At 42.1% G+C, this 72,089-nt stretch overlaps 1 protein-coding gene across 1 annotated transcript; it reads right to left on the bottom strand.

The window, feature by feature from the left end:
* Window positions 1-16,641: 16,641 nt before the first annotated feature.
* LOC134577917 (branched-chain-amino-acid aminotransferase, cytosolic-like) lies at window positions 16,642-61,780 on the bottom strand. The gene is made up of 11 exons (XM_063436851.1): window positions 61,593-61,780; window positions 35,050-35,127; window positions 31,398-31,598; window positions 28,984-29,094; window positions 28,341-28,460; window positions 26,064-26,227; window positions 25,654-25,796; window positions 22,796-22,881; window positions 19,710-19,850; window positions 19,289-19,363; window positions 16,642-17,888 (listed from the first exon to the last, which is right to left on the bottom strand). The coding sequence occupies exons 1-11, from the start codon at window positions 61,623-61,625 to the stop codon at window positions 17,850-17,852; spliced, it is 1,191 nt and encodes a 396-aa protein (XP_063292921.1). The 5' UTR covers window positions 61,626-61,780; the 3' UTR covers window positions 16,642-17,849.
* Between the last annotated feature and the right edge of the window lie 10,309 nt (window positions 61,781-72,089).

Genomic DNA, 72,089 nt, shown 5'->3' with positions numbered 1-72,089 from the left:
TCCTGTACTAACGCTTCATTGACCTGTGTTAAGATACAGGTCTTATAATTACGTGCGTTTTACTCCTCCATATAAATCTAGTTTTCTCCTATTCTAACCCTTTAACATCTTAGCGAGTCTCTCCCTTATTTGTCTTTTTTATCTAATATCTGTTGATATAAGCCCACCTCTTTAAGGTCCAGCTGGGACTATATTATAAGGGGCTCTTTTCAGTAAACGGACACACGTTATATAGACATTGGTAACTTGAGAGGCTATATGCTTTAATATTTTACTAGGATAATAAGCAATAGACTTTTCTATGCTTTTACAAATGGCACAAGGTATGGGTAATACATTTTGGTAAAATCAATAAACCCGGTTGGTTTACCCATCACAAACATACCTATTACCAATTTCTAGTGAATATATAGTTATCCTCCTTTTCGTATATGGTTATATGTTGTTTGTTTAATTTTCAACCAATTATCTTTTCTTACCGAAGAGGGATTTCTCCAGAGAGATTTTCCATGATTTTTGTCTTATACATAGACACGTCAGACACTAACGCAAGCAGGGCATACACCTCCTCAGCGCTATACAATCTCTGTGACCTCTGCTCACCCCTACAAACCCCTGCCACCCTCTACAAACCCCTGCCGTCCCCTACAAATCCCTGCTCACCCCCACAAACCCCTGCTCACCCCCACAAACCCCTGCCACACCCCACAAAACCTGGCTCCTCTACAAACCCTGCCAATCTCTACAAACCCCTGCCACCTCCAAGAAAACCACTGCCACCTCATACAATTCCCTGCTCCCCCTACAAACCCCTGACACCCCCTACAAACCCCTGGCTCCTATACAAACCCTGCCACCCACAACAAAACCCCTGTCACCCCCTACAAATCACTGCTCCCCTCACAAACCCTCTGTCTACCCCCTACAAATCCCTGCTCCTCCCCCCCCCTCCAGAAACCACCTTATCCATTAATTTATACCCATTAAAAAAAACAAAAAAAAACAGCAGATTCACAATTAATGACAGGCACTGTTGCCGCCCACCCCCAGTGTCTGATACTGTGTGATGAGTGTGAAGGCAAACTGGGCGGAGTATGTCCTCATGGCGCAGCGTTGCGCGCCTCCGCCCCTCTTCTCCTTCACATAATTATGTTGTACATATAATGCTCACTTCTTTTCACAATCCGAAAATGCCCAGCAGTGGCATTAGCTTTAGCTTGCATTAGCTTACATTAGCTTACAATTGGCAGAAACCACAGGTACCCTGGTACACCCATTTATTGTCTGGAGAAGTCTGGACTATTGCTTCTATATGGTTATAGTTCAGCTTAAAGTCTCATAGAATAGTAAAGTGGATTCGTTAAATGAAAGTGGCTGTTCTCACTGCAGCTAGTAGATGCCACTTGTCAGTAAGGCCCCAGGGAGAGTGCGCAGCTTAGCGGACAGGGGCACATGTATGAGTGTGGGATGGATAAAGCATGATTGGCTATATGCTACATGTGGGAGTGTGAGATGTGAGGAAGTGGGTGGTGACAGATTAGACTGACCTCAGTGCCACTTAGGAGCCGGGCCAGCAACAAGTTTCCTGCTTCTTCCTGTTGCTGGGCCTGCTGGATTTTCTGCCTGGGGCCCTGGATGCTGGATCCTGGTTGTTACAGCCATCCTGTCTGCCCTCAGGGCTGGTACTGGTGCTGCTGCAGACGGTGGCCTCCTCCTTCCCCAGCAGCCTGGCGGTGAGCAGGGCCGGACTGGGAAAAAAATTAGGCCCGGGCATTTTTCAATCAGAGCGGCCCCCTAAGAAGGGGGCGGGGCCAGAGAGGGTGTGTTTTGTCATCACTAATGACAAGCACAGCCCCTCTCAAAGTGAGCATGTTAGTTCAATGCGCAGAGCCCCGCTGAAGAGCTCTGGCATTAGAAAAAGGCCCTGAATTTGTTCTGCGCAGCGCAAGCAAATTTAATAACATGCTTGCGCTGAGTTTGCTTTTAAATTGTCTCTGGTGTCTCCACAAGTGGGATACCAGAGGACAAAAGGGCCAGAAAAGTGTATGGTGCATGTGTATGGAGCCTGCTTGTGGGATTGCGTGTGTGTAGAGTGTGGTGTGGTATTGTGTAAATAGGTCAATTTCATTTGTGTTTGTGGTGTAATATGTGTGGCTAGGGGCTGTAGAGAGTGTGTGTATAGGGAGCATAGTGTTATAGGGGATGTAGCGAGTGTGTGCATATGGGTTGAAGTGTGTGTGTATAGGTGACGTAGTGTGTGTAGGGGTTGCAGAGAGGGTGTGTTTTGAGAATGTTGTATGTGTTTGCTGACAAGGAATGTAGTGTGTGTAGGAGATCTACTGTGTAAAGGACCCAGAGTGTGTATAGGAGATTGTGTGTGTGTGTGTGTGTGGAGAGGATTAAGAGTGCATATAAGGTAAGGGATCTAGCGTGTATCTGGAGCGTAATGTGTGTAGTGGTGCAGTGTGAGGGGTGCTTTAGTGTGTGTGTGTGTATATATATATATATATATATATATATATATATTTGGACATATTGTATGCGTGAGGGGCGCAGTGTGTGTGTATGTAAGAGGGGTGCTGTGTGTGAGGGTGTTTTTATGTGCCGTCACATTCTAGGTTTCTAATTTTCTTTGTCTGTTAACTCACCGAGGGTTATTTTATTTATATATATATATATATGTGTGTGTGTGTGGGAGTGTGCTGTATATGTGTGAGCGAGGGTGCTGTGTGTGTCTGAGGGTGCTGTGTGTTTGGGTGCTGTGTGTGTGTGTGAGGGTGCTGTGTGTGTGTGTGAGGGTGCTGTGTGTGTGTGTGAGGGTGCTGTGTGTGTGTGAGGGTGCTGTGTGTGTCTGGGGGTGCTGTGTGTGTGTGTCTGGGGGTGCTGTGTGTGTGTGTCTGGGGGTGCTGTGTGTGTGTGTCTGAGGGTGCTGTGTGTGTGTCTGAGGGTGCTGTGTGTGTGTCTGAGGGTGCTGTGTGTGTTTGAGGGTGCTGTGTGTGTTTGAGTGCGCTGTGTATGTTTGGGTGCTGTGTGTGTGTCTGAGGGTGCTGTGTGTGTGTCTGGGGGTGCTGTGTGTGCCTGGGGGTGCTGTGTGTGTCTGGGGGTGCTGTGTGTGTGTCTGGGGGTGCTGTGTGTGTGTCTGGGGTGCTGTGTGTGTGTCTGGGGTTGCTGTGTGTGTGTCTGGGGGTGCTGTGTGTGTCTGGGTGCTGTGTGTGTCTGAGGGCGCTGTGTGTGTTTGAGGGTGCTGTGTGTGTCTGTGTGCTGTGTGTGAATGTATATTTTATTTACATTTAAATATATATTTTTTTATTAATAAAAAAAAAAAAAAAAGTTATATCCCCCCATCCTCCCTTCTTACCTTTTAGCCTGGAAGGAGGGGGGAGCTGTTCTGCCTGTGGGGAGAGGGGGATCCGTTCTGCCTGGGGGTGGGGGGTGCCGTGCAGCTTCCTTCCCTGGTGGTCCAGTGGTGAAGGAACGCTCAGACCTCGCGAGAGGACCCGGCGGAGCTGCTGGCTAGAGCTCCGCCGGTCCTCTCGCCTGCCTCCCTCCCTCACTCCCTCTCCTGCCAGCGGCCGCCTGTCAGTGTCGCTGGGCCGGTGAGGGAGATCTTTGATCTCCCCACCGGCCCATGGAAGCACACAGCAGGGCCGGCGCTCGGGTAGCGCTGGCCCTGCAGAGACTGGCAGGGGAGATCCTGTGATCTCCCCTGCCGGCCTCGGCCCCACGGCCATCGCGGCCCACCGGGCATTTGCCCGGTATGCCCGATGGCCAGTCCGGGCCTGGCGGTGAGGTTCCCCTCCCCAGCAGTCTGGCTCCCCATGGGCACCCTGCCTGTGTCTCCCTCCCTGGGCTACATGGGCATCCTGCCTGTGTCTCCCTCCCTGGACACCCTCCATGGGTCTCCCTCCCTGTGTCTCCCTCCCAGTGGCTCCCTCCCAGTGGCTCCCTCCCAGTGGCTCCCTGCCTGTGGCTCCCTGCCTGTGTCTCCCTCCCAGTGTCTCCCTGCCTGTGGCTCCCTCCCAGTGGCTCCCTGCCTGTGTCTCCCTGCCTGTGTCTCCCTCCCTGTGTCTCCCTCCCAGTGGCTCCCTCCCAGTGGCTCCCTCCCTGTGGCTCCCTCCCTGGACTCCCTCCCAGTGGCTCCCTGCCTGTGGCTCCCTCCCTGTGTCTCCCTCCATGGGTCTCCCTCCATGGGTCTCCCTCCATGGGTCTCCCTCTCTGGGCTCCCTCCCAGTGGCTCCCTCCATGGGCTCTGTGTGCCCCAACTCTCCTCCTCGGGCAGGATCTGCAGCCCGAGTCTTCAACTGGGCCGCGCGCCTGGACCACGTGGCGCATGGCCTGATCCGCGCCCGGTCCTTCCGCCGCCCCTGCTGTCCGGGCGGCGGCATCTGAAGTGGACCGCGGCCCCCCCCCCGGAGGTAATGGGGGGGCGCAAGCACGGCATCCCACACGCCACCCGGGGTCCTCCCCTCTCGGCCGGCGGTCGGGAGCTACAGAACCGTCGGGTCGTTATTCACTGTGCCAACCTCGGGGTTGTCCAGGTGATTAGCCAGCTCTCGCCCTCCCCCCCCCCCCTTTTCTCTTTTGGCACTTCCCCTGCTCCAGCGTCTGGTGCTCCGGTGCCCGTGTCTTCATGTGTCGTGTAGGTCCGGTTCCTCTTGGGTCAAAGTACTCCAGGGTATGGGTGAAATGGCAGCCGCGGGAGTCAGAGGTGGATGTATTTGCGGGTTCGCCTGTTCGTTACAAGGTCTGTTGTGACTGCTGGAGCGTTTTGGGTTTCGGCGGATGTCGTCCTCCGGGGTGTCCTTACGCGTCTCCAGTTTAGTTTTCTGGTTAAGTCCCAGGGTTGGGTGGCTGTCGCCACGGAGAGTTTCTGGTATGGCATGCGGTGTAGGGCCCGTACAGGGGTCGTTTTTTGTGGATCCAAAGAGGCCGGTTTTGGGGGCCCTCAATAGGCACAATTGTGCCAGGTGCTCCCAGAGGTATGCCTCGTCGTTTCTTCAATTCTTTGGGGCCATGAGGATTGGGGTATTGGTGGGTCCGAACTGGTCAGCAGGTAGGGGAGGATTCTGTTTGCGGATGTCTGGGATGGTCAGGACCTGGTGTCCTTCAAGACTCGTCCATACAAGACCGACATCCTTTGCAAGGGCAGGTGGGTCCCGCTGGCAGCGGTCCCAGGATTGGACGCCTGTCTGGCCTGGGCGCTCAGGGAGTCCGCGGTACGGCCATACCTGGCTGGCCCAATCGTGGTATACGAGGAGGGGAACTTCCTCTCCCATTTCAATTTGTTTGGCGGTCATTCTTTCCGCATTGGCACTGCGACGGAGGCCTCTCGGCTGGGTATGCTGAATCGGGATGTGCGGAGGATAGAAAGGTGGGACTCTAGGAGATTTGTTCCGGTGTGCGGGACGCTGTTTTGCTTCGTTGATTGTTTTTTCCTTCTCGGGGCGGATGATTGAGAACTCGACGAGGAACTATTGGCGGCAAGCATACATCTGGAGTGCGTTGGAGTGCTGCCGCAAAGGGTTCATCCGTTGGGTTTCACGGTTCGTTATAGGGGTTTTGGGGGATGCCCATTTCATCAGGTTTTGAGACGGAGGCGGCAGATTGGTTGTGGCCGGATGGGGTTCATTTGTCTGGGGTCGGGCTCGACCGTTTTAATCTGGCCATTCGAGAGACGGTGGAACAGGCCATGGTTGGTTTGTTTGGGGTCCCCCGCTGATTTTAGGCTTAAAACAGCGGGGTTGTGGCGGGGGTGTGTCCTTGCCAAATAAGGGATGGTTTGGTAGATTAGATGAAAAAGGGGGATAATGCCCGGGTCTCATCCTCCCCCTGTCTCTTATGGTGAACCTGGAGGAGGTACCAGGTTGGACGTGTCCCCACTGGGTTGTAAGTCGACCAGTGGGGAGCATTATGGTTGGGCCCCACCGAGTGGGTGGGGAGCCCTGAAAAGGAAGATGTTTTTATTATGCCGAGGGGGGAGGTGAGAGCCTTGGGGAAGTTAGATTGGCAAGGACGGTTTATTTGGTTACTGTATGACTAAATGCAAATTGTTTATGTTAATTTATGATAATTATTATTTCGTTATATGTTAAAAGGAGTTATACAGTATTTGGTTGTGTTAATAAATGCAGTGGCCTGTTTTCAGTTGTCTGTCGTTATTTGAAGGGGTAAGTTATGGTTTTATGGGGGATGAAGGGAATGCTATCCAATGCCCACTACGTACATACAAGGGTTTAAAAAATGACCACAGTGTTTACTTTAGCCTCAATTTAATATTATTGGGTAAGCTTATTTAATATTCTTTGACAAACTTTTAAAATGATGTATTTCAAAAGTGAAAATATATATATATATATATATATATATATTAAATCATTTAATGATTCAAAAGGTTTATAAAAAATAATTAAATGGAGGCCTTAGTTTAATTCCCGAGAAGTCCTACCAAGGTGGAAAAATCACTGCCTTAGCCTGCTTAGGGGAGAGCAAAGTAGAAAAGAGTTGGTAAACATATCAACAGATCAACAGCGTCAACCGAATCCGCAATACCTCAAATCTTTAAATTGTGGTAGGTAAGTATAGTGAGATTGTTGGTATTGGTCGGTGAACATTGAAGTTGAGGATTGTGTCTGCCACCAGTGCTCTGACACATCCTCTTAGGGTGTTCATGTCTTCTCGCACAACGGCATCTCCATTGCCCAAATAAAAACTATAAATAAAAATGTTTTAAATTAATTAATTTAAAAAAATATATATATCTATATATATGTATAGATATATGTAAATCATTGTTTAGTAGATATACACCAAATCAAGACATGATTGCATATAATTAATGCATTTTTTTTTCATTGTTTTATTGAGGTTATATCTAAAACCAGCTTGTAAAACCTGCAGATCTCTTGTCTGCTGCCTTTGCAAGCCATCCCTATCTAACCCCACCCAGACTTTCTGTGACTGTCCAATCCAGACTTCCCAATGCAGCTCAATGAGAAGTCTTTGCAAGGCAGGTGCCCTGAGCAATTACTGCCTCTTGAGTTTAGCTCCACTGAGATAAAAACCAGGAAGTAACAGGTTGTCATATTGACAGCTAGGGGTGTAACAAGGTTCATTTACATTTTTTTTATATTGAAATCTGTACTTGTATAATGAAAAAAAGAGGACGCATTCATTACACATAAACAGGGGATTAAAGGGACTCTCCCGTGCCAGGAAAACAATCTGTTTTCCTGGCACTGCAGGTCCCCTCCCATCTCCCAATCCCCGGTTGCTGAAGGGGTGAAAACCTCTTCAGTCACTTACCTGAGACCCCCGCCGGTGTCCGTCGTCGGTGGTTTCGGGTTGCCGCCGCTCCTCCCAGTCATTATGTCAGCCGGTGGGCGAGACTGACCCCGCCCGCTGGCCGCGGAGACCTAATGTGCATGCGTGGCAATGCCGCATATGCGCATTAGAGCTCTCCATAGGAAAGCGTTGAAAATGCTTTTCAATGCTTTCCTATGGGGAATGTGCGACGCTGGAGGTCCTCACACAGCGTGAGGACGTCCAGCGACGCTCTAGCACAGGTTTTTTGTGCTATGGACAAGGAAGTGCCCTCTAGTGGCTGTCTAGTAGGTGGAGTTAACCCTGCAAGGTAATTATTGCAGTTTATAAATAACTGCAATAATTACACTTGCAGGGTTAAGGGTAGTGGGAGTTGGCACCCAGACCTCTCCAATGGGCAGAAGTGGTCTTGGTCCCTGGAGTGTCCCTTTAACTAGGAATCACAGGGCCCCAGTGCAAGAATCAGAAAAGGGGCCCCTCTTACACTCTCACTTATACACATACACTGACATACACTCACTAACACACACTCTTTCACTGACAGACACAAACATTCTCACTAACAGGTACACACTCCAGATACACATACACTGGGATACACACACTCTCACTGACAGACACACACTCTCACTAATTTGACATACACCGACAGACTCACACACACTCACTGACAGACACAATCATTAACAGACACACAAACTTACACACACTCAGAATGACACACACATTGACAGACAAATACTTTTACAGATTTTACACATTCTCACTATTTGATACTCACTGACACACGTGCTAACAGACACACATTCTCACTAATTTGACATACAGACACAATACAGACACTGACAGACAGACACACATACACTCTTACAAACTGACAGACACACTCACTGACAGACACGCACACACACTGATTTGACATAAACTGATACACACACTCGCTGACAAACACACACACACTGATTTGACACAAACTGACACACACACTAACTGACAGACACACACAAACTCTTACTGATTTGACACAAAATGACACACGCACTCACTGACAGACACACACTTTTACTGATTTGACACAAACTGATACACACAATCACTGACAAACACACTTTTACTGATTTGACACAAACTGACACACACACTCTTACTGATTTGACGAATACTGACACACAGACTCACTCTCTGACTTGACACATACTGACATGCATACACTCTCACCAACAGACCAGCATGGCTGCTTTAATTTCCATGCTCTTCACCACTGCTCCCTCATGTACAGCGATTGGATTGATGTCATATCCTGGCTTTCGGCATCACCACAGACCACGCAAGGGAGCAGTGAAGAAGGGCATGAACATAGGGGCTCCCTCACTGCTGCTGCCTTTCTACCCCTCCAGACATAGTTTATTTTATCAGAGTAGGCACTTACCTTTCAGACAACGAAGTCTATGCCATAGTAGATTTTAGCCAACTCGGGGGGCCGGCAATCTCCTGGGCCCCTTGTGACAACCGGAACACAGAGGGTCTGGTCACACTCACAACCCCAGAAGTTTTACTACTGTACATAAAGTATTACAGCAAGCTAAAGTGCTTTAAGGGTCTGGAGTGTCTTTTTAATGTCAGTCTTTGTAGAAGAAGTTTGGTCATCATCCTCCGACAGTGATAAGTCATGATATACTCCAGCAGGGATAGAATCAAGGGTGCCTAAGCCATGTTGGAAGGAGGAAGGAATGCTTCCATGCAGAGATTCCAACCTGGGCCTCTACTTAGAATGGAGTAAGTCCCCAATATCACAGGTTTTCTCCTCCTACAATACTTCAACTTCTGAGATTTTTTCTCCATTATTGTAGGAAGGTAGGTCAGCAAGAAAATAGAATAACATTGGCTGCACAGATCTCCAAACATGTGAATATAAAGCTTAGAGCTCTTGGTGAGTGTGTCTGAACAGTTCAGCTGTTTGCTCCACCCCTATATGTTGTTTTGACTGGTCTTTTAGGTATGTCTCTAATACCGTAACCATTTTTATCCTGTAACATAAGCGCTAAAGCTACGTAACACATTTGTTTGAATCCGGACAACACACTCTGAACTATAGTGAATCAAAAGTTAAAATCCAGAACTCGCGGGAGCGTGGCTTCAATGCTGAAAAGAGCAGACGCATGTCGGCTAAGCTCCCGCGGCTGGCACAGCATACAGCAAATTTGGGGCACTTACCTATCCTGATTCCACCCGAGCGAGTTCAGCACCTCAGCTCGCAAAGGGGAAGAAGGCTAAAAAGCTTAAAACCCTCACAGGGGACGGCTCCCGCGATATCGCCGACCTCCTAAAGCCGTGGCCTAGACTCAAAATGGCACCACAAACTGATACACATTATACATCCACCGATGAAGAACTCCTTGATGCACCCGATGACATACCCCACGCTGAGAGTTTAATCACCCCTCAACGAGGGGAAGACCTGACAGCCCCAGCTACAAAGGGGGATATCAAAGCTCTGATGACAAACATAAGAGCCTTCTTTAACGCTGATCTGGATATAATCCATGCGGATATAACAGTGGTGACAGCCAGAGTACAGGGTAACGAGGATACCATCACCTCCATTGCCCAAATGCAAACAGGTTTCAACGAGTTATTACAACAACTCCAGGCATCCCACAAAACCATGCAGGTTAGACTGGATAACCTAGATGACACAAGGAGGCGCAATAACCTTAAATTCATGGGTATAACTGAATCCGTTACTGAACATGAACTGCCTCATTTTCTATGCTGGCTATTGGCTACTCTATTGCCACAGCGCTCTGCAAATGGTATTCAGGTAGACAGCTGCTTCAGACTGGCTAAGTCAAATAGGGCACCGGCTGGGGTTGCCCAAGATGTTCTGGTGTGTTTTCCACTGCTTCGCAACAAGCTGGCCCTGCAAGAAGCAATGAAAACCAGAACACCCCTTCAGTTTGAGGAGATGCAACTCCAATTCCTGCAAGACTTATGTCGCTCCACCCTGGAATGGAGACGGTCCTTCCAACATGTAACAAAGACCCTGCACTCTGCAAACATCAGCTGCAAGTTGGGCCCCTCTCAAGCCCTAATATCAACAAGGATGGACATACACAACAGCTTTCCACCGTGGAGGACTCCACTGCCTTCCTTCAGGGACAGGACCTTACACAACATGTCCAGGTCACAGCTAGGACATACACAGGATTGTCCCTTTTACTCCACGTGCTCCAGCTGACACCGGCTGATACTGAAGAAGCCCCAGCATCCACACAGAGATGGACTGACTCCTTCACCAGTCCCAGTTGCTTGTTAATTATGTTTTTTGTTATTTTAGATTATCACTCAGCACTGTTTAAGTCTCTGTTTGTTAGTTTACACTGTTGACTCCAGATGCCAGCACACCTCTTAAAATTGCCCTGATAAGAGGACATAGTAACCCGCCGACACTCCTCCCCACCCCCCCAAATGCTCAGGAGTTATTGAGTGTAATTTAACAGTTAACACCCCCAACTGACCCCATTACTGTTTATCTCTATCACACGATTACTGCTTCCTCCTATTTTCGTGGTCTCAGCTAGATTAATAAGCCCTACATTATTTAGTATACTGCGTAGATATAACATGTCATTTAAATTTTATTTGTGTGTCTTACTACTCTGCCAGTACAGTCTAACCTGACGCGTTTAACATGTGTATTCTTTTGTTTACTGGCGGAATGTTCATTGTCTTATAATTTAAAAATGTGCACTACTAACCTATGTCATATCAATGTTACTGAAGTTATGCATATGTGAGCTGTTGTGGCATTGTATACAAGATTGTCAACTCACAAGAAAAATAAAGATTTTTTTTTTTTAAAATACAGAACTCGCAACTGCTTGGCTCTTTTAAAACCACAAGGTCTCTTAACAATTCAGAGTAGAAACTAGGCATACGCATATGTGCCTATAGAGAAAAAGAATGGCAACAGACACAAATGTGCTCAATTCTGTATGGCATTGAAGTCACACATCTTCCAGCTGATCAGTAGTAATCTAACTCACAGTTTTTAGGTTTTTAGCATTTTGATATGTATCCTTCAAAAACTTGTTGGAATATTGTGTCTATATTGTGAGTAAAGTAAGTATGCATATTAAAGAGAATAAAAACGAGGTTCTGGAATTCCAGCAGCATCGATCAGTTACCAAACTGTACTAATACAACGAACCTTGGAACTATTACTGTGTGCTCTCACCAAATATTGCTCAACTCATGTACCCATTAAGCAGACATAAGGCATTTGAATAAGTGAAATAATGAATCCTGGATTTTAGATTGCTAATAAACCCTTACAACAAATTCAAGTCTATAGAACTGTGATGATTCTCACCTAATGCTTTAATCATGGCTGCTGAATCTATTAAAACCTGAGATTGATTGAGAGATGCTGGACATTAATTGAGCTCTTGAAAAAAATACATTTAAATCCGGTTACTGTTGGTAAATAATGTATCTGTGTCAACCATTGTAAATTCATGAGTACAACCCACCCGAGCAACAATCAGCACAACTCATTTGTTAGGGAGCCGGTTTCAGATGAGATTTTCCAACTTGTGTTAAGACATGGGTATTCAGCTTGGTTTAAGTTTACATCTTTGGGTATTGGACTATTATATGCAACAAGTGTGTGTAGGTCATCTCATGTGACTTTATGTTGGGATTCCATGGCACATTTTCCTTCACACTTACATTACATAACTTTCCACCTTTTACTTTATTGTTAGTAAATCAATAGATTAAAATGAGCAAAGAAGATACCTCTTCTGGTCTTGACCACGAGATTTCTCAAAAGATCATCTGCTTTAGATGTTCTCATTGTCATTTTAAGAGAATTCCCATGTAGGAGTTTAATAAAAACATGACCATGGTTCACAACCTGATGTTGAATAGTCCAATATGTAACAAAGTGTATTTATTAACTATTTAGGCATTCTAATTAGCCCTAAAATTGGAACTTATCAAATATCCTTTCAGTATTGAAAACCATATTCTTTGCACCATTATATGCTGCAAAGGAGATTTTTTTTCAGGTAAATATGTCACATATGTGAGGGTATGGCATTTAGAAATGGCACTTCCACCTGATTTCCAAGCCTTGGATTGGTAAGCTGCATCATTCCAAGGGTCCTATAGAAAGCAAATTGGAATGTTGGATCTTTTGTGGTGTTCCAAATGATAATCAAATTCTATACGTTTCTGGTTGCGCGACCTGACACACATCTTTACTGCCACTCACGCAAAACATTGCTGGTTAATTTAGATTTCAACCACTGCACACAGTGGGCACGAATAATTACCAATGATAAACATACTTATTTTAGGTGGGCTTTATAGGCTCAATAAGTTTTATTACTATTTACATGGAAGAGACTGATGCGAACAAGGTTAGACTGTCCAATAGAGTTTAACATTGTTTTTGTTAAGATTTGATGCTTAATTTCGTTTTATTTGTTCGATTTAAATGTTCTTTAATATAGGTGTTACTATTGCCACTTTTATTGTATTCTTGTTTTTCAGAGTAAGGAGCGAGGTGTTCTCTGTTCACTATATCTAACTGCTGTTGTCCAGGAGCTGTAGAGAGTAACTAAAATGAAACACAAGTAATCCTAATGATCATATTTATATAGTTAGAAACTTACACAAATACTATTTAAGTCTGGGCCACACTAACATACAGTACTAGGAAATACAGATTTATTCAGAACTCCGCGTTAGATAAATAAACAGCAATGTATTCAGAAAAGTCATGTTGATATTACAAGGCGGGTCAGTGTAAATCAAACAGAAAAATAATATATAAAAGAACATTTTAGCTAAGCTCCATGTTGGTGAACGACAGAGGTAGGACCATTTTATTAATATTAAATAATGACCTTTAAAGTACAATCCTAAACATGTGCATATTAACAATTGTTACCAACAAAGAAGTAGAGCAAATGTACAACAGGTTGCGCCGTTGAAAGTTTGCGACTTTCCAAAGTTATACCTGTTATTTGAATGAATAATGTTAAGCTGAGAATTCTAGTGTAATATGGAAATAGAATTAATTACAACGCCGGTGGAATATAAGAGTTCCCACATACTAGAAAAGGAGAAGAAATGTGTACATATATGTATGGAATTGCCAGTGAAAGAGATATTTCTGGATGTAAAATTTGGCTTGCATGCAACATTTAAAAAAAAATAAAAAAATCACAATGAAAATTAGGAGTCCACAAATCACAGTTGAAAAGCTGCGAACAGTGTCTATCAGGCATATATTAACATCAACTCAATTTCATGTTTTTTTTTAGGTAAAATATCCAGCAAAAACCGGCTTACTGCCATATTTTGTCATGATGGAGGTCTACAACACAAATAGCTGAAACTGAAAACTGGTAACACACTTAAAATATAACCATTTCAATATCCTTTTAGTTTGATCTTACAGCATTTTTTTTAATGTTGTTATTTTACTTTTTCATATTCATTTTTTTTTTCCAAAACTGTGGAGCCTAGCTTTACTAATTTAGTTTCATAAGGTTTCAAAATTGTATTGCTATAATGTATCATCAACATTCGAAATTTGTCTAAGAAAAAAATGTAAAAAATAAAATGATTTCTTAGTTTTATGGTAAGTTTTCGACAGACCAGAGTAGAAAATTCAGAAAAAATAAAAAAATAAAATATTCAACAAAATACTTGTGTCTACAAATGAGGATAGTGACTTGAAGAGGAGTTTTACTACAATGTACCCGTCTCTAATTTCTATTGGAATTACTGATGGTTCTATCCCATACTATAAATTTGCAGAAAAAAATTAATATATTTTAGAGTAAATTGAATTCGGTCAGTATGCTCAATGCTCATTGTCACAACATACAATTCAGATGTAAATTCAGACGTAAAGTAAAATACTACACATGACAAACTTGTAAAACCGATACAGGATGACATGACAAACTTGTAAAACTGATACAGGATGAATACTAGGATAGCAGTTGACTATTGAAGATTGCAATGTCATTCTATAAATCCTTGTTTCAAGTCTTTGTAAAGGCTTTATAATAATACAACAGGAAATGTCACTTTCCTGTCATCGCTTAGTAAATCCACGTCTTCACATCACGCAAGATGAGAGATTAAGTCAAGAATGCTCGGAAGATTCATAATTCGTCTCAATTGTGGTGTATTCACTAAACAATGCATCAACTAATGATTTACAAACGTTCACACAAACATAGAGGGGTTGGTAACATTCTGCCGTAATTAACATTTTTACCTGGCTCTACTATTTTTACGTATTTTAGCAAATTATTTGCAATGTTTTGCTTAATGAATAAACGTATTCCAAGTAATCGGAACTGTAAATATAAGCTATTTTGTGAGGTCTTTGAACTTACAAGTAAAACAGTAGTTTTGGTAAGCACATTCTGCAGAGTGTTAGCACATGGATAAAATTGTACCAAGTGTAACAAAATAAATATCTTACAGAAATCTCATTAAACACTTCAACACCGCCATTTTGAGTTACTTGCAATCTAGAGGTTGCAACCAAGGTTGCAAACGACACCTGTGAGAATTTATTCCAGCAAATGATAAAGAGTAATAATGAATTAAAATTTCTCTAGACAACTTTCTAAGCTTAGCCCTGTGATACGATGTAATTATGCTAAGCCAGATCCAATTGCAGTGCTGTTTGGTTTTGTAAATGTGAGAACATAGAAGTAATTGACAAAGCAATCTAGTTAGGCCTCTATATCAATCATTTATATATATATGAACTCACATTTGTTTAAAAAAAAAAAAAATCTTATACTATTGCCTTAAAAAAAAAATGTGGTGTTTCTGGTCATCAACTATCAGAAACTGGACACGAGTGGGTTTTTTTTTTCCAGTATAAATGCTTGTCATTTGTTATTTATGATCATTGAGAGCTTCAGTGATCGCATGAACTCTAACATGCAACTCAGCGTTAATACCAACTTGAGAATAAGCATAATTTAAAGAGATGGCATAATTTTAAGGTGGTGCTTAGCCATGGAGTTTTAATAAAGTCACGTAATCCAACTAACTTTACACAATATAACTAAACAGTGACTACTGAACGCTAAGTATTAATTCTTCTCAAAGATTGACTGCTAGTGGTTAGGGATAGAAAAGAAGTAGGTTGTCACACAATTATTAAAATAAATATGTAACTGTATGTGTGCTTGGTAATGAAACATTACTACTTTAAATCCTAACGCAGGACCAGACTGCCACAGGAAGACTGCATTTCATGAAGAGTGTCCAGGCAATTATATAAAATATATTATTTTAATATTATTTCCTTTGGAAACAAGTAATTACAACCCAGTAGTTTTTCATAATCTGATTGTATTTCTGCATGATATAGGGGAAACACATTCTCAAACTGTATGTGTATGGAAAATATTTATATGAAAAATCCATGTTCTAAATTGGAAGAACCTATCTACAATTTCTTGATTTGTGTAAGTCAGGGGTGGCCAAAAGGTAGACCTCCATAAAGCTACCAAACCCATGATGACTTACCAGATGTGATGTTGGCAACATTTGGATAACTGAATTACCATTAGTCAGGCAGTCAGATTGTCAGGGATCACTAACAAGTCTGAATTGTTATATATATTTTTTTTTTTATGGAAATAATATACAAATCAAATTTAAATATAATTTTACACAACTGACAGAGGACTTGTCAATAAATGAGTTGAATGTTTGAAGGGGTCATGTTTATTGCTTGGGTTACCGCTTGATGTATCAAATTATATATAATGATTAAAGACTTTTTAGCTGTCTAAGTGAAATGTTTTAAAATGCTTAGTTAGGGTCTCTTCCCTGCCTGCAGAGCACGTATTACACCACAGCCTGAGTTATGCTGAGCAGGCTTGCTTATCTACTCCAGCATACAGAATTGTACGTGACGTGTTAGAATTGCTTGGTTTGCAAAGAATACTGTGCCAATCTGTGATTGGCTAAAGAAAGTGTAACACCCTAAAAATCTCATGTATCCCCTTTGCTTTGAAGGAAAAATAAAAAGCTTGATTAAAATACATTGTGTTGTCCTGTGTATGTTATTTCTAAGGGGCCTTTTCCCCGATCTGAAAGAGATAAGCGGAAAGCAGAAATTTGGTGACGAGTCCATGGCACTGTGAGAGACCTGAAAAATTTACAGCCTTACAATGTTCATTGGTGGTACACAGAGAGCCTTGAAAGCCTGGTATCGGTAGATTATATGCAGTACTTGTAATTATGTAATAACTCACATTGACAAGCACCCGTTTAGAATTTTATTGTGAGCCATAAGATGAGCATTTCTCCTTCAGGAGAAACCAAAAGCTTTCATTTCACATAGAGGGAAGACAGCAAATAACCTGAGTGTCAGGAAGAGGATAGTACATTCTTAGCTTTTGCAATGGTCACAGACGTTACACTACAAAAAAACAGAATCTAAGATGTCCTTAAAAACACAAACAGAAGTGTAGATTTTACAAAATATGTAACAGGTTCAATGTAAGGGTTTATTTTCCCTTTTAAATACGAATATATCATAAACCTCTGTTTTCAAGATACAACTGCATTGAGATTGCAATTTACATCTGTAAGTGGTAATACTAAGAGAGGATAGTCAATGTTAACTATAGTGAGACATTTTAAAAAAAAAGGGGGGGATTTCTTTCAATAGTCAATGTTGACACCAAGGGTTATCCTGTGATCTGCACATAGCAGTACGGTGTTTCACAAACCAGAACTCAGACCACAGATGGTCCAGTTTGAGGTTTTTTTTAGCCTGAATTACAGTGAAAGCACTATTTAATGAAAAAAAACACCATGATGTATGCTACTATGCATATTTGGCTCCATGATAATGGAGTCAAATATGCACACACAATCATAAAATTTTAAAAAAAATTATATATAGATGACAGAGGATGACGATGTGGGGCCGTCCCAGATCTGGCCACTGGTAGCCCTTTGAGGACAGGTTTGACAAGTACTGGTGTATAGAATATTGAAAAAATATATATTTCATGCAGCTATGTGAGCAATACAGACAGGTCCATCTTTAGCAATATTGGGGAGGCTTATTGCAGATTATAGTTTGGTAGTGTTGTTCATTCAAGTTGGGTATGGAGTGTACAGTAAACTAAATAATAAAACAGAGCTAGGTTTAACCACTAGTCCACTATCATGTGCTTGTACTGCATTTCACTGGAGATTCTAATCTACTTTTCAAAGCATATAATACATATTAAATTACAGCTAGACCATCTGTCAGTCAGATTCAAGAACCATTAAAAATGGAATACTAAAGTAAGGCGCCGTAGAGATTAGAAGATATCATGAAAGTTGAGGTAGAACCCTTTCCTTTTTCTTCTGCTTGATCGCCCTTAGAAACTTAATAAAACCGTCTTAAATAAAATCCTAGAGATTCATGATTGTAACGTATTGGAATGAAGGATCTGACAGATGTCCTGAGGATTTCAAACAAGATGGACCCAATCACTGGGAGTCCGACCATACTGCAAAGAGAAAAAGGATGGGAGTGAATTTATTAAAGTAAAATCACATGAACGATAAAGATCCCATGGCAGGACTGTCACTATAACCCAGAATTTGCATAAATTGGTGCTCAATGGGTTTCATTATATATATATATATATATATATATATATATATTCTCTAATAATTCATGCACATTCACAAAAGAGCCCCAATTTTGCTCCTATTCCATCCTATACACTGTGTGGTGGATGAAGAGTTAAGTAAAATAATAGGCTTCCCCCTGACACCGTAGGGGAAACAAAAAACAAAATGTGTTCTTCTCCCCTACAGCCACACTAAAGGTGTAGCAGGTAAGGGACTATATCACACAGCAGAAATCCTTTTACTTCATTACAACAACAATGGAACACACCTTCTAGTACTTCCTCATTAAGTGGTGGGTGAGGGATTGACATAGAATAGCAGTTGTTGCCAGTACCTATTAGTTATTAGGGAGGATCTGTACAATGATCCATCATATCCCCAAACCTTGAGTATCGGATCATGTGAAGATAATGAGAGAGATGCCCACCCACTCAGTCCCTAAAGACGTTTACCAATCTCACTGTGTGAGAGTATAGGAGGAAGCCCAAGGTTAATTTCAGTTTATATGGTGATATCAGAGGGGATTGCAAGATAGCTTTAAAGTTTCAAGAACTGCTATAAAAATCAGTCATCTTTTGCCTGTACAAGTAATGTTATCATAATTCAGAACGATGTGTTCTAAAATAATCTAAAATGGAAACATGGGGACTGGGACATTTTTCGAAGACAATGCCGTGTAAAATATGGAGTGTTAAATAGAGTTTGAAGTGTGCAATGATAGAATGCACTGATCAATGTCGCCCTCTAGAGCCTACTATCAGAATTGCATCTGCATTTAAAGTAAAATGAAGTAAAATCAATTGTAAAATAAATCTTTTCTGTAATCTGTAAAGTTCTTGCCAAGTATATTACATTTATTTTCTTTAGATAGTTGAAATGGGTTGAATTGTGATTTTTTACGTTTTAGCATTCTTATTTTTCAACTGTCAGATGCTCAAAGTTCTAAAATATGTAGGGTTCTGTTTAAAGTTCTAAATGTGAGCCATTCCCCATGAAAATCTTGGCACTCAGATGTGGATTGAACTGTTCTTACAACATTGCTCACAGAAGCTCTTTATAAATAAACAAAGTATATAACACTTCTGGCACCTTAGGTGTGCCTTGTTCCTGGACATTTTTTCAATAAATTTAATGTATACTTTGGTCCTACGGAATAATGTCAAAGTCAATTTAAACACTTGGTTCAACAAAAATACATTCTGTTCACCTGGACGTTCTTCATTGCTACCTGGAGTCTATAAGCAACAGCTTGCCTATGACTAGTTGTACCTACCTGAATGTCAGTAAGTGCTGCCAGAAAACGCTTAGACAGATCAGGTCCATTCTCCATAGTGGGTATAGCATAATTCTAGAAAGAGCAAAAATGCAAATGTGTAGTTTAGATAAGAAATATTAAACCTGTTTTTATTTTATTACAAAACACTCCTTCCACTTTAGTGTGCCATGTTGTGTGCACAAGAAGCAATCCACAGGTAATTATACCGATTTAGCCATCCCAATGTATACATTGCATAGTCTAAACCAGGGGTGCCCAAAAGTTAGATTCACCAGATGTTTTCAAACTACAGCTCCCATGATGTTTAGTCATTCTCAAGCATTCCAAAGGCATGCAAAGCACCATGGGAATTTTAGTTCTACAACAACACTGGTCTATACCCATATCGAAATAAACTTCCTTCATCATCCACACTTACCGTTCCATTATAAAGAATCCTACTCACAGGACTCACTACACATGCAGTCCCTGCTCCAAATATTTCCTTCACTCTGTCTTCTTGCAGCCCTTTGACGACCTCAGCCATAGTAACTGTGCGTTCGGATACCTTAAAATCTCCCTGGGAAGAAAATTAAATAGCAATATTTAGGTGGCCTATTCATATGTATGCCTGTAAAGCTGCTGAAAAAATTTCATCTCACCCTCTGCTTTCAAATAGTACAGGACGTTTAAATGGATCGTTTTAATTTTACAGTTAGGGAGGGGGAAGTAGTGAATGGACTCTACCATTTACAGTAGCAGTTTAGAGAGAAAAATATTTCTCTAGCCCTACTGACTGTATTTACTTAATTGTATTTATAGATCTTCAATTAAAAGTTGCCATTTTTATTTAAGATGATTGGTAATTTGTGTATTCAGCAGACTGTGTGCATGTATTCAACAGACTGTGTGCATGTATTCAGCAGACTGTGTGCGTTTGTGTGTGTGTATGTATGTATTCAGCAGTGTGTGTGTGTGTGTGTGTGTGTGTGTGTGTGTATTTAGCAGTCTGTGTGTGTGTCGGTGTGTGTATGTATTGAGCAGTCGGTGTGTGAATGTGTTCAGCAGTCCGTGTGTATGTATTGCATTTGTTGGAGATAGTAATAAATATAAACTTAATTTTATATATTTATATCATTATTTACATTTTTTATAATTGTACTCTCTGTTGTGTTCTTTTAAAACAAAATATGTTAATTAGTTCAGACAACTGTACGAGTTGTTTTTTCTAAACTTAACCCCTTAAGGACACATGACATGTGTGACATGTCATGATTCCCTTTTATTCCAGACGTTTGGTCCTTAAGGGGTTAAACTGCAGTATTCAGGTTTAATTTCCGTGTTGGCAATTGGCAAAAAAAAGTTGGCATGTATTGCGGTTTGGGCACTCGGGCTCAAAAAGGTTCACCATCACTGCTGTAAGGTAACATGGTGCCCAGATATTCCTGTCCCGCTAACAACTAGCTAAAGTTGTTATTGGGATGGGAGTGTTCTTTTAAGACAAAAGAATTGACTGTCCACATCAATGGATGACATTTTTACACACACAAAAAAAGGTATTTTTGTTCTTATGTTCGTGAACTCTTAAATCCTTTAATCCACATTTAGATTTTTCTGTCTCAAATTACCAATCATCTTAAATAAAAATGGCAACTTTTAAATGAAGATCTATAAATACAATAGACAACTAAAATGCAATAAATAATTGACAAACCCATACTACTAATAAGTACAGTATTTACTTATTTCCATTTTTCATACAATTCATGATATGTTTAATTTACAAACACTGTTTACGTGACAACCATCAAGCAGATTTAAAAAAGGACTGTACGGGGGCGGAGCTTGACTGCCATGCTGCCTAGATGTGTTCTGCAAGAGCTCCCAAGACTTGCTCTGATTAATGGGGACTAATCCCGGTCCACTCGCTCTAAGTGACCGCAGTCCATATCCTTCTTGATCACGGGACAACGCTGTACCCGGGGATACCTGCTACAAGGTTCCCCCTTGCTGAATTGCCCGACTTGAGGCTTGCGGCCTATCAGGACTGGAACTGAGGGGAGGCGGTCGCTCCCCCAATTCCTAGGCCGGAGGAGCAGTCCCCGCTCAACGCTGTCCCGTCCCCCCCCATTGGACCGGTGGGGGTTATCCCGGTCTCCGCTGACTCTCCCTGCACGCCCAGACTAGCTAAATCCTGCTATAATGACACAAGCACTGAACACAGACGCAACATGCAAGATGGCGGCCGGTCTAACCCAACGCGCGACCACGAGGTCGGCACCAAACCCAGAGAGCACACTGGATACCCTAATGCAACGCATAGACACAGCCTTCGACCGCTTCTGGGCGCAACTTGAGGCTTACCCTCTGGTGGAGCCGGTCCTGGACCGGAAAGGTGAGAGGAGCGGAGAGACACGGGGAGTAAGCAGGCCACCTCAGGGCGCAACTTTCAAGTCTCCACTAGTACCAGCATGTACTGGCCCACCCGGGCAGAGAGCGCACAGGGAGGTAAACTCCCAGCATCGTCCACAGAAGCGGAGACTCCAACGCCGCAGGCGGCGAAACATCACGGGCTCCAGCTATACCCAACATGGGAAGGATCCGGACTCCAAGACGAGCCACGGAATCCGTGGAGCAGAGATGGGAACTCTCATCAGAGCCTGGGGCTGGAGGGACACTGATCCTTGCACCTACTTTCCACCGCACCACAACAGTTTCAACAGGCCCCCGAGCGCCGGCATCGGTTGACGCTAGACTCACGCTGCAGGACTGGTCCCCAGCCACTCTAGGCTGTTTTCCATGTGGCCACCATCAACCACCTGCATTACTGTGCCACTAACCTGTGGGTATAAATGGTGCAAGACCTACTTTAAGCGGCAACCTCAGTTACGCATGGATATGCGGGGACTCAGTGACTTATATGCCCTCTGAGTTTATGGTTTTGTCTCTCTCAGTGAGGCATTTATTTCTACAGCGCGCACCATACATATTGGACAGTAACTAACATCGGCATCTTAGATCGTAAGATAAACTTGTCCCTTATAATATGTCTTATCTCCTCACTGTCTGTTTCTCCTATTATGATAAACTAAAAGGTGCATTGTCCATTTATATGCGATATCACGCTTGTAATGTCTGCTATTGTAGTTCAGCATGTTTACCCTATTATATGTTTTCCGTGCAAAGCTCAGATTGAGGAAACACTACCTACTCTCACACAAAAGTTAAACCGAGCATGTTTTACTCAGCGTTAAAGCTACTTCACAATACTTGCATGTACCTAACCGAGCTGCTGAGTCTGAGTCTGAGTCCTGCAGTATAGTCATAGGCAGTCCTTTACTCTTCCTAACATAAAATGAGGCTAACAAATACTCAGAGATGATATAAACTGCATTGTATTTTACCCGTCTTGTATGAAACCTTATCGTCTCCCCTCTCTCATTCTGTACCCTCATGATTTTCTGCCTCAATAAAAAAGAGACTGACAAAAAAAAGAAAAAGGGACTGTACAGGTCTTCTACTCACCCACTGCCTTGCTAGATCCAGCAAACTCTGTCTTGTTACTCCTGGCAGAATTAAACCATTAAGTGGCGGGGTCAGAAGCTCTTCCTCTGTACAAAGACAATATAAAGCAACTATTAAATTATCTATTTCAACTGTAAAACGAATACAAAATCTTTACAATCAAAAAAACAAAACAAAAAAACAAACCACTAATAAATTCTATACATTCTGGAATAGATGGAATTATTATTAGTATTGGGAAGTAGAGATTCGATGGAAGGTTCATGTTCTTTAAAGGGATCCTATAGTGCCATAGGCTCTTGGAGCCCCCCCCCCCCCCTGGGGCTGGATTAACCCTGCAGTGTATACATAGCAGTTTCTCTGAAACTGCTATGTTTGCAGCTGCAGAGTTAAAACTTGGGGGACCTGGCACCCAGACCACTTCATTGAGCTGAAGTGTTCTGGGTGCCAATAGTGGTGATTTAAGCATCTTCTTGGCTACAACCATCATAGTTCTTTTTCTTACATCAAAGTGTACTGAAAACATTTACAGAATGTCTCACATAATACAGGTAATACATTTTAAAGGGACACTATAGTCACCAGAACAACTACAGCTTATTGTGGTTGTTCTGGTAAGAAAAAGTCAGTCCCTTTAGGCATTTTCATGCAAACACTGCCTTTTCAGAGATACATTTTACATTGCCATCTAGTGACACCTCCTGTAGCCACTCCTCAGATGGCCACTGGAGGTGCTTCCTTGGAAGTGCTGCACAGTAGGCAGCACTGCCATTCAGAATATCCACGCTCTGCATGGAGACACTGAATTTTCCTCAGAGATGCATTGATTCAATGAGGAGGTGCTGATTGGCCAAAACGGTGTGTGGCCCCGCCCCCACCCTTTGCCGATTTCAGCAAAACCTTGAAAAGCATTGGATTGGATAAAAATCGGCAATTCTGCTGATGTCACCAAGGAGGCAGATCGGGGGTGCTGGAAATAAAGTGAGTTTTACCACTTTCTAAGAGGGCTAAGGGGGGGCAAGCCACCTAAATGGTGGATTAAACACTATAGGGTCAGGAATACATGTTTGTGTTCATGATCCTATAATGTTCCTTTAAAGGAACATTATAGTCACCAAACAATTTTAGGATAATTAAGCAGTTTTTGTGTATAGTTCATGCCTCTGAAGTTTCACTGCTCAATTCACTGCCATTTACGAGTTAAATCACTTTGTTGCTGTCCATGCAGTCCTAACTACACCTCCCCTGGCTGTGAATGAAACAGCCTGCATGAAAACAAAATGGTTTCATTTTCAATTGGATGTAACTTACCTCCAAAAGTTGTTGTCTCCTGCTCTGTAAATTTAACTTTAATTACATACAGGACGTTCCTGCAAGGTCTAGCAAGCTATTAGCACATCAGGATATAAGAAATTCTAAATTTAACAGCATTTGCAATAAAGGAAGTGTAAACATTAGATAACTCTTGACAGGAAGTGTTTAAGTAAGGTGTGCATAGAGGTGTGACTAGGGCTGCATAAACAAGGTAATTTAACTCCTAAATGGCAGAGAATTGAGCAGTGAGGCTGAATGGGCATGATCTATATACCAAAAAAGTGTTTCGTTAAGCTAAAGTTGTTTTGGTAACTATAATGTTCCTTTAATAAATTTGTTATTTTTACAGTGAGCACTGAGTTTTTCCAATTTTTTTCCTCTTGCCAGAAGCACAATTTCGACAGGGTGCTGATTTTCATTTCATTTTTCTTACTATAATCACTACATAATATATGGCTACATGTGATCTGTTTTGGAGACCTTATATTTGTAACTATAATTTGTTTATTTTAGGGGTGCTATAGAACTATATATACATATATATGACTATAGTGTCCCTTTAAGTCATAATTTGAAGCTGTATTCAAGAAGCCAGGCAGGGAGAAGGAGAGAGGAAAACACGGAGCACTAAGTATGAATTCTTGCAGGTTACATGATTATATGCCAGATATTCACTGGCCCACCATAAAGAATATTAAATTAAAACATGGCTTCTTTTTTTCTTGTGAGTTTTTTTTCCCCACTGCAAAGGCAGTACACTACCCAACACATTTAAGGCTAACCCATTTTCAAAAACAAGTTAAGAGCTGAATGCATATTTTATATGAAACGAGGATTGTAGTTCTTAAATTATTTGTCTCTTTCTATGCTGCACTAGTAAACATATATGTAGCAGCCCATATGTAGAAATGTAAGCTAATGGTAAGAAAAAAAGGTTTTAAACCAGATACCCCATCGGGTGCGAGGCACCTTCATGAGGCATGTTTTCAAAATGATGTGAGTAGGTCATATCCATACTAGGATTAAAAGTGAATAACCAGCTTTACATGTTCTGTATACAGGACTGAATTCACAATTTGGTTATTAGAGTTTGAGGAAAATATTCCCTTCAAAGTCCATGGCGTAGGTTTGTTATTTTACCTTACAAAACTCAGAAGTGAGTACAGTATATTAAGATACTTGCACTTTTAACATAGAAAACACTTAGCAGGTTGCTAAAAACCACCATATTTCTATTCCTGAGTAAGGACCTTTGAGTCTCAAAAGCGTTAGACTTTGGCTCCCCCCTGTGGTGCAGTTCCTCATGACACTGCTGTTCCTATTAATAAAGCAGCAATTATTTGTGTACTCCGAAGGAGCAAGGTGCTTTTTTGGCAAACTGACCCGTGTTTTCTTTGTTTAGAGACCTTTCTCCTCCATCTGGCCAGCAGCATTTTGCCATTTTTTAAGCATCTGCCATTTTTGTTTCTTGTTAATTGAGTTCTACGGATTTATCATTTTTTTGAAAGTTTCCTTAACTTCACATTTTAACGTCTACGACTTACCTCCCTGCTCATTGATCCAGTATAAGAAGAAGTTCATTGTGCCAGCTTCCGTCACCTGATGGTCATCACCATAAAGCCACAGTACCTGCTGGCAACCTTCTTTAGTAGCCTCATGTTGCACATATATTGTAGGACCATAGTTTCTGTACAGACAGAATTAAAAAAAAAAAAATTAAACACCACATTGTGAATGGGGTATTAAAAAGTACAAATTGAAGTAGAAATAGAAACAAAGAACCCAAATCAGAAACTGCATTTTTATGGGAAAAATATTACATTCATTTATTTAATGGTAGCAAAAAGGAATATAACTCAACATCAATTTCCTGATTATAATCTGCTCTGTTCCATACTCCTGCTAGCTCACAATAAACATATCGTTATTATATTTATTAATGGAATTTACTTACCCACCAACTTTGCAGTCCCCTACACCCCCAACCCAGGCGCGTACATATTTAGGATCAGCCAAAAGTGAAACTGGACTAAAGCCACCCGATGGAAAGTACGGTCCCACAGGTCCAACGATAACATACAGCAATGCGTGGTTTGGTTTTGCGACTCCAAGGGAAGGCTGTAAAAGAATGAACACCATATTATTTACAAAGTTTATCTTAAATTTTCGTCTCAACTACACGCATAACCCGGCCTTTATAGAAAACCCACACATGGCAAATAGATTTTGTATATGCACAGTACCAAGTTGACCAAGGAACAATATGTCCCTGAAAGACAAAGGCCAATTACTATTGAAGCATTTTACTTATGGCCTGGGGAGAGATGACACGGATGCGATAATAAAACATGGAAATACTGGCTAGAAATGACTTTGGACATAGAAATAGAAGGAAGGAAAAATACTTTGATTAATGGAGAGGGTCTTGATAGATAAAACAAACTGGACCACAGGCCGGTTAAAGGCTTAACCCTTTAAGGACGCATGACGGAAATATTCCGTCATGATTCCCTTATATTTCTGAAGTTGTGTCCTTAAAGGACCACTATAGGCACCCAGACCACTTCATCTTAATGAAGTGGTCTGGGTGCCAGGTCCAGCTAGGATTAACCCTTTCTTCTATAGACATTCAGAGAAACTGCTATGTTTATGATAGGGTTAATCCAATAGGGTTTATAATAGGGTTAATCCACCATCTAGTGGCTGTCTCACTGACAGCCGCTAGAGGCGCTTCCGCGCTTCTCACTGTGATTTCACAGTGAGAAGACGCCAGCGTCCATAGGAAAGCATTGAGAATGCTTTCCTATGGACTGGCTGAATGCGCGTGCAGCTCTTGCCGCGCATGCGCATTCAGCCGATGACGACGAGAAGGAGGAGGAGAGGAGGAGGAAAGTCCCCTGCCCGGCGCTGGAAAAATAGGTAAATTTAACCCCTTCCACCCCCTAGAGCCCAGCGGGATGGGGACCCTGAGGGTGGGGGGCACCCTCAGGGCACTATAGTGCCAGGAAAACGAGTATGTTTTCCTGGCACTATAGTGGTCCTTTAAGGGGTAAAAAGACTAAATAAAGGTGGGAGCTGATTCTCATAATGGTATACTGCAATATTGTATCATTTTTAGTGCCGGAGGGGAAATGGAATATATTATGCATTCCATCGTCAATGAAACATTAAACAGAGTTATAGGATAGATTAACCCCTTAAGACACAACTTCAGAAATAAAAGGGAATCATGACGGAATATTTTCATCATGTGTCCCTAAGAGGTTAAAAAAAATGTTTGCTATTTTAAGCACAGTATAGAATAGATTAGATTAATCAGCAGCTAAAGAATACCAGGAACGTTAATGGTTTAATGTTTCAACCATCAGTTGTGGAACAGCCTTTAACATTGACCATAAAGAATAGGAAATTAAATTGGCTAAGACAAGACAAATAAAGCATTCTACAGAGTACAAAGTTAACGTTGTCTACGTGTCAGCACCTGCACAGATGATTTTTAGGCACAAATGGACTTCATGATTGTCAGCAAGGGTAATGTTTAGTAGCTAATTAATGAATGCCTTGCATAAAATACAGCGCTACGGAATCTGATGGCGCTATATAAATAATAAAATAATAATAAAACAGGAAACAAGTAAATAACCTTCAGTAACTAACTCAAGCCAGAAAAAAGTTAAAGGTGTAGCCATGTGTGTGAGTTCTCTTACGTTTCAATGTCCTAAAGAAATCTAACAGGATCCAATCAAAATGAGAAGATTTTTTAGTCACACGTTATCTATGTCTAGCAGTACCCAATAATTATGTTACATTTTGTAAGACTAATTTCACTATTATTTGTTCCTTGTTTCTTTTGTCCTATTGTACTCTTTATTTGTTTGGTCGTATTTACTGACTGAAAGCCCAAGTGTATGCTATTTTTAACTTTTTCATTACTGGCAAAGTTTTTATCACTTTTATGCGTTATATGTACCATTTAAGTCTGGACCCCAATGTACTGTAGTAACCAACATGAAACAAAGTATAGTAAATTCCCCAAATAGTCTATATGCTCTGTATCCTATGGATCTGTTATCCAAATTTACATCTGAATTCAAGCATAAAAGGAACCAGTGCTAGGAGACACTGTCTGATTGCTTTCTGGGGCAACAGATGTGACTGAAAACGCTTAACCTACAACATATCTAGACCGTGTACAATTTTAACATATCCAAGCCTTAATAGTCCCACTTACCTCTGTACTAATGAATGTTGGGCGAATGTAGAGACTGGCAATATCAGAGTAAGGAACCCAATCCTGGTCGATTTCAATCAGCTTTCTCAGACACTCCAACATCTCTGCCTTATCAAATGACTGGCAATAAAGAAATACAACACGTCAATCATTCTCAGTTACACAGAGAAGCACGACTACAAAAGATTTTGTTCGTAAAGAAAGCCGGATTTGCACATTGCTGAGATGCCGAATTTATTAACAAAGTAAAGAAAATTTGAAAGGTTAAAGGAGATTATTGCTAAGCCTCTCAACGGGCCTTCGTAATTATAAATCTCTACTCCATGAACAGTGAAAAAGTCGCCAGTCAAAGATTCCGTTCATCTTCAGCAAGCTGTGGATTACTGGACTTTTAGTATAAAGGAGGACAAGCTACAGCTGCATTGGTAAGGTGAGGTAGTCATTTATTTCAATATTAAAAAAAAGCATATTAATAGCAACTGATAATTATTTTATTTACAGAAAAGCAACTCACCAAAGTTCAAATATAATATAAGGCTTAGATTGAGGGAATCTTAACTATGTGTTATCAAGCTAGTTCAGGAGTAAATAGGCTTGCTTGCAATAATAAAAATAGGGATTGTCAGATACTGGTTATATTTACAGGCAATGATAATCTCAGCGCTGTCCTGTGCATTCTCTCCATGTTTAACATAGGTCGGAAAAGTCGAACTCGGTTATCCGGTCCTCGGTAAGCTTTCATGCCCTCAAACAGCTGCATCAGCACAAGAAAAAAAAAAAATATAGAAAAAAAAAGAAGGTGTAAGACATAACTTGTTAATATTTCATTGAAGATAAAACATCTGTAAACAATGGAAATCAATGACATGCATTTATGAGTAGCAGAGGTTGGTGGGTATTACATGGACTATTAACCCCTTAAGGACCGCGGTACGTCCGACAAAAAACGGCAAGTATGAGCGCTGGAATCGATCGTGATCGCTTCCAGATGCTCTAAGGGTATTTCAGCGATGCTTTGATGTCAAGGCATCCTGCAATATCTCTCCTGACAGTGTGTTCAGCGAAGTCTCCCGAGTACACATTGACATTTACCAGATTGGTTGTTGCCTTTGAGAGCATATGATAGCCGAGGAATGAGAATTTCCCCCATAATAACATACCATTTGCAAAAGAAGACAAACCAAGGTATTGCAAATGGGGTATGTTCAGTCTTTTTTAGTAGCCCCTTAGTCACAAACACTGGCCAAAGTTAGCGTTCATAATTGTTTTTTGCATTTTTAACACACAAACAAATATAAATGCTAACTTTGGCCAGTGTTTGTGACTAAGTGGCTACTAAAAAAGACTGGACATATTATTAGTAGATTTTTCATAATGAGATGTAATCAATGGGTCGGCTATGCTCTGGTGTATGGATAGCAACTTTCTATGTTATGCCTAGGACTAACTAATCCTTTGAAAATATATCTACATGTGTCATGTAATTCCACGTGCAAATATGCTGGTTTAGTAAAAGGGACACTCTGGGCACCATAACAACGTTATCAGAGTGAAGTTGGTATGGTGCCAAGAGCTCCCTGGTACTGGCTTAACTTCATAATTACATAGTCTGAAAAGAGACTTGCGGCCGTCAAGCTCAGCCTTTCTCGCATCCATTTAAATGTTTACTACCGCCATGATTACAATTGGACCCTTGTGATTGTGAGTGACTGGCTGCATCTTAACAGTATGGGACACAAAGTCAGCATAACATGCAATACATAGTGTGCTGACTTTGTATGGCCACCAATATTCAAACAGATCTTATTGCATGGGGAAGGAAAGAATGCAGTATTTGATCTGAAGGAAGATGGAAGCATGGAATGCAAAGAGCAGATTCGGTCCTGTAGAATGTGAATATTACATTAATGGAGGCTCACGCAACCAGAAAAACAGTAGACATAAGGGTGTTATTTGCTTACCTGCACTCTCCTCACCCAAAAAACTGTCACAAACCTTTTCCTTTAAATAAGCCACGTTCACTAATCAATTCATATGTATATTTTATTGTAACTGATCCTTTTTAGTATACCGAAATGTAGAAATCCATGTTGTGATAAGAGCACTCGGGCTGTAAAGCCCCAAGTTGGGGTACTGGCTTCAGTAGATTCCAGGTGGAACATCGGAGATCTCTGTCCAGAAGACTGCAGTTCTTGAACAAGCTAAATTATTGCGCACAACCCTCAGATTTTAATAGAGAACCCAAGAATGAGGAGGAACAAAAAAACAAACAAAAAAATTGTGGTTTGAGAAAGTCAATTTTTTTTAAATGACTTTCTCATCCCTCCCGAAAGTTCATCTATATCTATCTATCTATCTATCTACTTATCTATCTAGCTATAAATAATACATGTTCATTTTGCTTTAAAACTCATCAGTTTCATGGCAGAGATATATCTATGCATCTACCTTAAAGGGACACTCCAGGCACCCAGACCACTTCTGCCCATTGGAGTGGTCTGGGTGCCAACTCCCACTACTCCTAACCCTGCAAGTGTAATAATTGCAGTTTTTTTATAAACTGCAATAATTACCCTGCAGGGTTAACTCCACCTCTAGTGGCTGTCTGCTAGACAGCCACTAGAGGGAACTTCCTGATTTCTAGCAAAGATTTTCCTTGCTAGAGCGTCGCTGGACGTCCTCACGCTGTGTGAAGACCTCCAGCGTCGCTCATTTCCCTATAGGAAAGCATTGAAAATCTTTTTCAATGCTTTCCTATGGGGAGCGCTAATGTGCATGCGCGGCATTGCCGAGCATGCGCATTAGGTCTCCTCGGCCGGTGGGCGGGATCAGTCTGGCCCACCGGCCGACGGAATCAGAGGGAGGACGGGCGCGGAGGAGGAGACAGCGACGAGGGACATCGTCGCTGCCTCAGGTAAGTGACTGAAGGGGTTTTCACCCCTTCAGTAACCGGGGATTGGGGGATGGGAGAGGGTACCTCCAGTGCCAGGAAAACTGATTGTTTTCCTGGCACTGGAGTTTCCCTTTAATTTGGAATTAGGTCTCCAATGTACTTACCTCAATAGAGTAATGTAACGATGAGCTGGCAGGATGAAGCGAAAGATTCTGAAATGGCTTTATTTGGGGTTTTCCCCATCCCTTCTCACTGCTCCATTCTATTGCCAGCATGTGATCAGTAAACGACTTTCCAAAAACCAAGTTTGCAACATCTGGCTTTTCTTTGGGGTGCTTGTTCAACTCAATTTGCAAGTCTGTAGCCTGAAAACAAAAATATATATAAAGGCTGTTAACAGTGGGTGGCTTGTTGCACCCACAAAAAAAAAAGTTTGCAATACAGGATCAAGAAAACCTTCCACAAACAAATCATATTGTAAAGGTAGTGTCGTACAAAGAAAGAAAAATGCAATGAATCATTGATTAGAATGTATACAAATAATCAGGGCCGGCGCGTCCTATAGGGACTTAGGCAGTTGCATAGAAGCTCCTGTACCACGGTCCGCACCACGCTACAAAGAGGAAGGAGGCACAACAGGGAAGGGATGGGAGACGGCACTAAGGGATACTGATGAAGAGGAGAGACCACTAAGAGACAGCTGGGGGGGGGAGGGGAGGAGATACCACTAAGGGAAAGAGGGGGGAGTGGGGAAACTCTAAGGGACAGGGGGGAGGAGGGAGAGCACTATGGGAACGGGGGGGGGGGGGCAGGAGTGAGCACTAAGGGTCAGGGGAGAGCATTAAGGGTCAGGGGAGAGCATTAAGGGTCAGGGGAGAGCATTAAGGGTCGGGGACAAGGGGAGGGCACTGAGGGACAGAAGGGCAGTGAAGAACACTAAGGGACAGAAGGGCAGTGAAGAACACTGAGGAACAGGAGAGCAGTGGAGAACACTAAGTTGCAGGGGAGATCACTAAGGGACAGGTGGAGAGGGAAGATCACTAAGGGATGGGAGAGCACTAAGAGATAGGAGAGCACGAAGGGACAGGAGGGGATAGGAGACCACTAAGAGACAAGGAGAGCAATAAGGGACAGGAGGGGAGGGGAGAGCATTAAGGGACAGGAGAGGAGGGGAGAACACTAAGGGACAGGAGGGGAGGGGAGAACACTAAGGGACAGGAGGGGAGGGGAGAGCACGAAGGGACAGGAGGGGAGGGGAGAACACTAAGGGACAGGAGGGGAGGGGAGAACACTAAGGGACAGGAGGGGAGGGGAGAACACTAAGAGACAGGAGGGGAGGGGAGAACACTAAGGGACAGGAGGGGAGGGGAGAACACTAAGGGACAGGAGGGGAGAGCACGAAGGGACAGGAGGGGATAGGAGACCACTAAGAGACAAGGAGAGCAATAAGGGACAGGAGGGGAGGGGAGAGCATTAAGGGACAGGAGGGTAGGGGAGAACAGTAAGGGACAGGAGGGGAGGGGCGAACACTAAGGGACAGGAGGGGAGGGGAGAACACTAAGGGAAAGGAGGGGAGGGGAGAACACTAAGGGACAGGAGGGGAGGGGTGAGTTCTAAGGGACAGGAGGAGTGGAGTGAGTTCTAAGGGACAGGAGGGGAGGGGAGAACACTAAGGGACAGGAGGGGAGGGGTGAGTTCTAAGGGACAGGAGGGGAGGGGAGAACACTAAGGGACAGGAGGAGAGGGGTGAGTTCTAAGGGACAGGAGGGGAGAACACTAAGGGAGGGGTGAGTTATAAGGGACAGGAGGGGAGGGGAGAACACTAAGGGACAGGAGGGGAGGGGTGAGTTCTAAGGAACAGGAGGGGAGGGGTGAGTTCTAAGGGACAGGAGGGGAGGGTGAGTTCTAAGGGACAGGAGGGGAGGGGAGAACACTAACGGACAGGAGGGGAGGGGTGAGTTCTAAGGGACAGGAGGGGAGAACACTAAGGGACAGGAGGGGAGGGGTGAGTTCTAAGGGACAGGAGGGGAGGGGTGAGTTCTAAGGGACAGGAGGGGAGGGGTGAGTTCTAAGGGACAGGAGGGGAGGGGTGAGTTCTAAGGGACAGGAGGGGAGGGGTGAGCTCTAAGGGACAGGAGAGGAGAACTGTAAGAGACAGGTGGAGAAGTGAAGACGAGCCCACTAAGGGACGGTGGAAGTGGAAGAGATCATTAAGGGACCCAGAAACACACAATGCATTACTTACACAGGCACTACATCCCTTACACAAACTGGTATGCCTATACACTACATTGCATAAGAACATACACACATTACATCCTCTACAATAACACATAACATCTCCTACACACATACACTCTACTCCCTGTGAGCAAACTCAAGGGTGGGCCTTTTAGGCATACTCACGGTCAGGCCTTGGGGGCCCAGACCGTGATCTGTGTAAGGGGCCCCAAAAAAATGGAGCTGCTTCCGGTTTGTTGATTTTAGTGAGCACTGCCTCCAGAGAGCCTGTTTTAACACCAGACCAGTGGAGCCAGACTGCAGCCTGAGCCCATCATCATCCTCTAGTCCTTATCTGGTGGTAAGTAGGATATCCAGCATAATATTAGTGGCACTAATCTCTAATTTATCTTACATGACAGAGACACTATAGTCACCTGGTGTCTATAGCCTGTCCCTGCAGTCCTTTTAATGTAAACACACTGCCTTTTCAGAGAAAAGACACCATGTGCAGAACTGGCGTTGGCTCATCTGGCAGATCATATGGTGGGCAGAGCATATGAGGGGAGATGGGGGGGCAAATTTTTGTTTGCCTAGGGCGGCAAAAATCCTTGCACTGGTTCTGCAAATAATATACATTTTGTTTTTTTAAATTGCAAAACAGAAGGAGGATGATGGAATTTAGGAGTAGACCACTACAAAAAGGGAAATTAAATATACATTTGGTCTCTGTATAGATATGTGTTGCAGTGTAATATAATCTTACATGTAGAAATGTTTGATGCTCAAGGATAATCAACTAGCAGAAAAGGTAATGCAAATTTAGGTTTCCAATACAGAAACTTTGATAAGACAGAATTAGGAAAATTCAACATCAATTAAATATGAGATTAAAAACTGTGGCTTTAATTGTTGGCGCTTTATCAATAATAATAATAATAATAATAATAATAATACTTAAGTCAAGCAACTACCCAATCTAAGCCTTCATGGAAATTAAAGGAACACTATAGTCACCTAAATTACTTTAGCTAAATAAAGCAGTTTTAGTGTATAGATCATTCCCCAGCAATCTCACTGCTCCATTCACTGTCATTTAGGAGTTAAATCACTTTGTTTCTGTTTATGCAGCCCTAGCCACACCTCCCCTGGCTATGATTGACAGAGCCTGCATGAAAAAAAACTGGTTTCACTTTCAAACAGATGTAATTTACCTTGAATAATTGTATCTCAATCTCTAAATTGAACTTTAATCACATACAGGAGGCTCTTGCAGGGTCTAGCAAGCTATTAACATAGCAAGGGGAAGAAAATCTTAATTAAACAGAACTTGCAATAAAGAAAGCCTAAATAGGGCTCTCTTTACAGGAAGTGTTTATGGAAGGCTGTGCAAGTCACATGCAGGGAGGTGTGACTAGGGTTCATAAACAAAGGGATTTAACTCCTAAATGGCAGAGGATTGAGCAGTGAGGCTGCAGGGGCATGTTCTACACACCAAAACTGCTTCATTAAGCTAAAGTTGTTCAGGTGACTATAGTGTCCCTTTGACTATAAGTTCACACTGTGCTTCTCTAGAACAAAACTGTGAGTTCTCACCTTAAATATAGTGCTTGCAGCTCTCCAGGAAACACAAGACCAATTCCGCTGTACAGCAAGGATTTTTCTGCCCCAAATCTATATACGGAGAGAAACAAATTCTGAATATCTGCAAATAGAACATTAAATAATAGAAAGAAAAAAAAACTGTGCAGCTGTCTGCTAATAATTTTATGGCCATGTGATGCTGAAAATTACAGAATCTTCAATCTTTATGAAGGAAAAGTAAAATACATCTGCCTAAAAGTGTATGAGAGAAATATGCATAATAACTACACAGTCAATAATAGAGAGAAGAAAGAGGTATGGGTCCCTTGAGAATGGACCATCCAACTAGAAGGCCCTAACCCTAATTATAATTACAGAAAGTTGTTCCCAAAAGAGGAACCCAAAGGATGTTGGATAGCCTTGTTTAATTAAAGAGCTTAAGTTTAATATAAGTTTAAAGAAAACCCAAAATAACAATTAAAAATGTAGGAGCGACATATTGAAAAAAGAACTAAAAGACAATGCCCTCACATATATCCAGTGCTAAATGATATAGGGAAAATCCTTTATTAGTTGCTAGGGTATTAGTAGAGAGTGGCACATCCACTAAAAGTCTCAAAGTAGGAGCAAATTTGTCTCTACACAGGAGGTAGTTAATATAGGTCTACCTGTATCCACAGAGAACCACCAACTGTTGCAACTAGAGTTAACCTCTTGTGCCTGAGTGGCAATACTGTATTGATAGTAGTGTCATAGAGAAGAGATCAATATTATACAGTGAATGGAAGTATGAAAAGTGCAATTCAATCTGGATCGTGCACACAGCACGCATACCCCCCTGAGTTACCCAGACACCCTGAAGGATATGACTCCCGACTACACTCTAATGGAACTATGACATGCTGAAAAATATATAGCCCATGTGTAGTTATAAGGTACAAAACCTTACAGGTAGTAACCCGAAATCTGGAGGAGAAAATACCCCTATAGAGGTCAAGCACATTACACACGTCTTCCAAAATCAATAGGCAACCTCTCCAGCAGATCTAGATTACAAGACAGCCTTACATAGATTTTAGTAGCTGCTGTACAGGTTCTCTCATAGAGAGTTATACCCATCCATACAGGTCACTTAGAATAAAATGGCATGCATATGCTGTCTGAAGCTTTCACCGTCAGAAGATGGCCAAGCGTTTACCTACAACGTCACATACGCTGTTTAGCATCAATTTTTGCGAATCAATACAGGCATTATGAATAAAGAGAAAGAGTGATGTGAAACTCCTTGCAACATAATAAGTGCCCGCAGGGTGCCTTTTAGGTAAAATGCATAATATGAAAACTATACGTTTTTTGTATTAAATGGGTCTTTTCGAAAGGTGGTTGTGGTTTCAGAGTGAAAATGTATTAAATAAACAATTACCTGTTTTGCTTTTCTTGTGTGTTAAAGAGCATGTAACATGACTGCAGAGTATATCTGAGTACACACATACAAAATGCATGTACATTAGCACTTAGGCTTTGTATATCAATCCAGCATAATGTTTTTGGCAAATCAACTCCCACTATCCTTGGTCACTAAGTGACCAGTAAAGTATGATACGCAACAGAACATGCCGCACATTTTCTTTCACTTTACAAGCAAATATTTGAACAACATCCAATGTTAAATTTAAAAAAAAAAAATACAAAAAAGAGATTATAGACTCCATAAATTCTCTTAATTGGCAACTAATGTGGCATAAGGTGTAAAACCGATAAGTTTAAATAAAGAATCCTCTGTCGCCTATAAATGTCAACTCTAGTTGAAGTCAAGCGATTTAGAGCATGTTTCCAGGGGGATTAACTGCAGGGCCATTAAACAGACGTTAATTGTCATTCTAGCAGCACAGCAAGGTAACGAGCAACTGGCAGACTGGGTACAAAAGGCGAGGGGCCTCATTAGCATTTCTGCAGAACTCAGCTAAAATAATAGCGTGAGAAGCTGACCCTGTCTTACATGCTCCTCCTCAAGGTGGGCTGGGAAGGGACATTCCCCTTTTATAGCCAATCAGCCAGTGGACTATGTTGATCCTTTACACTGGCAATGGACTCTGGACCCTAAGAGATAGGAGATGTTAGTTTAGTGTTACTGGAGGGAGGGGGATCATCTATAGCAGGACTGAGTCATGTTTGCATCTGTCTGGAATACACAGCACTGAGAATACCAATATCCCGAGTTTGTACTTTTTTTTTTTAAAGTTATTGTATTTTTACACCTGGGCATCTGATGTAGAGACCATTTTTTTAGTCTCTGGCTACTGACACATCCATTTTTAAACCACAGAAGAAGCTTTACAGAAACCAAGAAGGTGAGTCATTTCAGATAAAAACCATTTAAATAACAGATTGTGTGCTGGTAGACAATGACCACCTGGCCCAGATACTCTGGCCATTATGAAAACTCAGCTTTTGCTTTTTTAGGAACGATTTGTGCACTCATCTTATATAATCTTGCATGAATTTATTCTATTACGAATTTACTTCTACAACTGAGAGGGGATTTTATGTATCCACTTGCATTTTGGAAAAGTACTTTTTTGATACACTAACCCTTAGTTTTCCATCATCCAAGTTTATATTGTATGGAAAATGCAATAAGAATGTGTAAACATATATAGATAAGGAAAACTATATTCTGGGGTTTATTCACTAAACACCAAATATTATTGGATTGAAAATCAAATTACAAAATTGGCTATTTAGTTGACTTTTGCATTTTGTATTTTTCAATTCACTGCGATTTGGTGTTTATTGAATAAACCCCAAAGTGCTGAATCAGAACTAGACAGTAGACATACTGTGATGAAACAGCTGATGTTGGAATACCACCCCCAAAATTCTCAGCAAGCCTCAGGAAAAGAAAAATAAGATGAGCTGTATAGTCTGAGCAGCTAGTCGTTTGTTGCTAGGAACTCGTGTAGGTAGTTATACATTTTCATTATATATATTCTATAGTAAGACATACTAATTGTAGTCCATTTAAAGTATTCGGCATTTTTGTTTAAAGCCTGCCTCTAAAAGATCAGTATCTGCTCAATTCTACAAGCAATGCATGTCAACCAACTGTGTAAGTGCAAGTACACTCCGTCTAAAACTCTTCTTTTTTTTTTTTTTTTTTAATTATGCAATCAAACAACCATAAAAAAAATAACACGTTATACTTCAGTGACATGGGGGGGTTCCCTGGGTAAAAAACAAAACAAAACAAAAAAACAAAGCAGTAAGCAATTATAATTTTTTAAATACAAAGCTGTAAAAATGTAAAAGTAATTGGAAAGAAAAGAGTTTAGTGTACACTCCCTCTACAATGAATTACTAAATATGCTAAAGAAAGAATTCAAATTTTCGGAATATTATTCGTTGCTGATGTCAGCATTTCTGTAAACAGCTGCTCTTATCAAATATCCATGAGTTTCTGTATAAACCAGTGAGATAGCTCATTGGTTAGTGTCCCAGCTGCAGTGTATCCGGTACATTTTGCTAAGTGAGCGGGTCAGGTACCTTACCTAGAATTTTATAATAAAATCTGTATCCCACTGCTGTATGTAAAGTCCACTTACTGCAAGGCAGCATTTGTACCTAGCAAAGGTTTGTGGATGTGCCCATAGCTAGGGTTGGAGTTCTGGTGCTTTGTTTTAGTAGACATGGTCTAGGAATAAGGCCCTTTGACGAAATACCAGTCGCTGATTCTCTTTTGGTTCTGGGGAGATATTACTAACACTTGAAACCTAGGCATTTTCTATATCAATGTGGCCTCACACTGTCTGATTAGATGTGCACAGCTGTTAATGTGAGCAAGGCCACAACTATAGAAAATACATACCTTCCAACATTCTATGTTTCTATCTGGTTCATGGATAAAACTTACCAGGAAAGGTTAAAAGATGTTTAGCTTGGAGGAAAGATGAGACAAGGGGGATATTATAGTGACATTTAAATACATAAAGGGAATCAACACAGTAAAGGAGGAGACCATAATTAAAAGAAGAAAAACTACCACAACAAGAGGACATAGTCTTAAATTAGAGTGGCAAAGTTTAAAGGGACACTATAGTCACCTGAACAACTACAGCTTAATGGTTCAGGTGAGATCTATAGCTCCCTGAAGGCAATCTAATGTAAACACTGTATTTTCAGAGAAAATACAGTGTTTACATTGATTGATAGGAATACCTCCAGTGGCCGTCACTCAGACGGCCACCAGAGGGACTTCCTATCATGCAGGGCCCTAAAAAGGCCCTGTACACGTCAGACGTTTGAAAATACGTCTGACGTGTGCAGGAGAGAGAAGGCACTGTGTGCGCGCCTTCTCTCTCCAGCCTGTCAGAGAGTGCGCTCAGGACTTCAGAGGGCGGCATGAATGCCGCCCTCTGAAGTATGTGCGCATGTGCGGCAAAGCCGCGCAGGCGCACAAGGGAGCAATGACGCTTCCAAATGGAAGCGTCTGATTGCTCCCTGCTCGCGCCCGCCTATTTCGTCATTTTGACGAAATAGGGGGCGCGGCTTCACAAGGCTCCCGGCGCTGGAACCAGGTGAGTAAAACTGCTTGGCTGGAGAGTCCCTTTAAATATAATATATCAGGAAGTATTACTTTACTGAGAGGGTAGTGGATGCATGGAATAGCCTTCCAGCTGAAGTGGTAGAGGTTAACACAGTAAAGGAGTTTAAGGATGTGTTGGATAGGCATAAGGCTATCCTAACTATAAGATAAGGCCAGGGACTAATGAAAGTATTTAGAAAATTGGGAAGACTAGATGGGCCGAATGGTTCTTATTTGCCATCACATTCTATGTTTTCCAAAATTTCAAATTGACAAAGGGGACACCTTCATTTTAGGGGTGTGAATCTGGTTCTGAAAATAATAACATATGCAACTAAAATGTAATTTAGACCAAGAACAATGTATCTTATTTACACAGTCTGATTTCTAAACACATTTATTGTAGAGTAAAGACATATTACTGTGAGTATTATTGCCGTGCAGCTCTGTGACACGCTCAGACACACCAACAATATGGAGCTCGTAGAAAAGAGGGACAGAGGGATTTGGGGTCAAAATAGGGACTGTCCCTGCTAAATAGGGACACTTGGAAGGTATGCATATGTCACAGTCAAACATCCACTATAAACAATGTGATATAATCTCTATGTTACAGGGTATTCCTCCAACTAAAAGGTTTGAAAAGAACCCTGCAGGATCTCCACATGCACACATCTGTGCACAGTATGATCAAGTGTGTGATTATCCAGGGACAGTTCAGGGATATAATATGATGACAGAATGTCATGATTGCATTTGGCAGCAGAAATTTCATTTTGGGAACCATCACATTATCTAGAATAATTGTAGAGTGCCCTCCAGTGTACATATTGGGAATATCTCTCAGATAAAGAATGTCATCAGGTGGAAGAATCATTCATACTTAAAGGGACACTTCAGGCACCCAGACCACTTCTGCCCATTTGAGTGGTCTGGGTGCCAACTCCCACTACCCTTAACCCTGCAACTGTAATTATTGCAGTTTTCCTAAACTGCAATAATTACCTTGCAGGGTTAAGTCCTCCCCCAGTGGCTGTCTACTAGACAGCCACTAGAGGGCACTTCCTGTTTCATAGCACAGGTTTTCTGTGCTAGAGCGTCGCTGGACGTCCTCATGCTGTGTGAGGACCTCCAGCGTCGCTCAATTCCTCAAAGGAAAGTATTGAAAAGCATTGAAAATGCTTTCCTATGGAGAGCTCTAATGCGCATGCGCATTAGGTCTCCTCAGCCGGCAGGCGGGATCAGTCTCCACCCGCCGGCTGATGTAATAAAGGGGAGGAGCAGCGGTGACCTGAAACCACCGCCGAGGGACATCGGTGGGGGTCTCAGGTAAGTCACTGAAGGGGTTTTCACCCCATCAGCAACCGGGGATGGGTGGTGGGAGGGAGAGGGGACCTGCAGACTGTTTTCCTGGCACTGGAGAGTCCCTTTAAAGGGAAACCATAGTGCCAGGAAAACAAAGCTGAAAACATTAGCTCCCTATAGTACCCACCTTCTCCCCCACCCCCCTTCCCCGCGGTGTCCCTCGGAGCTGGCGCTGGTCGGCCTCTGCTCCTCAATTGGTCATGCTAGCTTTAGGATTTCCCCATAGGAAAGCAATATTCAGTGCTTTCCTAGGGGGATTCCGGTGACGCTGGAAGTCCTCATGCATAGTGTAAGGACGTCCAGCGCCAGTTAGGTGACCAAAAGTCGCCAAACCATCTGGAAGTCCCTCTAGTGGCTGACTAGTAGAGTATTATTGTTTTTTAAAAACTGCAATAATTACCTTTCCAGGGTTAAGGGTGCTGGGAGAAGTAACATTACTACTTTAGCACAATGTGATCAACTATTTTTTTCCTCATGTCAATCTACCTGCCTTTTTAATTCCACTATATGCCTCTACCTATACTACACCATCTGCATCTGACAGCTGAAGGAATATCTCCTTACAATCGCAAAACAAAAAATTAAAAATCAGGTTAATATGTTGGCTGTTTTTGATAAAAAGTGAAACCAACAGTAAAAAATATTACAGTAATGTTTGTTTACAAAGAGCGCCAAAGTCCCTTTTTTAATATTTCTTTACATTGTGGTATTACTAGCCTTGAATATGACTGGATATGTTACCATACATTAGGTCAGACTCCATCTGGGGAGCCGAAGGTTACCTACCCATGCACTAGGACTGCCACAATCAGTAACCCTTCAGGCACCATAACTTCTAAGTGGCAACAATTTATTTATAAAGCCAATACTGTCCACAAATGGCATGAATTAAGAAATACACGTTGAATGCTCACTTTTTCAATAACCCTGACAATTTTTTCCCCCTTTCTTTTTTTAAACAAGCAATCTTAGGGTAAAGTTCCAAGACGTGGTGCAATCACTATGGAACCAAATAAAATGTTCCTGCTGAATATTCTACATTTTCACATTTGCTATATTATATTATTATTATTATTATTATTCTACCATGTATATAGCGCCAACAAATTCTGTAGCGCTGCACAATGGGATAAAAAGCAAAACTCCAATGGAGTATTTATGACAATTTATAAAAAGGGCTGGTTTTAATAAAAATATATAATAAATTATCATTCACGGCAGAAACAAATTCCTGGCATCACTAACACAGCCAGGAAAGCTTTCTTACAATTCCATTAGCATCACAGAGCTAACAGAAGCAGAAGCCGCACTGGGATAGACCGCTTCTACCCCCCACCCCTCCCCATCTCAGTGGACTGTACTACATTGAGAAGCATAGGAAAGCTGTGATTGTGTATATTAGCTCCTGCTAATATGAGACTGAAATCTGTGATGGGAAAAGAAGGGAGGGCTTACAAAGGCTGCAGATAATGGATCTGCATGTTTTACGAGCTTTTTTTTCGTATACCCCAAACAAAACATGCAAAAAAAATAAAAACTACATGAATGTTTTGTTTGTGAGACACATAACTACATTTTTTAAAAACCAATCAATGGAGTGCTCTTTTAACAAAATAATAAATAATTTGGTATCAAGGCAAATACAATTACCATATTGAGGTTCAAACACCATGGAAACCAATTCAATGTCTGTCAACATTTAGAACTTTGAACACAAAATAGTACCTTACTTTCACTTGATAACTTTCCTTTTTTATGTTTATTGTCGACTATTAAATGTAACCTTTGACTTTTATCAATAAAGGATGGAACTTGCAGGGTATTAATTAGTAATGAAGCCTGACATTCAGAGACCTATGGAGTAGATCTAGGTGTCAGCCTACACATATCCAACAGTGCTGAAGTTCCAATTAAGTACGGGAGATGCTTCAGGGCACGTAATGCTCTTTAGTCTTTACCTGTGCAGAAGCAGGCAGCAGGTTGGAGTAGAGACCCCCGCATAGGAATAGGACGTTTATTGAGAAGGGGCATTCAGTATTTATGGGATAGAAGGTACACTCATGTAATATTGTGAAAGAGGGTACTCAACCAATATAGAGGCGCTAGGACAGAGGGAAGTGATGCTAAATTAGGAATTAATCAGGTGGGGAAGAAAAGTAATCATATAGTGTTGGAGAAAGAGACTGTTCTGTGTATGAAGCAGTTTAACCCCCATTATGGCATGCAGCAAATTCTTCTATATTGCGATATTCCTGGCAAATTACATTCAACAATGGGGCAAAAAAAGCAGTAAGGCTCTCTTAGATGATAAGATATTAAATCAGTCTAAAACAACGGCTTGGATCATAGATAACATTAGCATTGGAAATCTCAAAAGTGCATCTTTGATGCACTTTGGTAGTAAGTCCTCATGGTGGAGCTGTTTCCATAAACTCAGTCTTCATTTCCTCTAGGTCAAGCATGTCAAACTCAAAAGGCTAACAGGGGCCAAATAAACAAGGTTTAAAGGGACACTGTAGGCACCCAGACCACTTCTGCCCATTGGAGTGGTCTGGGTGCCAACTCCCACTACCCTTAACCCTGCAAGTGTAATTATTGCAGTTTTTCATAAACTGCAATAATTACATTGCAGGGTTAACTCCACCTCCAGTGGCTGTCTACTAGACAGCCACTAGAGGTCACTTCCTAGTTTCTAGCACAGGTTTCCTGTGCTAGAGCGTCGCTGGACGTCCTCACGCTGTGTGAGGACCTCCAGCGTCGCTCTATTCCCCATAGGAAAGCATTGAAATGATTTTTCAATGCTTTCCTATGGGGAGACGTAATGCGCATGCACGGCATTTCCGCGCATGCGCATTAGGTCTCCTCGGCCGGTGGGCGAGATTAGTCTCGCCCACCGGCCGACGTAATCACCAGGAGGAGCGTCGCGGAGGCGGAGACAGCGGCGAGGGACATCGCCGCTGTCCCAGGTAAGTCACTGAAGGGGTTTTCACCCCTTCAGTAACCGGGGATTGGGGGGTGGGAGGGAGAGGGTACCTCCAGTGCCAGAAAAACGGATCGTTTTTCTGGCACTGGAGTTTCCCTTTAAGTTTATGTGTTTTATCCTAAAACTTCAGTTTTCATAGAAACGTAGGTTTATTTAGAAAAGTACAGTATAAAAAAGTTGCCTGACACTGGATGTCTTCACGCTCGTAGGGCTTCAAAGTAAACAAGAGCTAATTTATTTTAAGGAGACATGCATTTGCATATAACCAATGTTTCAGTCCAACTACCATGACATATTAAGAAAAGTTTAGTAATGGGACTGAAATGGTGAATGTACGCTTTTGCACAGCTGTAAAAAAACAAATTATTTTATCTTGTTGATTTTGAAGTCCTATGAGTGTTCTTCACTTTGGCTGAGATCATCAAACTTGATGATCTCAGCCAATCCAATGCTTTCCCGTAGGAAAGCATTGGAAGGCTATTGTGCATGTGTGGCAAAAAGAGCATTCAGCGCCTCCATGCAGACCTAATCTAATACACTGCCACCTCCCCCCATTCTAGTACACTGCCCTCCTCAGTCCATTCTAATGGCCCCCTCCACCCAATCTAATACACTGCCCTCTCCCCCCATTCTAATACATTGCCCCTCCACCTAATATAATACATTGCCCCCCTGCATCCACCTATTTAATACACCGCCCTCTTTCCCCCATTAACACTTAAATACACTGCCCTCTCCCCCTATTCTAATACATTGCCCACTCCACCTAATATAATACACTGCCCCCCTGCATCCACCTATTTAATACACCGCCCTCCCCCGAATTTTACACACTGCCTCCCCTCCCCCATATTAAACACTTTCCCCCATTAACACTTAAATACACTGCCTCCTCCTTCCCCAATTTAATACACTGCCCCACTCCATCCCCCAATTTAACACACTACACGGGAAGGTCCCCCAAGCCTCTCTTCTCCTACCTTAAGATGAGCCACCCATTCTTCATTCCAGTTCTGCTCTTCTCTGCAAGCAGGCCAGACGCTCCTCTGGTACTGCTAGCAGGAGGGAAAGGGGGAGTGGGGGAGGGTTACTGGCCTGATCTGCAGACAGACAGTCACTCTGCCCTTTTGTGGCCGTGGGAGAGAAGACAAGAAGCAGACAGGAAATATCTTTAGTGTTTTGCGGCTGGTCGCTGCCACAGTACAAAGCGCCCCAGGGCAGACGGGCCGCAAATATATTCATTGTGGGCCGCTAGTTTGACATGCTTGCTCTAGTTAGTATGCAGCAGTCTTATGATATTGGATAAATGGAAAAACCCCTTGAAAATTTACTCAGCTGAATATTGTAAATACTCCTTAAAATATGCTAGATTTTTTGATTTCTAAATGTTTGCTACATTACAGTCATGTGTCTAACAGACGGAGCATCTCCTGTTGTCACAATCAGTTGGTGGTAAACTCCACTAAGTACATAACCTCGTGCAATGTTCAGGCTCAATCAATTTCAGAAATGACAGCTCTTAATAATTTTTCGGTGGTTTTTAATTGTTTTCATTGCAGGGTTAAGTCCATCCCTAGTAGCGGACACACTGACAGCCACTAAAGGCAATTCTGCGTCACTCACTAAAGGCGCTTGCCTCTTTACTCCTCACCATCACAGTGGCGGTGTTGAGGAGGAGAGGTAAAGGTCAATATCTTTTTTTTTTTTTGGTTCCACACTATTCTCTCTACCATCACTCTAGAGGTTCTTCCTAGTCCAGTGCTCCATAGTGGGCAGCACATACGTTCAGCTGAACGCTCTAGTAAAGATGCATTGATTCAATGTATCTCTATGAGGAGATGCTGATTTGTGCAGAGTGGTGTTTTGCCGCGCATGCACAATAGCCTCCCAATGCTTTGCTATTGATGATCTCAGCCTGGGGAGACTAGGACCGCAAGAGAGAAAAATGTAATCACCTTTTAATTCCACAGAGAGGTGGACTGGGGACATAAACATGTATTCCAGCACTATATGGGTCAGGAATACATGTTTGCATTCCTAATACTATAGTGCTCCTTTACAGCAAGTTTATATTCAATATGGAATACCTAACACAACATGAAAAAAAATAAACAGAAATAAACATTCATACAGGGCCAGTGCCCCCCCCACATACTTTGCCCACCATGTGACATCACAATGCCCCACCCATATGATCTGCCATATGAACCAACCCCAGTGCTGCACACAGTGTCTTTTCTCTGAAAAGGCAGTGTGTTTAAATAGAAAAGCCTGCAGGGACAGGCTATAGACACCAGAACCACTACATTAAGCTGTAGTGGCCCTTTAATGTGAGGTAAATTAGAGAGGCCAAAGAGGCCCACCCATGAGTTTGCTCACAGGGAGTGGAGTGTATGTGTGTAGGGAATGTGTTATTGTAGAGGATGTAATGTGTGTGTGTTCTTATGGAATGTAGTGTATAGGGATAACAGTTTGTGTAAGGGATGTAGTGCGTGTGTAAGGAATACATTGTGTGTGTGTGTGTGTGTACATAGTGTATGTGTAAGGGATGCAATGTGTGTTTCTGTGTATGTAATGTAATGCAGTGTGTGTGTGTCTGTCAAGCGACTCTGTGTGTCTCTCTCCTGAGCCCCTCTGTGTGTCTCTGTCTCCCCTGCCAGCCCTTCTGTGCTTCTCTTTCACCCTTCCTCAGCCTCTCTATGTCTTACATTCCCCGTTCCTTAGTGGTCTCATCTCCACTTCTCTCCCTGTCCCTTAGAACTCACCCCTCCCCTCTTTTAGTGTTCTCCCCTCCCCTCCTGTCCCTTTGTGCTCTCCTATAACCTCCTGTGCCTTCGTGCTCTCCTATCCCTTAGTGATCTCCCCTGCCCCCTAGTGCTCTCCCCTCCTGTCCCTTAGTGCTCTCCCCTGCCCCCTTGACTCTTAATGCTTCCCCTGACCCTTAGTGCTCTCCCCTCCCCCCCCCCCCCCCCCCGTCCCGTCCCCCATCCCTTAGAATTTCCCCCCTCCCCCTTAGTGGTCTCTCCTTCCCCCCCATCTTTCCCTTAGTGGTCTCACCTCTCCTACCCCCCTCCCTCTATCCAGTGTCCCTAGTTTAAGATATTTTTATATTTTGAAAAATAGATTTTAAACGTTTATTCAAAAATATAAAATAATTTGAAAAGCTTCCCAACCTCTTCCTATCTCTATTAACAGTTTCTTACATTTAGCAATACTAGCAGGATATACATAATTCTAGGAAATGTGACTTACTGTTACTGTATTAATTAATCGCAAGAATCCAGTTTAATACCGACATACCTTTAAAATAAAAACCAAACATTTTCTGGACTTCATTCAACTATTTACAGCTCTGAAGTCATTGTGTTTGTGGGACACTTCAAAGGAACGTTCCAAATCCCTAATGTTTCTTTTCTTTCTCAAACTAAAAAATTGCCCATTTCCAGAGAAATCAGCACTTTTTGAAAGCTCTTTGGTTGAATACTTCTGCCTATCAAACAGCAGGGTGTGTGCTCTTTTTTTCACACATCTTTGAGTGGTTCCTAATAGAGAAGGGCTGATTTTGACGGTTGAATGGTTTCAAGCGCATCACTGTAATGGTTGCACATGTGCCCTGCCTCCATATGCTTTAACCCCTTAACGACGAGTGACGGACGAGGTCCGTCACTCAGGGGAAAGCGTTAATGACGAGTGACGGACCTTGTCCGTCACGCGTTAAAATTAACCCCCGATCACCGCAGAACCGGCGATCGCGGGGTTAACGCTGTTGCTGGGTGCCTCCGAGTCAGGGGCAGACCAGCAGCAGAAAATCCCGACATCCCAGCCCAGGTGATCGCTGTGACAGCCAGTCACAGCGGTCACAATGCTGCTGGGATATCTGATCCGCCTCCCTCCACCTCGTGTGGGTTTATGAAGTAGAGAGAGACGGATCGGTGCTACATTGTGTCCCAGAAGAATAGCTAAGTTTTAAAAAAGTCCCTAATCCCTTTCCCCTTTATTAAAAAAAAAAAAATAACCCTTTCCCTGTTGCTTGATCACTGCTAGCAGTGATCAATATACAGGTCACAGTACTTTACTGTGATCTATTTTTTCTTTTTTACTTTCAAGGGTTAATTTTTAGTTTTTTTGTAACCCTAAGGGGTTAAATTTTATTATTTGATGTTATTAATTTGTGATTTAGTTATTTTGGTGGGTGGAATTTAGTGGGAATTAGGGAATAAAAAAATATATATATATTTTTAGTTAGAGTTTTGTTAGCTGTGTTAGCTGTATTAACAATGTTTAGAAAGTATAGCGCAGAAGAGGCTTATGCCCTGTTAGCGGCCGACTCAGAGGTAACTGACACTGCCACAGAGAGTGAAGCAGGGGAGAGGGACTATGTGCCAGATACTGCAGGACCATCAGGGGAAATCAACGATTCCCCTAATGCTGAACATGGCGCAGATGACAGGGTACCCCCTAATAATTTTTCCCCAGACATCCCAGTGTTTACAGCCAATCCTGGCATTCAGGCTGAACTGTCTGCCTATAGTGCGCTGGATGTTATGCAGCTGTTCTTGGGGGATGAGATTTTTGGGGAGATAGTCACCCAGACTAATCTCTATGCGGAGCAATATCTGGCACGCAATCCAGACTCTCTTATCTCTAGGAAAGAGAGATGGAACCCAACCAGTGTGCCAGAATTGAAACAATTCTGGGCACTGACCATGTTAATGGGGCTGATTAAATAGCCCACAATTAGGATGTATTGAGCTAAACATCCTATTTGCAATACCCCCATTTTTGCCGAGACAATGACAAGGGAAAGATATCAAGACATACTAAGATTTATGCACTTTAGTGAAAATAACAAGTGCCCCCCAAAAGGTGATCCGCAGTATGATCTTCTTTACAAAATACGCCCTTTAATTGCCCACTTTAACAGTAAATTTGCCACTATATATACCCCCAATAAAAACATTTCCATTGACGAGTCCCTAATGAAGGGAAGACTGGTGTAACGGATCGCCTGGCATCCCGACTGGGTACCTCCGTTAATGGATGCTCCTAGCGTTTCCTGAGGACTCCAAGCACTGCAGCAGACACCACAAACACCGAATCAGAGAAGCGTATAAATCCTCTCAAGCATATGAATGCTGTAGACAGTTTAATAGGAAACCATACGAATAGGTTTACACTCCTAGCAGTCAAACTGGAACAGCATACAATAAATCCTCCCCCAATAATGAGACGACACTTCACTTTGAGGGTTAAAGGACCACTCTAGGCACCCAGACGTCCTTCTAGGGTTAACCCATTTTTTCATAAACATAGCAGTTTCAGAGAAACTGCTATGTTTGTGAATGGGTTAAGCCTTCCCCTATTTCCTCTAGTGGCTGTCTCATTGACAGCCGCTAGAGGCGCTTGCGTGATTCTCACTGTGAAAATCACAGTGAGAGCACGCAAGCGTCCATAGGAAAGCATTATGAATGCTTTCCTATGTGACCGGCTGAATGCGCGCGCAGCTCTTGCCGCGCGTGCGCATTCAGCCGACGGGGAGGAGAAGAGGAGGATCGGAGGAGGAGAGCTCTCCGCCCACCGCTGGAAAAAGGTAAGTTTTAAACACTTTCCCCTTTCCAGAGCCGGGCGGGAGGGGGTCCCTGAGGGTGGGGGCACCCTCAGGGCACTCTAGTGCCAGGAAAACGAGTATGCTTTCCTGGCACTAGAGTGGTCCTTTAAGCAGGAACTGAGGCTGGCACTCCCAGCCTGGTTTTTATTACAGTTGTTGAGAATACAGGTCCGCCCACAGGGAGGGACAAAACAACCAATCAATCGATACAATACACACAGACACTCCCACACAAAATCCTCCCCTCTGCCTGTAATAGGATTACTGAACACAATGGGTAATCTCATTATCACAGGCAGAGGAATATAGTTTTATAAAAAATATCACAAGGACCCCAAAACATGCAATAACGCCATATAAAGTATATCCTCAGAACCAGGGGATCTGGGTGAACCACATATCCAACATTCACCCAGATCCATTCAGTAGTTTGGAAGATACAGTTTAATGCAGATTCCGCAGAACATATACAGATTATATAAAAAATAATTACTGTATAATGTGTCCCCTGTTGTATAGTTTAAAACTACTGCACGATGTCTTTGTGTGCCAAATACCGGCGAGATGGCACCGTGTAGAAAAGTCACAACAATGTCTGTGAGTTAAAATGGCCGCCATCCATTGTTCTCACCATGTGCCTCTGATACATGAAATAGTGGTCACCCAGTAACTCCACAGTATGTCCCCAGATGGTTCTTAAAGGGCCAGTAAGGTCATACATAATCCATTATGCCCAAATATTGTACTTGAAGGGCCATATCTCCCAGGGACCATAATCACAGGGCAGGAGGCGAGCAAGCAGTCCCCTCCAGGAAACTGGGGCAGACTCTGGTGCAGGGTCCAGTCCGCTACAACTGGGGTTTAGACAATATATCCCATCCAAAATATCCCAATATGGGATCAAATTTTATAAACTATGTGAAAGTGGCAGTGGCTACGTATACACCTTCCGTGTATACGAAGGAAGGGATAGCCACCTTGATCCCCCAGGTTGCCCAGATATAGTAGGGACAAGAGGGAAATTTTTCTGGGACTTAATAATGCCACTACTTAATAAAGGTTATCATCTATACATCGATAACTTTTATATTAGCATCCCACTGTTAAAATTTTGTACTGCTTCGAGACCGTGGCCTGTGGCACTATTCCGAAGAGTCGCACAGGTTTCCCAAAGGCTCTAGCGAACAAAAAAATGAAAAGGTTGGAAACAGCAGCTCTCTGCCAGAATGAACTGCTGGCACTCAAGTACAGGGATAAAAAGAATGTTTTCATCTTAACAACCATCCATGGTGAAAACACTCGGAGGGTCGCAGTTCGTGGCAGAGACGAATGTAAACGGGTGCCAGTCTGAATACGGCAATATAATCGGCATATGGGGGGCATTGACCTGTCCGATCAACTGATGCAGCCGTATTTGATCATGAGAAAGACCAGGGCATGGTATAAAAAAGTGGGCATATACCTGATGCAGATGGCAATCCACAATGCCTTTTTCATTTTTTAAAAGGCAAATGCTGGGCTGAAAAGCACTTTTCTTTCTTTCCAGTTTGAGCTATTTTCTAAGCTGCTAGAATGCCACACAAGGAGTCCATCAGTGGAGCCTAGCAGAAGAATGGAGGCAGGTCACTTCTGCTTTAAGATTCCACCAACGCCTAAAAAACAAAACCCTCAGAAAAGGTGCAGGGTGTGTTACAAGAGGGGCGTAAGAGTTGAGACCAGCTATTACTGCCCTGATTGCCCCTCTCAGCCCGGCCTATGTATTGGCCATTGTTTTAAAAATTTTCACACCCAGGCCAAATAAGTAGACTAGTTTTGGGGTGTGATTTTTAGTCATCTGTCTGATTGGTTACCGAATCTTGGCTTTGTCTACCATTTATCCTGTCTTCTCTGATCCTTGACCTCGGCTTGTCCTATCGTTGTTCCGTTTCTCTTTACTCCTTTGACCTCGGCTTGTACCTTGACAATTCTCTGCTTGTATAGCCCGGCCATTCTAAGGACCTGTATTACAAGTTTCTCTCTCTGTGTTCTCTCTCTTTGTAGTCTGTCTGTGTTTTGGTTTCGGAATCCATGACAGCTTTGCCCGGGACGCAGATGACTGTGTACTACCCCCGGATAAGTTTACCCCAACTATTCCCCCTTTTCACAGCAAATAGTATGCACTTGTTCATAATTTGAATTGATGAGCTGCTTATACTTAAAAATATATGTGGCGTTTGAGAGGTAATTTGCAGTCCTGGGCTGCTAAAATGAAACTTGGGCCCAGCATCCACTTTTGAAAAATATGGAAGTGCCAATGTGCCCCTTCAACATCCACATAACCCTGAAAAAGGTACACATGGGGGTATCATTGCACTAAGATGACATAGAGCAACATATTAGGTGTTATACTGCCGTAGCACACATAAGGATAGCAAAATATACAGTAACATCTCCAAGTGTGTGTCAAAAAGGCAGAAAAAATGCTATTTGCAACTAGACTTGGTACAAACTAACAAAAAAATTATCCTACACTAAGGTTTAGAATATACATTTTGAAATACCCCGTGTCTACTTTAAGAAATGGTAGGCCTTTGTGGGGTAGTTTGAATTTAAAACCTGCTAAGATGCTTGGAAATTGCACATAGACCCAGCGTCAAAATTCAAAGCTCGGTAAAAACTGATATGGCTTGGTCTCCTATATGGCACTGTAGCTTCACGAAATAGTGCCAAAGACATACAATGGGGGTGTCATTTTACTCAGAAGACTTAGCTGAACATAATTTGGGGGTTTGAACTTAGTGGCACATGTGAAATATATACAAAATGCCCAGTAAAAATGCAATCCATATGTAAAAAATGCACAAAATGATTTGATACCACATACTTTGGCATCTATTGGTGAAAAAATGGGGGCATGTTAAGGCACAATATGCACCTTATGAGATACCCTGGAGTATCTACTTTTACAAATGGTAGGCCTTTGTGGTTTTTTTTTTTTAACAGTCAAACTGTTATAATACCCCAAATGGAAGCATAGGCTCATTAAATCCGTCTCTCAAAATTCTACTGTGAATACTGAAAAGGACAGGTCACCTATATGGCACTGTAGCTTCACGAAATAGTGCCAAAGACATACAATGGGGGTGTCATTTTACTCAGCAGATGTAACTGAACACAAAATAAAAACTTTGTACAGGAATAGCACACACCAACTTTACAAAATACACATTTCTTTGTTATAAGTTTGCATGCCAAAAACCCAAAAAAACACAATTTTACTCCAATATTTAGCAGAGGTTGGCGGTGAAATGGCTACGTAGAAAGTGTCAAAACAACCTTAGGTAAATAGCCTGTGATGTCTACTTTATATAAATATATACCGTATGTGTATTACGCACAGAGAACAAGAAGTTGAAAAAGTTAAACAAAATGGCAATCCAACAGTATATCGCCAAAAATGACAATCTATGACAATAGAGATAACATGAAGCATTACATACATTACATATTATTATGAGAATGTGTGTTTAACACCTTCCCGACGCAAGACGGAAATTTTCTGTCATGCTTTTATTTTATTTTTTCTCACCACAAAACTTTGACATAAATTGATGGAAAAATAGTGACATAGTAAGGCACAATATACATCATATAAGATACCCTGTAGAGTCTACTTTCTCAAGTAGAAGCCCTTTGTAGTGTTATTTAAATAGTTACATAGTTGAAAATAGACTTGCATCTATCAAGTTCAGCCTTCCTGCCATATGTTTTTGCTTTTGAACCAAAATAAGGCAAAAAAAACAGTCTGAAGCGCTTCCAATTTTGCAAAAAACTAGGAAAAAAATCCCTGTTTGACCTCAAAACGGCAGTAAGATATATCCTTGGATAAAGCAGCTTTTTGAACAGTTTTGAACAGTCAAACTGCTATAATACCACAAAATGAGACATAGGCCCATCAAATTAATCTATGAAAATTCTAACTATAGAAACTGAAATAGCCTTGTCTCTTATATGGCATTGTTGTTTCACAGGATAGTGTAGGCATACAATGGGGGTATCGTTATACTCAGCAAATATAGCTAAACACAATATGGGGTTCTGTGCAGGAATAGCACACACCAGCTTTACGAAATACACATTACAAAAACCGTGTTATATGTGTATATGCCAAAATAGAGAAAACATTTAATATTACTCCAATATTTAGCAGAGATTGGCAATAAAATGGCTACATAAAAAGTGTCAAAATAACCTTAGGTAGGGGGGCAGAGCCTGAAAGCTGATGCGAGTGGTCGTATGAGCCTGTAGCTCCGAGCTTCACATGGTGAAATCAATTATTAAACTGAGCCCCATTACCCCCCAAACGACTGGAGGGACCCCTGAAGCCACATGGGACGCAAAACAAAAAAAACGGTACCAGGCAAGCCCACCCCGGGGCTGACCTGCAAAAAATCATCCTTGCAGATGTCACAGTGCTACGAGGTGAATTACAAGGCCTGACAGGCCGCATTGGCACGCTGGAGGGATCCTCTCAAGCTAACACCCAGAACATCGCCACGCTCCAGCAGGCCTTGCATGATCTGCAGCTGCAGACCCAGCAATGTGAACGCCGCTTCGCGGCTCAGGAGGACTCAAGGAAGAGACACAATCTCAAGGTCAGAGAGGTCCCAGAAGCAGTGCTAGAAGCTGAGCTACTGCATGTCATGGGGCGCCTGTTATCAGCCATATTGCCACCCAGGCAAGCCACAGAAATTACTCTTGCAGACCACTTTCGGGTCACCTGTAAGAGCACCAGCCAAGGCCACAAGGGACGTCATAGTCACCTTCCGCAATAGAAAAGACAAAGCATCAGTCCTGACTGCCCTACGGAGAAAAACGCCTCTCCACTTCGAGACCATGGAGCTGACCTTCTTTGCTGACTTGTCCAGTGGAACTCTAGCTTGGCGAAGGTCACTTCGACCACTCACATCCCTGCTTCAACGTCACAGAATTAGTTACCACTGGTGGATCTCCCGAACGCTAACAGTACAACAGGGGATGGAATCTAATACATCCAAAACGCTGCAGCCCTGTTGCAGACTCTGGGCCTACCCCAGGACTCACTCTCCCGGGGGGGGCACACAACCCAACCTCTCCAGCCTGTACCTGGGATCCAGCAAGTATCACTCCATTCTTCCCCCAAGGCTCAACGCTGAACTCCTACACAGCGGTCACCACTTAAACAGAGACTATGGACAACTCACACGCTTCTCTAATCATCCTAGGGCACCCCTTTTAGTTAGAGTGGTTAACCCCAGTTTGTAGGTCTGACCAATGCAGGACAGTTCAATCACACGGCAAGGAGTTGGCTGGCTAGTGACAGTTGCTGCAAAGGTTTATTACGCCCCACCCAAGGTCTTTTAATATATAGGATCTACTTCTACTTTATTTCTAATGTTTACCTTAAACTTACTTAGAGGCATTACTCGCCTCTCACACCTTGCAAAATGTAGGGGGTCCTTGAGGCGAGAAACCTTAACCTTAACCCCTTAAGGACCAAACTTCTGGAATAAAAGGGAATCATGACATGTCACGCATGTCATGTGTCCTTAAGGGGTTAAAGGGAAGCAATACAAAGCTACCAGTACCAGTGGTCTCCCCTTTAATAGCTTGACTAGCGGGAAGCCCAGCGACTTACTAAAAATATAAGTTACCCTCAGACTGATATAGCATGCACAACATCAGAGGTGCAAACCTAAACTTGTTCCTTAACTCAAAAAAGTTGCGTATCGTCAAGCCCTATTAATACATGCATAGATTAATAGGCTTCTGCTTAAAGTGACCCTCATGGCGCTCTAATGTTTTTCTTTATTTTAGACACGATGCCTTATTTGTTTTCCCCCTTGCCAGGGCCATAGGGCGTTTTATTATTGAGACACACAGTCCCAGTGGGAACAAGCATGCAATCATGCAAATTAGCTAACCCTATTATTAATACCAAGTAAACCAGGGTGTTCAGTACATCATCTTCCTCTGTTATGCCTCACACGCCCTACCTCAGCATAGACATTCACCCTGACTACTCATCCATGTTAATAACCCTGATATTGTCAGTTAAAGTCCTTATGCAATAGCCTGCTATCTCTTTAAGGTTTACTGACATATGCCTTATCATATGCTCTCTTGTCCATATACAAAAATTGTGCTTACATCTCAATTGCCTCACAGTTACGACTATGATATGTGTTTTCCATTTTTTGAACTTCCACCAGCGGTTGGGGCAACGCAAGACTGCTTGTTATCTACGCACAACAAAAATAAAGAATATAAAAAAAAAAAATAATAATAACCTTAGGTAAATAGCCTGTGATGTCTACTTTATATAAATATATACCTTTTGTGTGGCAATTTTGTTTTTGTGATGGCTACTAAACATACCAACTTCTAAAATTGTTTCAAATTTAAATTTTATTTTAGTTCTTGTATTTTGTAACTTCAAAATAAGTTAAAATCCTATACATATTATGTACTCTATAAATCAAGACACATAAATTCATTTATTTTGAATTACGTCTCCTAAAAAAATTTAAGCTCATCCGAGAGATTTTTTCATAATAACCTCAGAAAAATTAAAAATTAACATTTAAAAAAAATAAATGTAACCTGGTAAAATGTTTCATGGGGACATGTGCCTCGGATCAACAAAGCTATAACCCTTTTTATAGCATTTTAAAGCTTTTTATATCCATGGACATAGTTTGTGAAATGAAGCAAGCCAGGACATGTAGTAAGTCAGTGCTGCCTTTATTTTGCCCGTTTTAAGGGACATTTTGTGCAGGAATCAACCTTATTTTTAACGGAACGCACATCTAACATTTGTAAGTTCCGTTATAAACTCTGGTCCAGGACCACTGAACCCAGAAGTGATTTACTCAATACTATACTTTTATATTGAAACTTTGGGTGTTCAATATATTGCTGAGCAAGTATATACCTGAGCAGTTGAAATTATCTCCCGGGGGAAAAGGGGAGGGCTCACAAAGGTGATAGGTATCAGTTCTTGATTAAGGTGCTTGTCAACATATGTAAAACGATACAAAATGAAAGATAATAGTGCAGACTGTTTAAGCAGGAAGATAAAACTCTCAATAATGGTAATTGGAATTGCACTCACATTTCGTAGAGTTTAAACTAGCTCTAAGTAAAATTGTTTGCAGCGGTACAATCTCCACGAATGGATATCGTACTCTGAAGGTCAGTGTCTCAGCGTACAGATGGTTATATAAAAAACAAAGAGATACACAATAGTGCTCACTGTAAGTATAATTACCGGTACTTTTGTGTGGCAATTTTGTTTTCTTTTATGGCTATTAAGCTTACAAGACAAACATACCAAATTCTAAAATCGCTCCACATTAAACGTTTATTTTACTCCTTGTGCTTTGTGACCTGTAACTACCAAAAAAAACGTAAAATCCCAGACACATTATATATTCTGTAATTCAGAACAACTAAATGAATTTATTTTTAATTACTTTCCTTAACCTGCACTAATTATGTACACATTATTATTGCAAAAACTGTAAAAAAAACACACAAATTCATTTTTTTGCATATTTCTGTATTTTTTTTATAATAAATAAGCATTTATATATATATATATATATATATATATATATATATATATATATAAATAAATGCTTATTTATTATTAAAAAAAATACAGAAATATGCAAAAAAAATGAATTTGTGTATATATATATATATATGTGTTACATCACATTAAAGCCCTTTCTGTCCTTTAAAAAACGGTATATAATATGCGTCGGTGCAATAAATTAGTAAAATGCAATTGCAGATGAACGCAAATAGCAAAAAATGCTGTTGTCATTAGGTGAAAGACAAGCTTCTGAAGCTCTGTCCTTAAGGGGTTAAAGGTTGCTTGAGGCAGATTTGTTTAAAAATAAATAAAAATCATGGTGCATGTGTGAGAGTACAACATGCCTATGGAGGAAACCGCAGAAGCCTCTACAGACAATACCATTTTCTGCTAGTGAAAATAAAAACTTGACTGCAGTAGCTCCAGATCCAAATGAATTCCTACTTTGTCTCAGTATCTTTTTTGACTGGGATGAAAATTCTGTAAAATTCCAACACAGTCAATTTTAGCATTTCATAAAGACTTTATCGTTATGGAATAGTGTTTTATATCGGGGTGGGGGGAGAGGGGGTGTTGACAGAGTTGCTTTAAGGGTAAATGGGAAAAATTCTACATTCAAATTCTCCCAATTTTGCCATTATTGCCTAAAATTTGAAATTCAGTCTCAAATTCCAGCAATTTTCACTTTAGTAAATAATCCTTTTAGATTTCACATTTGGTGGCATTGCCTTTTAATAAAGTGACACTATAGTCACCTGAACAACTTTAGCTTAATGAAGCAGTTTTGGTGTATAGAACATGCCCCTGCATCCTCACTGCTCAATCCTCTGCCATTTAAGAGTTAAATATTTTTGTTTATGAACCCTAGTCACACCTCCCTGCATGTGACTTGCACAGCCTTCCAAAAACACTTCCTGTAAAGAGAGCCGTTGTTCTATAATTCTGCTATACCCCGTCAGATTTCTATACCCTCGTCACTTCCGGGGAGGGGAATCAGCTGGATCCTGTGCTGCACATGCGTGCTAGCACTCCTGCTACTCCTCCATGGCCAGGTCCTGGAAGGTAAGTAAAACTAGTTTTACACTTTCATTATAGTTAGTGCATTCACTAAGCTTAGGCACACGGGACATTTAGGGTTAAGTGAGGGTTCAAATTAGGGTTAGGTAAGTGCTTCTAACCTCTCTCACTCTCTATTCTTACCCTAACCCTTGGGGTAAGGGTTAAAATAAAGTGTGAGAAAACACTATTTAGTGATATTCCCCTATTGTGAAATATCACTAAATGTGAACAAGTCCATAATCCTAACCCTAACATTAACCCTAAATGTCCCATGTCCTAAGCTTAGTGAATGCACTAACTATAATGAAAGTGTAAAACTAGTTTTACTTACCTTCCAGGACCTGGCTGTGGAGGAGTAGCAGGAGTGCTAGCACCATGTGCAGCACCGGATCCAGCTGATTCCCCTCCCCGGAAGTGACAAGGGTATAGAAATCTGACAGGTATAGCAGAATGATAGAACACAGGCTCTGTCAATCATAGCCAGGGGAGGTGTGGCTAGGGCTGCATAAACAGAAACAAAGTGATTTCACTCCTAAATGACAGTGAATTGAGCAGTGAAATTGCAGGGGAATGATCTATACACTAAAACTGCTTTATTTAGCTAAAGTAATTAAGGTGACTATAGTGTTCCTTTAAGTATGTGTCAATGAATTTAGTATCAACCAACATAATTTGAGTATTACATGCCATGGGTGTACAGAAACTATAGTATTCAATAATATACTGTCACCGTTTGGTTTATTTAATTTTTTTATATATACAATGTACTCTTGCAAGCATAGATCATGGAAAAAAAATTCCAATGATTTCACTCATGTTTCCAGGGAAATCACAATGCTCTATGCATATCGACACTATGCAATACCTCCAAAGTTTGCAACGGAGGGGAATTGGAATGGGGCAACCTGCAACACCCATAAGTATAAATTAGAAATCTGCCCACTAAAGCTTGACGCCAGACTCACAGACAGCCTCTCAGCTGGCCCGATACGTAGAGGACCTTGAGTCTTCAGCAGTGTTCTCTGCACAGTCCTAGTGCCTGATACACAGCACCTTTAGGTGTCCCATGGCCCCACTAGAGAACATGTCTGCTTTGCTGATGCAGTGGTTGGTTGTTTTTTTCGTGTTGTGTATATTTATTTGGGCATGTTGTAACGCATCAAAAAGGAGGTGTCACTTTTTAATGAATAAATGTATATATCTGGCAGTAGCCCAGCACTTGATGTTTATCTAAAGTCAACGCTGTTCGTGACATTGGTGACTCTATGACACACTCCAGACACATAAAAGAGGTCAATGAAATCAATACTTAAAAGAAAACTTTCCAATTTGGAGGCTACCAATTTTCAATGTATTATATTAGGTATATAAAATTAACAAAATACAAAACAGAGACAAGCTAACCTTGGACACACCCTTATTTACAATGGGCACACCTTGCATTTTCGATAACATCCTACTTGGCAGAGATTCATGAGTAGTTTAGCACTCTAGAGCAGTTCAAATAATCAGAAACACACTTTAATCAAGGCCACACAAAATATGTTCTTGATGGCTGGATAGTGCACATTATTCGGTAAGGTGCATGGTTACTGGTAAAATATTTTATAAATAAATAACTCGTTCAAGTTTCTTTGTATTTTGGACGGGCATATCATTCATAATGAAGAGTTAAATTTCGTGTTTTGCAATTTATTTCTTTTTCCAGCAGGCTGATGACTTCAATGAGCAGATTTTGTTTTAACAGCCCAGCTAAATAATAAATTCTCGTTTTGAATGCTTTAGGATTCAATGCTATGACCTTGTGTAGCAACCTTCCTCCTGTAGCCTTTGAAACTGGTTTTGCTTGGAGACAGTAGTCATATAATTTACAGTTTAACAGTACTGAAGAATAGAATATGTGACAACCTAATTATGTTAATTGATATATTGAACATGTCAATGCTTGTACTGATTAAAATTTGTGTTTAATCACATTAAATGGATTAGGAGTTTATTAAACATTTAAATATTGTAAACTTTTAGGTCATAACTGTAAAAAACGTACTACAAAACAATGGAAAATGACTGGTAAAAGCCATTAACATATGGGGTTTCACTTTTCAGATTATAAACAACGTGGAATGAGCCAAGTTCCTATTGAATACATACACCCAGCTTGGATTTGGATAAAAAGGTACTCAAGCAGATTTGTTTCCCTAAATAGAGTCCAATTGACCTTAAATAAAACTCTGCTAGCATCAGTGAACACATTTTTTTTTTTTTATTGAATGTCTGTGTATATTCTGTAGTTTAATTTAACATTAAAATTTGTAAAACTGGGAAATTAAACACGTGGTGTCCTTTTTAATATATTTTTTTTTTTTACTCATAAAACATACATTATGGTTGATGGCTATTAATTTGGTAAATCCACTTGCAGAAAAAGACTAATGGGACATTAATTGCTAATTTATTCTCATTATCATCCTGTACATTATGGATATGATGCATGCAAAAGCAAACACAGATGTAACTCTGTGGTTGCCATAGATGCAACAAGAGATGGATACTGTAAAACTAAAACTTCAGTCATTTTCAAATTGACCTAGAACAACTGTAGCTTGGCTTTGGCACTACAGCAGTTATAGAAAACCATTCAAATGATGAACAGGCAGTTGTTCAGTAGGCCACAACCACTTGCCAATGTCTAGTCATCACAGTCCTATAGGAAAGCCCTTGCAGCAAAGCTTGCAAGCTATCAAGACTATGTGCGTGTTAAGTATAAAAGGTTTGCTTTCACTTTTGTGCATGCACCATATTCTTTTTATGTATTAAAAAAATGCCCGTCGTACATTTTTTTCCCTCCTTTGCCCTAGAAAAAAAAATATGCATAACTCTTATACATAGACCCCCTGTATTTAAGTGATCTTGGAAGTGTGACTGATTCTACTTTGTCTGTCTTTGAGTGTCAGAGTTTTCCCCACTTACAAAGGCAAAAAGCACAGGCCTGGCATTCAGATATTAAAATATAAAAACAAACCCTCTCCAACAACACTCTTTTATATAGTGTGAAAACCAGTCTTATGACCATCAATAATGGGAACGAACCCCTCTATTTTACATCTCCCGGGTAGTGAGTACAGATATGGCTGGCTGAGCATGATAAGAGTCCTCATCCACCGTTACTAAAGCTATCCATTAATGGACTGGCAGATTAGATTCTTACACCAGTCCTTAAAGATGCCCGTGGAGAGCGCTGGGTTCAGATATTTCCCTCCTCCCCTCAAACAGCAGCCTATCTACACTAAATATCGGGGAAACTGTGCAGCCTGCACCCCTTTATATTGCCGGGACTCACCTTCACCCCGGATAAAGCTGATCCCGCTGCCATGGTTAACGTGCACCCCTCTCGGTGGGCTGCGGACTGGCACTAAAGGTTCCGGCGAGCTAAAGGTTCCTACCCGCCTGAGAGTGAGCAGAGACTGGAGAGCTAACTGCAGGCGGGGCTTCCACATGTATGTAACCCTGTGCAGTGTGAGGAGAACATGCTACACCCCATCTATTCATATGCATGTAAATACTGCCAAGAATGGGACCACTCCTTACATTCTTATTTGATTGATCAACATACTTCAGGTCAAAGACGATTCTTTTCAATGTCAGATAATATCAGAGTGTCTCTTAAGGTGTTAATGTGTTTAATTACCATTTTGGGTTTTGAATGTGTTTTTTGTATAAAAAGTGCAAATGCATTCCCTGATGTCACACAGCAGTGAGATGAGAAAACAATATGAGTTACAGCCCCATTACCAAAACCTAACTGGTGCTGATCCTGTGTCTGCTATATAGTAATAATCTGTATTATTATTATCATCGTGATAGAAGGCACAGAAATGCACATTATGTAAGCAGATATGCATGTCATTAACACACTATAGGGGGAGATTCTTCCTTCTTCAAGGGAAAACAGGGGCTGTTTGGGTGCACCATACTAAATGTTGAAGGGCATTAAAATTGGTTTCTATGGTGATTGCTCAATTCGTAGCTCTTTGCTCCATAATAACAATTTTGTCTTGATAAATCTATCCTAAAGTTGTATAAAGGGGAAAAAAAACGTGCTTTTCGTTATGGAGAAATTGCTCAGTTCGTCTATATTCTATATAATCTATAGCATGGCTTTCTGTTTGTTTTTGTATCAACCCCCACGGGGGACGAGCAATGTAAATACCACTGCACAGGACAGCTTAACACGTGGCGCTTTCTAAGTGATAATAATATTAAAACTGCACAGCTGAATCTGAGTTGTGATCATGTTTGCACACGTTGCATGCCTAATAACCATGCGGTGCCCTTGTGTTAGCATTCCCCTCCCCAGGAGACAAAAGAATCCTTGATATACAGCATGGAACGCTGAGCAATCCCTGGTGTCAGTCTCCTCCAATCAGCATCGTGGAATGGTACCCGCCTCCTTGAAAAACCCAAACACACACTAAGGCGCGCATGTGATAGAACATGATCGCTGTTAATTTATTGTTACTGTAGCCAATGAGTTGTCTGCAAAGGCTCACGCCTCCCAGCATGTGATCAGCTGAAGATGAAATGTAACACCAGGAAAATGGTGTGTGATGTGTTGTGATGCAGATAGGCTAAAGAAGGTTGGTACAAAAAAAAGGTGTGTTTCTTACCCAATGACATTACAAGGAGACTCTCTTTTAACTCTCTGCTGACTACATTGTGCATGCTTTATTTGATCATATTATGTTTAAATGGAAAAGTACAATATAAAAAAAATACTATATATGTTGTTTATATACTGAGAACTACCACAGATATAGAAGATAGGAGTACTGCAAACTGTAGCATTTGACTTCTACATAATGCAGGGTAGCACTTTTGATATATTGCTAAAGTTTGCCAAAGTGATTTGTGTACTGATACAAATGGTGGGTATGGATAGTATCGATACTCCAGGAAGGTACTTTATTATGAAGGGTGCCCAAAAGGTATATCCCCCAGATGTTTGAAAACTACAACTTCCATGATGTTTTGTCATTCTAAAGGCATATAGAAGAACGTAAAGTTGGATACCCAGAAGGGAAACAACTAAGTGTGTGTCCGGGGCGACCAAAACAGGGGATAACCCTCACATAAGTGTATAAGTAGAAAAGCAGACCCGGTGGGTCAGAAAAAAATAGGGCGCCCCTTAGTAGATTACTATATATATATATATATATATATATATATATATATATATATATATATATATACACATAAATAAAACATAACCTTTAATAGTTACTGCAATAAAATTCTAATACCTATAATAGAAAAAATAATAAAATAAATATGAATAGATAGGGGAGTAGTCGTGCCTGGATGGGATATATAGCCTAAGGATGTCACCTAAGGAATATCAAATAGAATCAAAATCAAAAGAAAATCCCCCCACCATGTTTAATCCGTCTCTAAGTGGTAATAGTACCTCAGGATAGTGTTAGTATCCTAAATATGAGAGAATACTAATGCTTCCATGAACTCTCCCTACAAAATCCCTTAACAGTAACCAAACAAGGAATCTAATGGGGTAATAAGTAGCAAATTGTTGCCAACTTAGGGGGAGAGAAATAGTGGTAGAGAAATAATGCAAAAAATAATAAACGAGGTCTATTACTGAGTAGCTAAATTGCTAGTCTGGAAGTAAAACTTTGTGGATACAGTGTTGCTTGTATCTTTGCTACTGTGTTAAACACAGTCTCTTAGAGTGGGGAATGAGTGTCAGATAAAAAATCAATATAGCAAGGATAACGCTGAAAAAGTTATCTGACGAATCGATCAGAGTTTCCTGACGAATAGATCAAAATGTCTCGTCGCCCATACCCTCCCCCAATCTAGCAAGTCGCACTTCAAATAAAACGACTAAGAAATAAGCTGACTAGCTAGCTAGCTAAAGAGACCGGACTAGCTGGTGACCAAGCTCCTATCTAATCTTACTGCCTGCCAGGGCTGCCATCAGAAATTTTGGGGCCCCTGACAAAGCACAAGGTCTGGGCCCCCCCCCCTAACCCCTCTCTCCCGGGCCCGCCCACGCCCTACCTAGTCCGCTGACAATGATGCGGGACTGAATGTGGTGTGTATAGTGGAAGTGAATTAGAATGTGTGTAATGGAGTGTTTGTGTGTATTAGATACTCTTTGTGCAGTGAATGCAGAGTGTGTGTTTGTGTGGCGGATGCAGTGTGTATAGTGAACGCAGAGTGTGTTTGAGTAGTGGATGTAGTGTGTGTACAGTGATGTAGTGTGTGTTTGTGTAGTGGATGCAGTGTTTGTATGTACTAGATGAAATGTGTTTAGTGGATGCAGTGTCTGTAGTGGATGTAGTGTGTGTATTAGACGCAGTGTCTGTGTATAGTGAATGCAGAGTGTTTCAATTTGTGGTGGATGTAGTGTGTGTACTGTGAATACAGGATGTTTGTGTAGTGGATGCTGTGTGTACAGTTAATGCAGAGTGTGTGTCAGTATAGTGAATGCAGAGTGTGTGTTAGTGTGTAGCGAATGCAGAGTGTGTTAGTGTGTAGCGAATGCAGAGTGTGTTAGTGTGTAGCGAATGCAGAGTGTGTTAGTGTGTAGCGAATGCAGAGTGTGTGTTAGTGTGTAGCGAATGCAGAGTGTGTGTTAGTGTGTAGCGAATGCAGAGTGTGTAGCGAATGCAGAGTGTGTAGCGAATGCAGAGTGTGTAGCGAATGCAGAGTGTGTAGCGAATGCAGAGTGTGTAGCGAATGCAGAGTGTGTAGCGAATGCAGAGTGTGTAGCGAATGCAGAGTGTGTAGCGAATGCAGAGTGTGTAGCGAATGCAGAGTGTGTAGCGAATGCAGAGTGTGTAGCGAATGCAGAGTGTGTAGCGAATGCAGAGTGTGTAGCGAATGCAGAGTGTGTGTCAGTATAGTGTATGCAGAGTGAATGTTGTATTAGTGTGTAGTGTATGCAGAGTGAATGTTGTATTAGTGTGTAGTGTATGCAGAGTGAATGTTGTATTAGTGTGTAGTGTATGCAGAGTGAATGTTGTATTAGTGTGTAGTGTATGCAGAGTGAATGTTGTATTAGTGTGTAGTGTATGCACTGTGTTGTGTTAGTGTATATAGTGTGTGTGTGTGTTGTGTTAGTGTATGTAGTGTGTGTGTGTGTGTGTGTGTGTGTGTAAGTGTGCAATCTGGGAGGAGGGGGGCATTTTAACAATTTTAAAAAAATAAATTTAATTAAATTGTTTCTCCCCCCTCCCTGCTTACCTGTGTCTAGGGAGGGGGGAGATTCCATGCCTGGTGGTCCAGTGGCATGGTGGGGCCCCCCGGGTTCCCTGTTACCGCAGAGGGGGCCCAGGCAGCACACTGCCTCTTCTCTCCTCCAATAACTCTCGCGAGACCCGCGGAGCGTTGCAATGGCAACCAGGTCTCGCGAGAGTTATTAGAAGAGGCTGTGTGTTGCCTGGGTCCCCTCTGCGGTAACAGGGAGCCGGGGGCCCGCGGCTGCACATATCTATGTGTGCAGGGAGGGAAAGTGGGGCCCGGGACTGCCAGAGCAGTCCGGGCCCCCCAGGGCCGCCTGGCCCGTGACAACCATCATGGTTGTCACCCCCTGATGGCGGCCCTGCTGCCTGCTACCTGACACGTGTTTCGGCGCTGCTAAACGCGCCTTCTTCAGAGGCTAAACAGGTATTGCAAGCATCGGGGTTTTTTTTATAGCCCTATTCACCCGGTTAAAGCAGGGGGCGTGTACATCGTTTTCGCGCCAAGAGGACCCGGTCATAGTTAATGAGTGCAGTGATGTGTGAATAGGAATCAACCTATCCTATGACGATACGTCACTAGGGGCGTGACGTGACCGGGTCCTCTTGGCGCGAACACGATGGCCAGCTTATTTCTTAGTGGTTTTATTTGACGACTTGCTAGATTGGGGGAGGGTATGGGTGACGAGAAATTTTGATCTATTCGTCAGGAAACTCTGATCGATTCGTCAGATAACTTTTTCAGCGTTATCCTTGCTATATTGATTTTTTATCTGACACTCATTCCCCACTCTAAGAGACTGTGTTTAACACAGTAGCAAAGATACAAGCAACACTGTATCCACAAAGTTTTACTTCCAGACTAGCAATTTAGCTACTCAGTAATAGACCTCGTTTATTATTTTTTGCATTATTTCTCTACCACTATTTCTCTCCCCCTAAGTTGGCAACAATTTGCTACTTATTACCCCATTAGATTCCTTGTTTGGTTACTGTTAAGGGATTTTGTAGGGAGAGTTCATGGAAGCATTAGTATTCTCTCATATTTAGGATACTAACACTATCCTGAGGTACTATTACCACTTAGAGACGGATTAAACATGGTGGGGGGATTTTCTTTTGATTTTGATTCTATTTGATATTCCTTAGGTGACATCCTTAGGCTATATATCCCATCCAGGCACGACTACTCACCTATCTATATCTTCATATTTATTTTATAATTTTTTCTTTTATAGGCATTAGTATTTTATTGCAGTAACTATTAAAGGTTACGTTTTATTTTTGTGTGTGTGTGTGTGTGTGTGTGTGTGTGTGTGTGTGTGTGTGTGTGTGTATATATATATATATATATAGTAATGTACTAGGGGGCGCCCTATTTTTTTTTTGCTTTTCTATTCTAAAGGCATGCAGAGCATCATGGGAGTTGCAGTTCTGGAACATCTGGGATTCTACAATATTGGGAACCCCTGATTGTAATGCAAATGCTACATTACACTTAAAGGGACACTAAGCACCAAACCCACTTTGTATTAATGAAGTATTTTTGGTACACAGTGCTCCCCTATGGCCAGCCACTCCGTATAGAGTGGCCTCGCGGACTGAGGTAGAGGATCTTATTTTTCCTCTATCCAGTCTGACCGGAAGCCGGGAGCAGCAAGTAGAGATTAGAAAAGACCACTACCACAGTCCACGAGGCCACGAGGTGGTAAGAAGGCACTCAAGGTGGAAAAGTAGGTGGTAAGAGGGGATAAAGGTAAATCGGGGACAAGGATACACACAAAAGGACTGGGGAAATAACAGACACACAAAGGGGGGAGTAAAAGACACACGAGGTTTGTCAGAGATACTCAAAGGGGATAAAATACACTAAAGTGGATGTAAGACACAAAAGGGGTAAGACTTTTAAAAGATGGGATAAGAAAAAAACACAAAAGGAGGTAAGAAATAAAAAAAATGGGGGTTAATAGACACACAGATGAAGATGCATGGTGTTGGCTGAAAAATGTATCTTCACCCGTGCAGCCAAAAATCCAGGCACCTGCCCTGTGAAGACCTTTGAAACTTATAGGTCTTAAAGACTCATTGTCGTCACACATAGCATGATGACGCCAAATGCTGTAAATACATTGTTTTTAACACTTTCCAATGAGACACAGCAGGTTGGCAATGATTGATTGGCTGTAGTTCCCAAGATATCACCATGGTCTACCAAGAGAAGTCTGTCATGATGCTTTTCGAATTTTAAAAAGAGAGGGCCCTAATTTTAAAAAAATATGTTTATATTGAAATTGAGGATGCTCTTTTAAAAGATTCAGAGGTAGATTAAGAGATAGAACTTGGGTCCTCTCAGCCTATGAATTAATATTGCTGGTGCAGGAAAGCTATATCACTAATGAGGCACTGGACCGTCGGCAACCAAAGGAACCCATTTTTTTTCCCTTCAAACTGCTTCTGGCACCATAACCACAATAGCAAGCTAATTACCTCAATGCAGATTTTGAGAGCCTTGTGATAAATAATCTGTGTTTTCCCGTGTTATGACTAGATAGATACTATGATGACCTTGAGTAACAACCTTCCTCATGCAGCCTTTTAAACTGGTTTTGCTAGGATAGATTAGTTATGTATTTTAACGTTTAACAGACAGGAACAATGGAACACATGACAACCTACTACTTTCACTTGCGCAACATGATAGATTTTAAATAAAGATACTGAGCTTAAATATATGTGGTTTGCATCTAACAAAAGGACTTTTTAAATTTAAAAAAAGTTGTCCAGTAATCTAAACAGGTAAAGTGACCCATCTACTAAAATATATACCGTATATACTCAAGTTTTTCGGCACATTTTTTGTGCTGACAAACCCCCACTCGTCTTATACTCGAGTCACTGTCTGTATTATGGCAAGTTAATACAGACCAGGACCGCCGGGCTCATTACAAGCCCAGCGGTCCTGTTGGGGGCTGGCAGCAAGCTGTAACTTACCTTTCCTGCAGCTCCCTTCTCTCTCCTCCGTTCCGGTCAGCTCCCTTCTCCACTGTAAGTCTCGCGAGAGCTGCGGGGTCAGCGCGTTGCCATGGGTTACCGTGGCAACACTCCGCGCGGCAGTCACACTACGAGAGTTACAGTGGAGGAGAAGGGAGCTGACCAGACCGGAGGAGAGAGAAGGGAGCTGACAGGAGCTGCAGGAAAGGTAAGTTACAGCTCTCTGCCAGCCCCCCCTCCTACACAGCCCATGCCACTGGACCACCAGGGAATGAGAGCCTTCCTCCATGACCATGTGAGGGGGGACAAAAATAAATAAGTAAAAATTTAAATATAAAATAAAAATATTAATAATATTTAAAAAAATATATTAAAATAATAAAAATGCCCACCCCCTACCAAGGCTCTGCATCACATGCACTCATACACTCATACACACACACACACACTGCACTCATACACACACACACACTGCACTCATACATATATACACACACACACTGCATATATACACACACTGTAAATAAATATTCAATTAATATAATTTTGGGGGGATCTAATTTTATTTAGACCTTTACCAGTAACTGCTGCATTTCCCACCCTAGTCTTATACTCGAGTCAATACGTTTTCCCAGTTTTTTGGGGTAAAATTAGGGGTCTCGACTTATATTCGGGTCGACTTATACTCGAGTATATACGGTACCTATTTTTATTACAGTCTTTTATTTAAAATGGTTTAAAGCTTTATATTTAATATCAGGCCTCCCAATTATTCAGATTTCAGGAGGGCAATCACGATTTTAGGGTCCTGTCCCGCTATCCTGGGTTTTTTCCCTGGTGTTCCATTTCTAGGGAAACCAGGGAACTGTCCCCAAAAATTGTGGCACACTCATGCTGGACTCAGGGCACTAAGACCATGCAGTAAGCAGTGAAACTATGCTCTCTGTATGTCCTGGTTTCTTCAATGGCTGGCCTGCTTGATTGGCAGGCAACCGGGCATATAGTCACAACAAACTTCCAATTAACCTTCCAATAATTTGGGAGGGCCTGCCCCCCCCCCCCCTCTTTTTTCAGCTACACCAGTGACATGATTTGTTATTGGCCCGCCTCCTTTATCTCCTCCCATCGGCGTCCAAATTCACAGGACACTGATGTTGGGATCTATGGAATAATGAAATTAATTAGGATAAAATACTTACGTTAGAAAATGTCTGCAACTCGCCGCCCACAAGGCGGTTATCCGCGGTATCTTGATTCGCGAAGCCACACTGAAGAAAAAGCGCAAATCGCAACTAATATCATCTCTCTTAGAAGCGTTGGGACGGGCCGAGGAAAAACACAAGGCTGCCCCGTCGCCTACTACACTAACGGGCGTACAAGACCTGCGGGCTTCGGTCCGCGAGGCACTCTTGGACGACACGGCCAGGGCTATAATGTGGTCCAAGAGGACCTATTATGAAAAATCTAACAAGATGGACACACTGCTAGCCAGAACTCTTCGCCCGAGACAGGGCCACTCGCATATAACGAGTATTAAAAACAGTTCGGGTGGGAACTGTACAGATCCCACCGACATAGCTCAGGTCTTTACAAGCTACTTTTCCAATCTCTACAACCATTCGAACGACGACGAGGCGACACGTCAACGTGACACCAAGGAAACTAAGCAATTCTTGTCTCAATTGACTCTTCCACGATTAGGGAGGGAGGACTCCGCGATCCTCAGCACGCGGATCACGGCCGAAGAAATTGACGCGGCAATAACCGCTCTGAAGGGTAACAAAGCTCCGGGCCCGGATGGCTTTGAAGGTAGCTACTATAAAATCTTTCGTGACGAACTTACACCCCACTTAGAGACCTTATTTAATGACCTTATGGAGGGCGGCACTCCGGACAGGGACATGTCTCTGGCCGACATGGTGTTGCTACCCAAGCCTGGCAAAGATGACTCAGTTCCGGAGAACTTTCGCCCAATCTCATTAATCAATCACGACTCAAAAATCCTGGCTAAGATCCTGGCTACCCGATTGAACCCTTTCCTCACAAAGCTAATCCATCCAGACCAGGTGGGATTTATTCCTAGTAGGCAATTATTCGAAAATACTAGACGTAACATTGACCTCATTTGGAGACAGGTAGATAAAGAGATCCCAACGCTGCTCTTGTCGCTAGACGCGGAAAAGGCCTTTGACAGAGTCAAATGGCCTTACCTATTTGAAGTCCTTCGGCACTTTGGCCTTCCGGCCACCTACCTGACTGCAATTGGGGCAATGTATACCGACGTGCGGGCGCGGGTTCGGATAGCAGGGTCAAAAACTATACCATTTAGTTTAAGCAATGGAACGAGGCAGGGCTGCCCGTTGTCCCCACTGCTGTTCGCTCTGTCGTTGGAGCCCCTTTTGCAAACAATACGTGACACTCAGGAAATTAAAGGAATTCAGATCGGAGGCCAGCGATACGTGGTCTCCGGCTTTGCAGACGACGTCTTGCTGACCTTGACTGAACCAGGGGCTTCGATGGCGGCTCTGATGGAGGTGTTGGACTCCTATGGCAGGCTTGCCGGCTATAAGGTGAATCTCACCAAATCAAGCGCACTCCCGATCCATATGCGCGACTCTGACGTGGAACACCTAAGGGAGACATATAAGATTCCTATAGCCAGAGACAATATCAAGTACCTAGGGGTTCGGCTGACAGCGGACCCGACCCACCTACACCAACAGAATTATACACCCTTAATCCGCACCTTAATAGCGGATATGGACAGGTGGCAGGATAAACCGATCTCTTGGATAGGTAGGATCCACACGGTGAAGATGAACGTGCTCCCACGGATCCTTTTTCTATTTCAAGCTCTGCCGCTCAAACTGACTAGGTCCGACCTGGGCTCGCTCCAGCAAGCCATAGGGAAGTTTGTTTGGCAAAACAAGAAACACAGAGTATCTCGAAATATTCTATACAGGGCAAGATCTAGAGGCGGACTAGGCCTACCGAACCTATACTACTATTACTTGGCAGCCCAGCTTACGCAAATAGCGTTATGGCACTCTCCTCCGAACGAAAGGAGGTGGGTGGATCTGGAATCATCCCTCATGGGACCCGACATCCCCCAATTCTTTATGTGGGTCCCCAAGGCCAACAGACCACTCCCACGCATCCACTGCCCGGCCATTGCGAACTCTATAAAACTCTGGGATGCTACATCGCTTAAATACGGGTTCTCCACGCAGTCCTCCCCGTTAACTCCTTACCTACGAAATACGGCCTTTAGCCCAGGGCTGACGGCTGGGGACTTTAGGGGCATAGAAAGCACGGGACTCAAACGTCTATGTCATCTATACGAAGATGGCTCGATAATTCAGTTTGAGGAACTAAAAACTAGGGCGACTTTACGCCCCTCTGACTTCTTCCGGTATCTGCAGCTTAGAGACTTCGCTCAAACACCAGCGATCCGGGCTATAGCATTAACACCGCCTACATACTTCGAGAACATGTGCCTGAAGGAGCAATTCCCGAAAGGCCTTATCACTGCCTTATACGCTCACTTAAGTACCTCCACATCGGAGTGGGGAGCACTCACCTACGTA

This window comes from Pelobates fuscus, chromosome 11 (genome assembly GCF_036172605.1).
Source record: "Pelobates fuscus isolate aPelFus1 chromosome 11, aPelFus1.pri, whole genome shotgun sequence".
In the NCBI taxonomy this organism is placed as follows: Eukaryota; Metazoa; Chordata; class Amphibia; order Anura; family Pelobatidae; genus Pelobates; species Pelobates fuscus.
The sequence above is the reverse complement of the archived record's forward strand: the minus strand, read 5'-3'. Positions and strand labels throughout refer to the sequence as shown.

Bases quoted from the DNA above. Each gene is read 5' to 3' on its own strand.
- LOC134577917 (XM_063436851.1), bottom strand. From the start codon at position 61,625: ATGGCAGCGGGATCAGCTTTATCCGGGGTGAAG. The intron at 35,128-61,592 runs GTGAGTCCCGGC...CTCCGTATATAG, and splicing joins CAGCTTTATCCGGGGTGAAG to ATTTGGGGCAGAAAAATCCT. The intron at 26,228-28,340 runs GTAAGTGGGACT...ATTCTTTTACAG, and splicing joins CAACATTCATTAGTACAGAG to CCTTCCCTTGGAGTCGCAAA.